Source organism: Falco peregrinus, chromosome 3 (genome assembly GCF_023634155.1).
Source record: "Falco peregrinus isolate bFalPer1 chromosome 3, bFalPer1.pri, whole genome shotgun sequence".
Lineage (NCBI taxonomy): Eukaryota > Metazoa > Chordata > Aves > Falconiformes > Falconidae > Falco > Falco peregrinus.
Window position 1 is genome coordinate 109,374,845 of NC_073723.1, and position 70,549 is coordinate 109,445,393.

A 70,549-nucleotide genomic window follows, 5' to 3' on the forward strand; every position below is an offset into this window, starting at 1 on the left:
CTGTGCTCTCACGGACCCTAGTCCCTGCCCAACCTCTGCTACCATCTTCAGGTTGTGATTGTTACCCGATGCAGCTACATCAAAATGCTGTTTGCCCAAGGTCATCTCACTAGTTTGTTCTAGATCTGCCCAGAAAAAAAAGGGGAAGAAAGAATTCCTCTGACCTGGCCACCCTATGCCATTTGCAAATAAGGGCACGGTCCCCCAAACGCTGAGGATGGACATGCTGCCAGTGAGATGCAGGACTGACTCCTGCCAGACTGACTCCCACTTTTACGCAGCAATTGCTAAATGATCATTTTATCCGGATTCCTATCTGTAATTTTTTTTGTTGTTTGTTTTCTCCACCTTCAGTTTCTTGCTCTGTAAAGCCAGAGAGGGAAACAGCTGCAGAAAGATGCTGGATTTCAAGAGTTAAAAAATGACAGTAACAAAAAAAAAAAAAAAACAACCAAAACCCAAACCATCATAACTACCCTTTAAATAAACATCAGTGTTACTGATCCAGTTGTTTATGACTCTCTGTTCCAGCCCATTTCACTGACAAAAGCCAAGTGAAATTAGTGTTTGATGCCTGAAAAGAAATGGAAAGCCGTAAGCCTCACATGAAAGGGGAAGCAGTGAAATAAACAAACTCTGATTACACGGGAGAGGTTGCGTGTTTGCTTAGAAAGAAATCAGTGAATCACAGGTTGTTTTCAGGCAGGAGAAGAAAGAACATACTTTGAATAATTCCAGGAATGGGGACACTGAGGCACTTGAAGACCCCAGTGCTGCCTGCAGCTTACGGAGAGGTGTCAGCAGCCGGCGGGGTGGGCAGGACCACAAAGACACGGCTCAAGTCTTTGATTTTGCTCCTGACGGGCAATGTCGGCAAGCTCCTTGTGGTCTGTTCACTTTTGGGAGTCTGAGCTGATTAGCTCAAGTTCAGCATCATGCTGATACGGTTGTAACATCTTCCTGAGCTGCCTTGTGTCAAGCCTGTGGAGCAGGAGACCGAGCTTGGATCGGGGGGATGATGTATAGTTGTCATCTTGGTCTCCCTGTGCTTCAGCTCCCCTCTGAAATTACTTGGTAGTACCAACCTCTTTAGTAGAGATACTGTGAGGATAGGTCAAGCCTGAGAGGTTCTCTGCTAACGGGAGCCCCATTGAGTAACTGAGCTAAATGGAAGTAGCTCCCTCCAGCTCCTAGTGTTCATAGAACTGACCTAGCACTTCTAATTCTGCCTGCAAGGACAGAACCTTCCAGCTAGCTCCGTACCTGTTTAGCATCATCTCTGAACCTGTCTTTTTTTCCTTGACGCTAACAAACCTACTCCCCGCTGCTGCTAACTCAGCCTCTTACAATTCCCCAAGCAAGGAATCTGCAGCTGCTTCCAACCTGCTCCTGGCTTGTGCCGGTTCTTGTGCTAGGGGTTCTTCAAAACGGCGCTTCCCGTGCCATGAAGCAATCCCTGGTCAATGTGAACCCCAGCCTGAACATGGAAGGGGAATGCAGTGGGAGGAAAGGAAATTAGGGCCTTTGATCTCTGATTTCATCTGGAAGGCATTGAGAGCCAAATGCTTTTGAATAAACAAGCTGTCAGAGGTAGGGAGTGAACAGATCCACATGGATTGGGTGGGGTGCTCTCTGCACGAGCCGGCGTGGAACTGATGTAAGGCAAGTGATGGGATGTTTCCCAAGCGTTCCCTTGGCCAGTGAGGTAATCTCTCATTTGTCATGTGCCCTGGCTAAGGCTGATCTCTACACATGCCAAGGATGAGTGGAGGCAGACTTGCTGTCAATTCGAGGATAATTAACATTGAAAGAGACCTCTGGAGGTCTCTGGTCCAACCTACTGCTCAAAGTGGGGTCAGCTTTGGGGTTACTCAGGGCTTTATCCAGTTGGGTTTTGAAAGCCTCCATAGTTGGAGACTGCACAACCTCTCTGGGCAAGCTGTTCCGATAACTGACTGCACGACAAAAAAAAAAATAGTCTTTTAATCCAGGTTGAACCTCTCTTATTTCAACGTGCCCATCATCTCTTGTCCTCCTGCCATACACCACCGTGAAGAGCCGGGTTCTGTCTTCTTGCTTACTTTTCACAGGTATTGTAAGCTTGCTAGTAGCCCCCCCTGCAACTCTTCTTTCCCAGGCTAAACAAGCCCAGCTCCCCAGGCCCTTGACCATATCACTTCTCAGGAGCTTGTGGGTGGAAAAAGGCAGCTGAAGACACCCCCCACTTCCTCGGTGGTGCAGGGAGTGTGCTCGGGGGTCCTCAGACAAGGATTTACAGGCCTATGGGTGTGTTAAGGCAATGATAAATGTGATCAACACACCAAACAAGAAGTAGAGGAAGGAGATCTCAAACCAGGGCACCCATCCGTGTGACCCACAGGTGGCTGGGTGCTGTGTAGCACCCAGGAATTGCCCAGCTCATAACAGAAAGTGGGCTTCTGGGATCACGTTGCCTTCCTTCTTATTTCCAGGGTAAGTACCTCCCCACAGCCAAAGCAACCAAATTCTCCCCCACTCCCCAGCCCACCATCTCTCCGCTACGATCATGCAATCTTTTCCCCTACTAGGCTCAAAAGTCTTCACTGGGGTGACCTTTGAAGTTACTGGTATAACTCATTTGGAAGCACTGCCTGGTGGCCAGGTCCCCAGCTGGGAGACACCGACTGCACCCAGGCATTGCCCCCTTCTACAGGCTCCTACCTACCCCCCAGAGCAGCACCCTGGGCTGAACAAGGCTCTGGGTCTTTTGCAGCTCTGCCCTGCGCTTTTCCAGAAGCAACTGGAGCAGAGATCTGATGCTGGTGCACTGTAATGAGAATAAAGTTCCTCTTATCACAGCTGGAATTACAATCAAGGTCATTTTCCCCCTTCAAGTTCCTTCTTTTCATCGCAGTCCTTCCCCAAACAGGCATCTGTTTCTTCTGTAGTGACCCCAGCATGCACACAACTGGGACGGACATCCCTGCCTAGTGGCTGTTTCCACCCAGTTGCAATATTTATGTATTTCTTGCTGTCTCCCGCTCTTTGGGACCCTGCAGCTTCCTGATCACTGCATTTCATTTGTCTCAGGTTTTAGAATTTATTTCAGTGACTCCAGCCCTGATGTCTGAGACTGGCTGAAAATAGTAACTCAGTCTGATCTTATCTGCAGCTATTAGAGACTTCAATTATATCCTCCCGGGACTATCTGCTACTCCTAAGAAATTAGATCTTGGTTATTGTTTTCTTACCCCTCTCCCTGTCCTCATAAACCTTCCAGCTATGGGTTTTGCTTTGATGAAGCTTTTCAGGAGCCAGATCAGACTTTTATAAAGTGTAAGGTAATCGGGCACTTCCCTAAATCCAGCCATGCCTGGATCCCAAAGGCCTTTGATAGCTTTGCCATCAAAGAGGTAATGTTGCTGTCAATTTATGGAGGGAGAAACTGAGGGCACGGAGTAGTTATCAGTTTCATTATAAGAACTATTTCCACTGGATTCTGTTGGAATGATGGGTACGGAGCCCAGTAAGAATCAGGGCATCGCAGACCATGGGTTGGCAGGCTGGCCCACGGCTATGGGCTAATGGGGTGGTGGGCTCCAGGAGTCCTGATTGCAATTAACTGCTCGGTTCTTCCTTTTGATAACAAAAAGCAACCAGCCTTGCAGGTGGCTTTAAGCAATGTTCAGCACCAATACCTTCCTGCTCCAGCACTCAAAAGCCGATGTTACTTCGCACTTGCAGGAGAGAGAGGGTTCCGGGAGTAACCACATCCTCAGCACCTGGTTAAGGAGCTGCTACCCTGACTCTGTAAAGCTGAAGGTGTGGAGGGAAGGCTGTCCTCTCCGGTGCATCGGTAGGAGCTCTTCTCCCTTCTTCAGCACCCGTGCCTCTTGCTAGGGCACCCTTCTGCCGTTCAGTCACATCTCTCCTCTCTGTGCCCCCCCAGGTGCTGCCAAGGTGTGCCACCCATTGCTGTCTGCCGGAGCGCAAGAGGCAGCAGCGGAGTGACCCACCACCCTGCAACACTTTGCGGAACAGTTTGCTAGAAGGCAAGTCAGAGAAGGATAAAACCCCACCAGACATCCTACTAGCCAGGGGTCCCCATGAAGGCAGCAATCAGGATTACCATTCATCATAAAGAAAGCCAGAATACCTACAACTTTTCTAATTTCTTACGCATAGCACCTCATGCTTGGGAAAATCCCTGTACAGCTGAAGATTCCCCTAACGTTCTTCGCAGCCAAACTCGGCAAGATTTGTTTTCAGAAGGGACAGAGTGTAGCACTCATGGAGAAGCCACTTGCTAGGGACTAGCCTAGCAAACTAGGGCAGAGACAGCTGAGCAAATGGTACAGGCAAGCGTGCAGTGTGTAAACATCTAGGGAACTACAAAAGACACTGAAATTAATCTAAGTCTGGGTTAGCTCCTGGCCCCCTTGATCTTAGCAGAGCCATAGATTCAAGCGTGGAGCTCAGCACAGCACATTTATAGGGGTGGTTTTCCAGCATGTGAAGCACTGCTTAATTGAGGTCAAGGCATGGAAAGAAAGACAAATATATTAGACAAGATAAGATCAGAAAGATTAGACCCAAAACTCCAGTTCTTAGCACCTCAATTGCTGGTATGTTTGCAATCAAGATCTACTATCTCTGGCTTGAGTCGTTCCCTAAAGTAAATATATAAAGTAAATATTTGTAACTCTTGTGGCTAGGATCTGTTCTGGATAAATGTTTTTGTAGTGTCCTGCGCTATGATGCTTCAAAGCCAACTGGAGCCATCTGGCATTATCCCAAATAAATTGATCACTGGCAACAACAACAACCTTTTCCTTTATTTAAAAAAGGCAGTATTATTAATTTTCCAGTCCCTTCTGTTGCTTATGTGTGGCGCGCTTTGCACTACAGGCTCTTCGTGTGGAACTTCTCCACTTGTCCAACACTTCAGATTTCAATACGGCACATCAGCCTGCTGCCTGGAAAATAAACAGATGCTGTAACCAGACTCGCATTCCCTGGATCTTGGCTGTCAGGCAAAGCAGGGAATGAGATGGACCACACCACAAGGTGGGTCTTGTGGCCTTGGATGGTTAGATGTCCTTTAGCTTCCCTGCCAACTTGCTAAAGCACGCTGCTGTGCCGGGCAGAGGTGATTGCCTTGGCATCTCCAGAAATCGGGGCCATCAAATACCGGGCAGCAGGGGGTGGGGGTGTGGGCTTGTGGCTTTTTTGAGTTTTCATCAAAGCATGAATCAGTGTCTAGATTTTTCCACATTTTTTCCCATGTATTCATTGAAACCGATAATAAAAAAAAATGTCAGAGGGGAGGATGTGACCAGTATGGCTGAAGCTGGGATTTTAGGCAATGTTTGTGACCTGGCTATGAAAGCATAAGGCTGTGACAGCTTAACAACAGGGATGCAACGAGGCCAGAGCTGTACCACTCCATACCCACTGAGGATAAATAAATATTCCTGCATTACAGCCTGCATGGACAGAAGCCCCGGCTGATCCGAGCGGGACACTAGGCAGAGCTAGATCCACCTTGGGACACCAGTGTGGAACCCATAGAGTTCACAGATCTACACCAGAAGTGCAGGGATGCTCCAAGCTGCTCCGTATCTCCCTGGAAGCGCTGTTGCACTCACCAGGGAATTGGTTTACTGAGTGGGTGCTGTTCAGAATCAATAAAGTCTTCGGAATCTGGCTCAGAGCAAATATTTCTCTCCCCTGCAACAGCACGTATCGATAACTCCTTCCTTAAAAAACCCTGCTTTTACAAATGTCTTTAAACACTCCCTAAATTTCAGCGTCAAATGCCAGGTGAATGTTTTCACTAAAGATAATTAAAATTAATTAGCTCTCTAGCCCAGCAAAGGCTGGCTGGAGAAGCTCCTTTTTGATCAGCGTGTTGATAATTTTTAATAGGTTTCCTTTCTACATATTCTGTAATCAACCCAGAAGTTCAAGAAGGAGTCACACACAGACATTTTTTGGAACTGAATTCTTCTTCAAATATTTTGGGGGAGGGCTTTCCTTAAGAAGGCTAAATTTAACAACTCAAATCAATCGTATTTTCAGCTGACGAAACCACGGAAAAACTTGATTGAAGTGGGGAGTGGGGGGCACAGGGACTGGGGGTTTCGGTTGTTTTGGCTTGTTCTATAAAATCCTGCCACTTCATTGAAAAGATATTTCTCTTCCACCTGCCAACCCGCCCCCCCCCCCCCCCCCCCCCCCCCCCCCCAAGTTCTTTGATGTAAAATTTTTGGCCAGTTTAACCACAAACATACATAGACAAGAAAAAGTCATCCGAAGATTTTGGCAAATCACAGCTGCATTTTTTTTCCATAACAGGCACAGTTCGTTATTTTTCCATAATCCCAAGTTATTGTAGCTCCCAAATGGTGTCTAAACTTCACTCTCATACTGACCAAAACGCAGCTCATCATTTTTTGTTAATTTGCTTTCTCTGTTTTGGGGGGCTTTGTGGGCTTCTGCAAAAGTTGTCTTTAAAATTGGGTATCTAAAGCCAATAAAACTGGGTGCATTATCAATCATTAATTACATGGAACAACATATTGGCTCCATCCTCAGTAATTCCTTCAGAATTCCATTTCTGAATTGGAAAACTTTTTTTCCTTTTTTTTTCCCCTGATCATCCATTTGAGACTGTGTTAAACAGCAGACACTTATTAGAGAACACAGCTAGATTTTAGTTATAAACAACTGCTTAGGTTCCTGCTCTGACTTTATTTTATTTTATTTTTACCCAGGAACTCAGCCCCTTACGAGCTCTGAAGGGCACATAGTGACATCTAGTGACTACGTGGTATAGGGCAAGCAAACAGGAAAACGAGAATTCCAAATATATTACCTTGTCCCCATAACAAATTTGAAAGTTGTTTTGAATTATTTATGAAAAAAAAAAAGAAAAAAGAAGAAAATTCTTTTTTATATCTCTGTAGCAAGGATGCAAAAAGAAGTGAGTTCATTATATGTACGCGAAATATTTTAATTTGGAGGAAAATGTTTTTTTAAAAAAATTGGAATACACCTTGTAATTGTATCAGGGAAAACAGATGGATGATACCCGTGTGGGGATGCCCCTTCAAAACAGTTGGGCTGAACCCTCACCTGCAGCCGATCTGTTGTTTCCCAGCTGATTCCCTGGGATCATTCATAAGGTGAGGACTAACTGGTCCTTAGAAAAGCAGCAGGAAAAGGTCTGTGGGGTTGGGGTTTTTTTTGGTGTGGAGTGTTTAGGCTGTGAGAATAGACATCATCTTGACATCATCTTGTGGAAGTCACATCGGGTCAGTTGCTTTTATTTGCAGTCTTCCCGGAATAAAAAGATACGGTAGGTGAACTAAAAGGCTTCCTTTTGGCTCTTGGGCAGATGGTCCTTGGGCTGTGCTCCTCTAGCAACAGCTGCCTGTTGCAAATGGTTTGGGTTTAGAGGAGAGGTAATGTTTTGCTTGTCTATTCTGGAGTTATTAGGGAAAGATTTTTTTTTTTTTAAAAAAAAAAAAAGGTTTTGCATTTCTCTGAAAGCTTGTATTGAATATCTGGTGTTGTGTATTAACTGAAACCTTCAGCTGATGTGACCAATTTAACTTGATCTTGTTGGCTAATGTGAGAACTTGCTTTGGGGTCAGTAAATGAAAAGCTGTCTGAAAGGCTGATCTCTTCGGGCTGAAAAACTGAGAACTACCACCACACCTCGCTGCCCATCTGCTAAGGGTGCCTACGGACCCCTGACCTGGGGACATTACCGATGGAAACAAACCCAACTATTAAAAACCGGCGCCAGTTTGATGACTTAGTTCTGTTGTGGCAAACAGGATGAAAAACTGTTGGATTTTCAGGGTTCGGGCACGTATCTTTCAGCAGGAAGAACTTGGGATCAGCTGATGTGTAAGATCAGGAATGCTATCGTGAACTTCCCGGCACTAGCCACACAGCACCGATGACCAGTTTGTAGCTTTTGATCTGTTGCCAGCTCCTTACATGATCTCGGACAAGTTTCTTCACCTCTGAGCTGACTTGTTTTCATTGTAAAACTGAAACACTGCGTGCCCTTCGACACTGATTGTCTCTGTATTTTTATGTAATAATCCATGAAGTCTATTTTTAGGCAACTTTCTTGGTTAGTAATATATATATATATCTTCTCTGGTTGATGAGCTGGGCAGCCTCTTTTGAATTAGCTCCCTTGACTTATTTGTCAGTCTTCTCCTTACGTTCACTTCCACAGGAGTTTGATCATTTGTGTTGGAAGCAAAACATCTAACATCTCGTAGCAAAATAATTATTCTGAAGATTCAAGGTTTTATACTGGCGCCTTTATTTACCTTAAATTGCTTAGCCTTGGAATAATTTCAGAGCTAGCTTTCTTTGGAATCGGATGGCTGAGTTTGAAGCAAGCTTTGAGCAATGAAAACTTGCTGTGTCCCTGAGACGACAGTTTAAAGACATAGGGTGGTGAGGTCCGAGGTGGAGCAATAATGCATAATTCATAGTGCCCACCAGCAGACTTGGAGGCAGGGGGGAGGAACAAAACCAACAAATCTGGTCCCATCCACTTGCCCCTGGTTTCCTCAGACCCTTGTAGGAATTGATCAAGACTGATAATCAAAGATCATTCTTTTTTTATGACTCTAGGCACCAAGCAGGTTGAATAAATACCTCAGAATAGAGAATAAGCATGTTTATCCTGACCTTGAGATGGGGTCAAAAGCTCATTTCCCCGTGCAAGAGCACTGCTGTGGCCATCTGCTTGCTACTTCACCAGTGGCAGAAGGAATACTGGTGTATTTGAAGCCCAGGTTCTGTTTCTGAGGTACACCACCCCTGCCCCTCAGCGCAGCGGCAGAGCAAGGGCGAAGGGTGCTGTGCTGCCCTCTTTCCCTGGGGCTGGCTGAAACCACGCTTTTACTCCCACTAGGAACCTCTTCCTCAGTACTGTGCTCTAATCTCCATCTTTTATTGAGAAACTGCTGCGGTAGAGGAAGAACAAGAGTTTCCCATTGAATATTTTAATTTTACCTAAGAGTATGCCTGGGTATTCCATGGTCATAGTGCTCAGCTGAGTGCAGTGGTTGCAAAGACTCCGAATAGCATGCAGTACTGCTGAAGTCAAATTTCCTTATCCCCTCTTGCTGATAGAGGAATTAATTGCTTTTGGTCCAAACGCAGATAAAAGCTGAGTTTGTGTTGTGACCTAGACATTCAAACCCATGCACAGATTAAAAGTGGACGGAGAACCCAGCATCACTTCTGCAGCTCTGGTTTTGTCCTACCTTAGATCCTGCTGGGGAGCAGAAGCACTACTGCTGACAGAGCCTTTAAAATGATTCTGCATCTGGTTAGATACATCTGGTGGGATGATTTTACTATGCTAACCCAGGGAAAAAAAGGGAAAACCCTGAGGTAAATGATGAGCCAGATTGAAACAGCTCTTGTTGACTTGTTTAAAACAGATTCTTCTCTTCTCTGTACTCGGATAATCAGCAGAGCAATATCCCTGCCATAGCTAGAGCAGAACCAACGCGCTTAAATTGCTTCTCTGGCTGCACATGGAAGTATTAATGACATTAAATCCTTTGGTGTTTTCAGTATCTTGCATAGAACAAGAAAATAACTCTTCTTGCTAGTGTAACAGGCTACATGGTATGATCTCTTACAAGCCATTAGTGACGTCTTGGTTTTCAAATACTCTAAGGAATTGCAAAAAATAGTTGAAACAAATTCAGTATAAAGTTCCTATGTGAGTAGAAGTAATAAGGGATCTGCTGATTGATATCTGTGTGCCCCAAAGTCTACTTGTAGTAACCCCAAGGTTACTAATGAGGACTAGTAGATTTGACTCATCAGGTTAGAACTCTGTTCAAGTGTGTTTTTAACTACAGCATTACTTACTGACAATTCTTTAACTTGATTGACCATTGGACTTACTAGCTCAGTAAAAGAGGAAATTGCATGTATTTGGCAATTGTAGTGTTTTATGAATTTAATTAAAGCTCAATACCACTGCTGCTGGAATGAGGTGAGGATGAAATTTTGAATTTAATTACGACCTATGGGCCAGGATGCAAGAACAGATTCCCAGCCCCCTGCTCTGTATGGTCACTTGGCTTGTATTCCAGAGCATTGAATCCTTCCTTGTTCCAGCCCTTGTAGGTGAGGAATTTCAGATTTGCACTTCTCTTAAAATGAATTTTACTTAGCAACATATCTATAAATATCTTGCAAGACACAAATCTTACTATTAGGCTTTCTACCGTTCTGTATTATACTACATACATCAACCTCATACCTGTTGCTCTGAGAATGCCCTTACTGCCTGCAACTGCAACACGCTATTTCAGGGGAACAGTGCTCCGGGCGCTTCCTTGCCTCACTTAAATGACTTCGATACAGTTTTCCAGGTATGCCATCTCCTCTTCCACAGACAGAACATCAGGTATGACAGCTGGACACAAAAAAGGCTTCTGTTCCTCATAGGCTTCTGCATAGTGGCAAAATACAAATCATAAGCTGCTGAAGATGTGCTAATTTTAGAAGTTAGATACTTAGAAATTCACAGGAAGGATGCATGTAGGACCTGAGATGGTTTTGGTTGCAATGCAACAGCAGCAAAAATGTTGTGTTGCAGTCCTAATTCCACTTTAAATCAATCTTCTTCAGACCTCAGTGTTTCTAAGTTACTAATGCACTGGAGAAGTGTTTTTGTTATTACTTCTCTATGCCTCTACCTCAGCAAATAAGGCAATATAAACACCTAACGTCCCTGAGCAGAGGAGTTAAATGTCACTGTGGGCTCGGTGAGAAGCGGACCTTTTGCTCTCCACTTAGGACCTAATTGATACGGCTAGCAACGTATAAAACTTGCCAAAGATTTCCACGTGTCAGAGGTGACTGTGACACTTTGAGATCACAGTATTAAAAGGGAAAATTACTCTTCGTTTCCTGGTCAGATTGTACTTTGTTACAAACACCTCCAATGACAGTCTTAGTAAGTAATTCAAGAGCTGCTAGTGAGAACCAGAACACTTCTGACCAAAAGCAACAACTCGGTCCTACTCAGTCATCTTGTGCTTCTGGGTTTGGTTTATTTACTGGAGGTGTTTCTCTGGGCTACAGCCCAGAATGTGCTTCCCAGGTTCTGGCAGCAGCAAGAACATGCTCGTTTTAAAGAGAATGGACGACCCATTTAATCAACAGAAAGCTAGTGCTATTTAAACTGCTTGAAGCATTGAAACGATTTGAACAGATTATTCTGGAAGTATTTTCAGTTCTTCTTCAGAATATCACTGGTATTTTGTTGTTTGTTCTTTTTTTTTAACATAAAACAGGCCTGTAGCCAATGGTATTTATGGATGCCTAACTGCTTAAAATACTACTTGGCTAAACCCAGAATCAATAGACTTTTTAGTCCAAGAAGCCCTTTTTCTGACTGCATTGTGGTTTAAGTCCTGCCCCTATACTGCTACAAGCATCAAATTAGGATGAACAGGTACATGTATTTACGTATACACGTGTGACCCAGTGCCATTCCTCCTAGGCTGCTGATCAGTCGTTATTACTGACATTAACTGAAGCATTTTTGTGCCATTGCTCAAGACTGAGCCAATCCTCTCTGCCCCTCAGTGGCATAATACAATGAAAATAACCATGCTTGCAGCTTTTCTTACGTAGAACAAGCCACCACCTATACAGCAAAAGTCTTTTATTAAAAATCACAGCACACAGATGCTTTGGCCAATAAAGGCATACATGAAAGGACATAAATACATATACAATACGCTTAAGCAATTGCCAAGAGTTTTGATCATCACAGATAGCTTCAGATTTCTAGCAGTTTATTCCGTATATAAATGCTGAGCAAATAAACCGTGTGCCACACCCCACCCCCAACGGTACAGTTATGTGGCTGCAAACAATGTGCAATTTCATTCAATTGTTGAAAACGTACTCAGCACAGCACCCCACGCTAATTCTGTTTCATAAAGGCACACATGTAGTATCCTTCAGCTTCAGATAAGCTACAAGTAACAGACTGATCTGCTTCCAAGCTGTATTAGACGTTACTTCAATAGTCTGTACTAGGAAGTGGTAACTGGCATCATATGTTGCTATAAAGTTCCAGTTCCAAGGTAAAAGCATATCTTACACAGGTACGTGTAGCAACAGATTTGAGTCTTGCAGGCAGCGTGTTCTAAATAAAATATACAGTAGTGTAGGTGTTGACAGTTTGTCAGGCATACAACAATACCAAAAACGTATTTCAAGTCTGATGCTGGAGCTGAGCTGAACAGAAATTAACAGAAATGCAGTTCTCAATCCCCTTCCCATGCTGCTGGGCTTTTAATCAAATCTGCAAAGCTAACACCTTGGCCCCCAAAATATCAGCATTAACAGGTAAGAAATACAAATTTAAACACTCAAAAATGAGGCATTTCAACTACAGAAAACCTGACATTTGTCAAAAAGATGACACGTAGAAGCTTTATTTGAGCAAACTTCACACGAATAAGGTTAGACATTCAGAAAAGAAAGTATTCAGCTACAGGAATACTAACTTCTATGCTGGGTTTCTTTTTTTAAAATCTTGAACTGACTATGGGAATTCTTGGAACCTTGAGGGTTTTTAAAGTGGAACTGTTAGTTTTAGTATGGCAGTTAATGTTTTAGCTGCTTAGTTTTACACGCTAAAGTAATTAAGTCATGTTGCACGTTAAAAAAATCACTGGGAAATAAAATCAGCTTTCTAGCTGAGTTTATGCCATTGTCAGCATTAAGTATTTCAGTATCAAGTCTTAGATATGATCACGGAGAGAGGACGTCATGATCAATTAACTTCTCTATCTATTAGCTCTGGTAGAATGCTAAATGCCTGATTTAAAAAATAATTAAATAATGTGTAAATAATAAAAAAAAAGCTCAACAGTGTTACAGATCAACTTGGTACTGGGCAGTCCTGAATGGATGCCAACATAAGCTTAAAGACTTGACACAGCTGCCTAACTTATACTGCACATCACACTGGTATCTAGAAAAGCTAAGGCGATTATTTTCCTCCATACTAACAATAGCATTAAAAATGTATTTATGAAGAGAAAACTTGGAAACCAGCAGAAATGCTAGTCAAAAAAATAAAAAGCCCAACACATCACTAACCTATTGCCACCAAGAACAGTTACAAAAAAAGAAGATAAATCTGTTCCTGGTTAATTTTGTTTTCACTAAGGCCCACAACAAAACTTTCCACTCTAATGTAGCTGCTCTAAAGACCAAAACCTGCTTATTTCTCAGCAGCCCTTAAACATCCTCCCAAATGCTGGACCCACTGAAGTCAAGACTCCTCCCTCTGACTTTCAAGTGAGACAAAGATTACATCATAGTTTTTTTAAGTATAAAAACATCATATACTAGACGTCTGAGATGATGTCGGGAAATATGGAACCTAATCCTGAGAAGGTATGAAAGACAGTCTTTAATTAGCACTTTTAAAATATGCAATTCATATGTTCAAAATGTGCTTCACATTTTGCTTTAGAAAAAATGGACTAAAACTGAATTTTGGACTGAAATTCAAGTTTTAAAACTTTGAGTGACTGACTCATCCAATACACAGATGTTTCTGATTACTCAAAATGACATTAATAGGTCTTTCACATGCAAATTCTTTCTAGTAAAATATATATAAAAAAATAACCCAGTACTAGTTAAATGTTTTTCTGGGTTTTTCCACACAGCATGTGGGATGCCTGCTCTCTCCCAAGTGATTCAATTTGCTTTTAAAAATGCCAAAAACCCTCTAAAAAACTCCATCTTTTACTTTTGGGGAATTTCCCAGTTAACTGGGATTGAAATGTGTATTTGCAGCAAGGGGCTGTCTACTCAGAAAACTAAAACCACTTACCAAAGGACAGGAATCTGTCAAGCCTTCCACATTAATTTGTTTTGCACCTAGAGCAAAACAGGAGTAAATTTAAACAGAAAAGGGTATAACGAAGCTGTGTCAAACCAAAATCCAGACATCAAGTACGCAAGAGTGGTCACCATCATTTCTGAGCTTCATCCTGTAGATGTGCAGGCAGAGTGCACTGAGGCAGGCAACGGGCTGTGCTGCTGCCAGACCTGCTGGGCTAAGTGCTGCAGGGCGCACACTATTCCCGACACTCGCGTACAAAACTCTTCAAGAGAATTTCTCAGCTATTAAGTACTTGTATGCATCATGTTTTCCACGGGGTCAACTATCAGATGGAGATCCAGCATTTCTTCGTCATTCTTTTTGCTAGCAATGAAAAAAAACTTCTTTTTTTTTTGCGGGGGTGAAGATGGGAGTTTTGGGTAGGGAGAGTCAAAGTCAACAATGTAAACAACTTCCATGAACACAATTATTGATAGAAATGGATAAACAGTACATTCTTACTAGCTTGAGAGACATGCAGCAGACTTTTTTGATCTGCGGTTCAGATCCCAGTACTTTAAATAATGGCTTCTACGCCAATAAATTCAAGCGCTGCTTGATATGTAATTCTCATGGACGTTACAGTACCTCCTTAAACGAATTTAAAATGACATTTAACTATCTTATTTTTCCTACACATAATACATTTTCAATAATTATAAATAAATACTCACATTACAAGCATTTAATCACATATATATACACACAACACTAGTGAACCCCAAATGGCAAATAGGTATTTTTTAAAAGGCTAAAACCAATTTAAGTTTCCTGTAATCTTGTTAAAATTCTTGTTTTGGAATAGTATACCTTGCTGAAAAGCACATCTGCCTATCTGTCAATACATAAGCATGCATTAGAATGGACACATGCTAAAAGAACTTATTTTTTTCAGTACCTTAATTTAACTTTGTTTCAGAAAGAAGTCAAAGATTTGTTCAAATTTTCAAAATAATTACCATCCTCTGCAGAAGACTTTCCTTAATCCTCAACAATTTAATCAAAACAAGATAACAAAAAAACCCATCCTTGAGTCTTTTGATACAAATTTCTAATTTGCTAATTTAAGATGCAAAAATGCAGATATATTGGCATCTTTCCTTTTTTTTTTTTTTTTTTCCCCTCTCCTTTGGAATCTGTCTCTTCCTACAGGTGGGAACAGACACTGACCTAGGGAGATGAGGAAGTGAAATTGTATGAAAGTGCAGCGTGCAACAAACAGTAAAACTGATAATTAAGAATGCCCTTCAGGCATAAAAGGAAAAACTCTGCTTATACTGAAAGATCTGGGGCTGTCAAAGACTACCAATAGTCAGTAGCTCTGTTCTAGTACTGGGAAAAAAGTATTTCTGTATATTAGAGCACCTGCCATTCATAAATGTTTGAATTACAGACGTACTTAAAGGTTTGAACATAAAGAACATGAAGAAATTGTCTAAGTGATCTGTTCTACAGTCAAGAATGTCCTGTCTGCATTTACTGTTCAATACTGCACATGATGCTGACAAGCTTTGTCAGTACTAGAATTATTTTCAGTGTAGACAGGACTAAGGGACATAATCCCATTTACTGACATATTACTTGAGCAATTAATTTAAACCTCCTGTAAAATTATTTTTAGTTGCACTAAAAGGTGCTATTGGAGAGAAGGAGGGAATTCACATAGTCTAGCTTTAGGCATATAAATGTGACTGTTGGGGAACTAGTCTCCTTAGATTGCAATGTATCTCCTGAAAAGAGACACGGTTCTCCTCAAACAGGAATTTGGGGGCTGGGGGAACCTATTTCTCTTGACTGCATACAGAGTTTACTTTCTTAGCTGAGGTACCCACATTAGTACAATCTCATTTGACCTCTGAATAGCTTCCACTGACCTAATCCTGCTAATTTACATTTTACAGAAGTAGTCCTGAACAATATAAATCTGAAACCCACAACATCTGAGTAGTAGTCAGCGAGATTACTTACTGTTGGGGGGGGGGGGGGCGGGGATAATGTTTCTTCATGCACAGTGTGTTTGGAGGATAAGCCAAGAACAACACCTACGCCTAACAACTGAAGGTTAGCTTTGTAGCATAACTACTTGCCCCCCAAATAAGATAATGTATTCCGCATCTGCAAAATACCATAACTAACCCATCTTTCTAAATATATACTTACTCTGTAGCTGCCAGATAATTTATGTACATGATGTCTTTAAAACAACAAAAAGCTTAAGAGACAAGTTACACAGAAGGTCTAATAATTCCATTCTTGTAAATCGAAGCACTTGCCAAAGACCAGACCTCTCCCTCCCCTAATGCAAATATCCTAGGTAAAATTGTTCCCTTTACTTGACTGCTTGTGTCAATACCCAGCCACCTGTTCCCACTGGCAACAGCAGCTGATTTGCGGCCCTATTAGAATCTTCAAATCTTGCCAAACTGACACATCTTCCTTGCCAAGAAATAAACAGCAGATGCTAGTTTCACAATCTTATAGATAGCATAAAGGCCTGTCATGATCTGTAGCAAATAATTCTTAGAATCTGTTAAAAATCTTCCAGCAACATTTCGTTCAAGTTACCTTCCCCAATTTTTTATACTATCCATATTTTGCAACCCATTATTTGCCTTCAATCCTGTCATATGAGCCTTTCCATGCTTTTTGTCATCTATTTTTTTTTTTAACATCTTTACATCATGCCACATCAGTAGCTCTTAGGAGTTTCAGGATTTCACTAATCGTGACATAATGAATCGTGCAACATCTTTTTGAGTACTTTTTAAGCCCTAGTTACCAGGATTCTCCCCAAGTAACAGTAACCAAGCTCAGAGAGTCTGTCAACATTCAGCCTTTTCCTTCCTCAGACTTTCACGGGATGCCATCCTTCCTTTGGCAACACTGTGAAGGAGGCACTCCCCAGTCATACATGTAGGAAAGCCTGAGCTTAACCTCCTCCTTACAGAGCTTTCCTTCCTTAGCCAGGGTCTGGTGCTTTTCCAGCATGTCCTCGATGCTTTGCTTATGAGTTACTATGTACTTATTGTTGCAACCTCGTGACTTATACTCAGTGTCAAAACGAGGGTCGTGCACTCTCTTCACATCAATGGGAGCCAGCCATACCCCCAGGGAGACGTCTTCACTCTGCCACATGTTCAGGTAGTCTCTGCTAAGACGCAAATAGTGCACCAGATCTGCTGAAATCACATAACCACCGCCCAGAGCATACGGTAGGTAGTAGTCACAGAGCACCCAGGCGCTCTCTTTCCATTTGCCACCAGATTTCACTCGACCACGGCCAGAAAAGAAGCCCCAGTAGAGGCGACGTGGCTCCTTGGCTCTCAGCTCTTCCACAAGCACATCCAAGCGTACAAAGGTGTCATCGTCAGCCTTCAGGGCAAACTGGAAGTCCAGGTGTTGATCCAGCCAGACGTAGGTGGCCAGGACTTTAGCAGTCAAGTTCTCATAGGAATCCCGCAGCTCTGGCAGGAGGAGAAGGTCTCTGTGCCGGCTCTGCTCCAGCTCCAGGCTACGCAGCTCCTCAGCCCCCAGCCCACCCGTGCCTATGACAAAGCGGCTCCAGATGTCATCGTGAGGGGGGCGGCCGGCAGCTGAGAGCCACGTGCTGCGGATAATGCTGCGCCGCTCGCTGTACTTGGGGCCGCTCGTGATGAGCACGGCCACGAAGGCGGTCTCCTCAGGGGAGGGCGGCGGGGCCGGTGGTGGCTGTGGCCCCCTGGCACCCCGCGGCGGCAGGACCGCAGGCTGGTTGTGCGGGAGCCCACGGGGGGCTGGCAGAGGCCGGAGGCCCTCGGAGGTGCACTTGGCGAGGTAAAGCAGGACCACGGCAAAGAGCGAGAGGCCACCCAGGCCCAGGGCCGTCTTGTGGCGGCACAGCAGGCGCAACAGCTTCATGGCCGCCAGGCCTCGACAGGGCGAACAGGCCGAAGTTCCCCCCCCCCCGCCAGGCCCCGCCAGGCCCCGCCCCCCCGAGATTTAGGCGGGAACGGCAGGAACCCCGCCCCGAAGGGGGGGGAGGGGCTGGAGCGGCTTACGGCCGCCGAGAGGGGACAAGCTTCTTGCAGGAACCCTCACCGTGCTTCGCCGTCCCTCAGAGGCGGTTTCATGTCTTCTCCCCGCTTCTCCTCAGGGAAGCACCAGCTCAGGCCGGGAGGAGGAGCGGCTCCTGCCCACCCGCCGGGCCTCCAGCGCGGACCCGGTGCGCGTAGCGGCCGCCGCTTCGCTCGCCGCCTGCCTTGTGGGGAAGGGGCAGGAGGAGTGGCCGCGCCCCGCACCACCTGACCGCGCACGGCGGCGGCGGGCGGCAGCCATCTTGCAACAGGGCAGCGAGGCCGAGGCGGTGCCATTTTGGATCCGGGCGCGCCCTGCCGGCAGCTGTTTTGGGTCACGGCAAGGCGAGGCGAGGGCGAGGGCTCAGGGGAGGTTTGCGCCTCGTCTGGCTGTGCTGCCAGCCCTGATGGCAGCTTTGGTGCGTGGCGGTGCTGCTGCGTTGTGGCCCAGCGGAGCACGTAGTCTTGTGAAAGTAGTGGTGTTAGCTAGCCAGTTTAAGGATTGCTAGCGGTGTGTTACGTACAAAAGGCTGTATTTTAAGGGCTCCTAAGAAAAATAGGTAAGCGATAAGCACAAAACTGGAGATGTACCTACAAGCAGGTTTCCTGACAGTTCCGTCACGCTCGGAGGAGGTCTGCTTTATTACTAACTGAGGTAAGAATGAGCACGTGAGCGACCCCATTCAAATTTTTAGCACCGGGGAGTTCCGCCTTCCGTTTTCAGGCCGTGGCAGCTCGCCCGGACCGGGGGGGGTCCCGCTGTGAGGGGAAAATGGCCGCTGCCCTACTCCAAGATGGCCGCTGCCCGCCCCTCACGCACGTTGACGACGCTTGTACGTAGCGCGCGCGCGCTCCGCTGCCTCCGCCCCAGCGTCGGGCCCGGGAACGGGCGGCGGGGCCGGGCGCCGGCTGACGTCCTTCCGTGAGGTGCCGCCGCCGCCCGCCCAGGCAGCGGGGCGAGGGGGAGAGCGGCCTCCCCGCGGGCTGCCTCCGTGCTCGGAGGCTGCGCCTTCCGCTCCTACCGGGCAGCGTCCCGGAGCTCTCGGTGAGTGCGTGTGGCTCCTCCGGCAGCGGGGTGGGCACCGGCGCCGCCCTTGGAGGCGGGCAGGGCAGCCCGGGCCGCGCTGCCGCCCTCCGGCGGAGGGTTCGCCGCTCGGTGCGTGCCCGCTGGGCTCCGTCTGTGGGGCTGGGCTCCTTTGCCCTGGCCCCTGCGGCCTGCCGGCTCCTGTGTGGCACCGTTTTCCAGGCACCAGCGGGCAGGTCCTGAGGGTCCACCCGGGGGCTGCTTTTCCCGCCGGCTGCTCCCTGTGTGCTCGCAGCTCCGCTCTCTGGGGTGGCCTTTGTAACCGTATTTTCCCTCCGTCACCTCTTTCCAGAAGGACCTTCACGTCTTTCAGCCTTCCTAAAGAGGTGGCGCGTTGAGATCTCAGGTAAACTCTTGTGCTGTGGCGGTTGTTCCTGCAGATTGGGAAGCGCAGGGATGCTGCACCTGGGCTGCACCAGCAGCCAGCAGGTGCTTTGTGTGCTGCCTTGACTTCTCAGTAAATGGTTGGGTTCCACTTGTCAGGTCTGCTCATGCCATAACGCCTGAGGACAGTTTTCTGAGCAGAACTAGGCCATTTCAAGGCTGTTACCTTCCACAGTCAGAGGAGGTTACAGTTGTGCAGAGCGAAAACAAATTGGAGATTATTTCCTGTCATATATTTACCATTTAATAGGCCTTTTTATTCTTTCACAGCAAATGCATGTGCGTAGCTTCTTCTAAGTTTCAGGTGGCTATGTTCTAGAGTTTAATTTGCATGTGTTTTTTCCTTTTTAGATCACTTAATCCATTCCCTGTAATTAGCCAATATTTTGAACAAAAAGGAAAAGATGATGTCAAGACAGGCCTTTCTCTGCAGTTTGGGATCTCTGTATTTGTCCCTTCTGTTTGTATTTCTTCTAATGGATGTTTATGCAAGGCCTGCAAATAATTCAGCCCTCAAAGAAAAGCCAGCTGACAGCAAAGATGAGAATGAGATCTTGCCCCCTGATCACTTGAATGGGGTCAAAATGGAGATGGATGGACATCTTAACAAAGAATTTCATCAAGAAGTTTTTCTAGGAAAAGAGATGGAGGAGTTTGAGGAAGATTCAGAACCCAGAAAAAATAGGAAGAAGCTCATGGTCATCTTTTCAAAGTAAGTTGCATACATTGCCAAGAACACTGCAGCCTCCTTCTCTGATCATCAGAGTGAATTTTGCAAATTTTTCTGTAATACTTAAAAATTGCAGGGATGAGGGGGAAAGCATCGTACTCTTAAGTGCTGTGTTTGTGTTAATGAGGTATGAACATACTTGTGTAAACCATTCTCAGGAGTGAGAAGGTAGTCATGATCAGTATACAGGATTGATGCTGTGGTCTGGTAACATTTCTGACAAAATATACTGTTTCTATGTAAAAAACCCTATGTAACCTCCTCAAATAAGGAAATAATACTTTTTCCTGGTTTCCTGGCTCAATGAATAATCAATTACACTTGCATTTTAGATCAAGGAATTAGTCCTTGGTTGTAGGATGCCCATGCAATCAATGAATTGGGAGGGTGGGAGTTTGTTGCAGTTTTGTTCAAGCAGTAATATGCTCTATGGCTTTACTGTAAGTTTGGTTTCAATTTGCAATGTAAGCATCTTATTTATTGCTTGGTCTCATATTCCTATGGATCTTGGTTTTGTTTCTGTTGCGACTTCTGCAAATAACTGCAGAGGAAAACCACTGAAAAGACAGTAGTAAAAGTAGAAAGGAAGAAAAGGGACAGACAAACAACGGGATGAGATTGTGGTAAACAAACTAACAGTTGTTTTCTGTTCATAAAACTTGCTAGTAGATGTGAGGTGTCTAAAATATGTTTTGCATGAAATGCGTCAAGCTTAAAAATAGCTATGCCTCACTATGCATACCAAGAATTCAGAACTTGTCAGCTTTCTTCATTGTTAGCTGTGCCATTAACAAAGCATTTAGTTCCTCAGAATTTAGAAAAAGAAAAGAGGGAGAATGAAACACGAGAACAGAAACATTAAATTTTTCTTTTGTAGCCTTTTTGAAAATTTCATCTAGCTTGGTATAAAAATTCTAACTTTACTTATAGACATTAAAGCATTTTTCCTTTTATGAAGCACTTGTGCTAGATATGTTTTATGTCAGCTAACAAACTGTCAGATGTTTGGAAATCAGTGAACGTAATGGAAATGGAACTCAATATCAGTGCCAACTTTTAGAAGCTAGGTGGTAGAATTTGCTTTATTTGCATTTTTGCAATAGAGGATTAATTTTATTAGAACAGAAACTTAAATTACATTGGTGCTTTTAATGCTGATGATAGTGTGGGGATGCTCATATACCTGAGATAAAGTGAGAATGCTTAACAGAGCTGCTTTTTTTTTTTTCTGCAAACTTCATTAACAGGGAAGGAATACCAATAATAATATTGGCTTTTATTATTTTTTTTTCTGGTGTTCTCTTGAGTAAAGGTAGCTAAAGCAAATAGGCAAGTGTGCCTTTTTCATTTAGAGTAGAATCCTTTATTACTGTCTGCTGGTCAGACCACTTGCGTCATTGGTAGGATGTATACAAGTATTAAGATGGTGCTTAGAAGGTTTCATCTTCATTGCTATGTACGTATTGGAAACATTTGACTGTTGGTTAGTGAATTGTCATTCGCAAGCTGCAGGCTCTGTTCATTTCTGCCTATTTGTTATGAAAGTGGTTCTCTCGGGAAACTTAAAGCAATTGGATTCAAGATCAGCTTCACTCAGATACTTAAAATTACATTTCATCAGATGATCAGATTAGAAATGTAGGACAGCATTCGGAGGGCTTTGCTTTCTAGATGTACTCGTACAGGCCGAGTGAAAAGAGAATTACTGTGAACTTCTGTGAAAACCTAGTAAGTCGCAGGCTTCCAGATGTTTTGGAAATATTTTCTTTGAAGACATAAAGAAAACACATGTTTTTTAGCTTATGAAAGCTGAGATTCTACAGCATGCTAGTGTGATATAGTCAATTCAAAGCATATATTATTGGCTAAGAGAATTATTAAAAATAAAGTTGAACCACAGAAGCAAAGCTTCCCAAACTGTGGTTTTCTAGGCAGGCAAGCTATATGTGTCTGAAAGAACATTTCATAATTCTATGTTTTAGTTTTCAAAGTCATTCTTCATGGGGAGGATATGCCTTACTTGTCTACAGAAGTGTTTTTTTACAAGTTAACCAATACTTCTACTTTGCCCTGTAAAACTGGGGCATGGTGCAGAAAATCCTGTTTATCTTTCCAGCCTTCATTCCCTGCCAAGGGTAAGTGTTCCAGGTACCTTCAGGTCAAGAAAGTCTGTGAGAGGGGCTTACTTGACATCCGTTCTTCTCATAATTGTCAAAAGCTTATATTTGCTGTAGTCTCCATTTAAATAGTTTAAATTAGCCTGGAATTATAGATTTTCTGTTATTTTTCTATGTGGTGTAGTTCAGCTTGTGTAGGTGGGTGTTCATAGGAGGGAAGGAGAAGGGGTATTGAAAGCAATCAAGTGTGTTTGCGGTGACGCTGATTTCACTAATCAGTAGCATTGGGTACTAGAATTCAGTTTGGTGAGCTTTGCTTCTAAGGGTCAGTTGTCTTCTAAAATTACATGTACTGAACAAAACTGATAAATTCAAGCACGAAAGAATGTAATATGTGTGGCTTTCTGTCAGAGTGCTTTTATGGTGGACTTAACCTCTGTGAGTTTGAAATTCTTCTAGCATTTGCATTTTGCTGATGTTTTCAGCTACTTAGCCACAGCCCTAGTTGTGATTTAAAAATTAAAATCTTTGTGTTAGCCGAGTGCCTTACCTTGATGGTTGTTCGTCAGGTTACAGGTTTAAATACACCTTATGTTAAATACTACCACATGCCGAGCTTTTTGGTTTCCTCTTTTCCCATTGTTTAAAAGTCATGAACTTGCCCTTTCCCGAAGCAGAACTTGTTCTGAATCCCACAGTGCTTGCAAGGGTAGTGCTCTCAGACTTTGCAGCTGTGACTGTGTTCTGTGTTCAGACTGCGCAGAGGGAGCGGTTTTGGCAGGATCCGTGCAGCCTTTCTTAATTTGAGGTTTGTCTCGTAGCCTAAAACAGTATTAATTTCTACTGGTATGCGTTGTATCTATAGTGGGAAGGTGCCAGCAACAACAGCCAATGTTGGACAATAGCAGGTAGAATAAAGAATGAGGAGAGGGGACATTTTAAGCTTTCCCATTTTTATATCTTTGGTTTAGAGTACAGATCTCTGTTATTCAGTGAAAAAAGTATTTATGCTGTATGCTACTGGAAGGTTTTTAGTAGTGTGTGCACCTTGATTTGTGTTTTTTCCAAACCGGTACATTTAAATATATGTTGATAAATTTTGCATATCCTCTACCATGTAAAGTAGAGCTTTGCTTTGGTTTCTGTTATTAAAAATCATTTTCTGGATCTGCTTTTCATTATTTGGATGAAACAGAAACCAACTTTAAAGTGGTATGCATTAGGTGCTCAAGGAAATTATTATCTTTAGACCTTTAGGTAAGAACACTGCCTTCCTGCTCCCCCCCCAGTCCCTCAGGCAGAATTTTGGTGTTGGCATTTAGGAACCGGAAAACCTGAATGGCCAATATTAATTGATAATGCTTTCATATGTGGACCTTTTGAGAGCTGGCCACAAAAAACTGATTTTTAATGGCTTGTGGTTCAGAAACTGGGCTGAAGTATTTAAAACCTGTTCTTACAGGCTTGACTTCGATATTCAATGCAGCCCTTACTATAGGGTTTTGTTAAGGACAGGTTTAGAATTATCCTACGGAGTAGCATACTTGCTTTTTTCTTACTCAAAGTTAGTATTAACATTCTGGCTGTGAATAAATAATGAAATATAGTTTGACTAGTCAGTGAAGTGTTAACCCTGTACTTAGGCATTATAAGGAGCTGTTACGTCTGATGCTGCCCATTACTGAAATGTATTAATACTAATGGTATTTATCGTGTTGCATCAGCCACTGTCTGGGCTGTGGTTTATCTATAATTGTCTTTGGAATGAGACAAGTAATGAGATAAATTGCTCTCTGTAGTCTGTTTTTTAATTCAAGTTTATGGTAACAGTAGTCCCTGCTTTTACAAAAACTTTCTTTGCTGTCAATTCGGGAAGTAGTACATCATATACCTATGTTTTTACAAATTTGAGATAGCGCTCTCTTGTAGGAAAAGAGCAATCAAGTTCTTTTGCTTTTCATTCGGGTTTTTATTTGGAGCTGAAGACATGAAGTTTGAGAAATTGTCATGAGATTTCTGTACAGATTGCCAAGGAAGGTTTGAGCAAAGTTGTAATCTGGGATGATGTTCTTCCTTGGATTCGTCTTGTTTTCTTGAATTTAAATTCTTCCTTGGCAGTACTTGTTCTTCAGTATTTTTTTTAAAGGGTTCATTAGAATGTACTGCTCTTCCCTAATATCTTTTGAGTGTTCTGACCTGTCTGCCTCAGAAAACTGGTTGCCCATCACCATGTTATAGAATCAGTTATCCCTGACTTACCAGTATTAAGTTGTTCAGCAATGGAGGTAATGATCTAATCTTGTCAGTATTAGCAGGAATGTTTTCAAGCAGTCCATTCTGAGTGAGGTAGTTACCGAAGGAAGCATGGATAGTCTCTTGTTTTTATTGCCTTAGATGGTAGCCTCACAGCAGGATCGTATCTGATACTTCATGCAGTTGTAAATACTCCTCAAAAGCAGAAGTGCTGTTTATGGACCCTGAAAGGATTTCGGCTCACCTTGTACAGTCAGTGTCTGCTAGTTCATGAAAATCTGAGTCGTTGGAGGCTTCTTGTGCACTATGGTAATAGAACAAAGGGCTACTCCTGAGAAGAACACCAGTAAATGGGATTTGTTACCTTTCTCCCTGGCTACAGTGTGATTTAAATGGCAAGTACAGCTTGGAAGAAGTAAGTTATATTATAGCTTTGATGTGAGGAAACTAGCATGTTAAATGTTGAGGGGAAGATGCTTTGGTTTCCTGTCTCACTTCTGGTAGTACCTATTCCGGATCAAAACCCACATTTGTTCACCTAGTAAGTGCAAAGTGGCGTGAGCAGAATGCAACCATTTTACTGGTCTCTTCATTGCTACTGAAAAGTCGCTAATACTGAGCCTGTGCATATAGATGTGGAGAGACGTGATACAATTTTTAAAATTACTAATAGTACATTTATTAATAGAGCTAAGTGTTGCAGAAGATAGGTGCTAGGGTTGCTATTTGGCTTAAGCTTTTAATATTTAGTTGACATTTAAAGGCAAATCACGTATCTAATAACTTGAGTTTCAATGATGACACTTCAGTACTGTTAAGATGGTGATAACAAACTGATAAAAAAGCCAGAGTTTAGCTGTTGGGGTTTTGTTGTTGTTGTTGTTGTTGTGTTGGGTTTTTTTGTTTGTTTTTTGTTGGGGTTTTTTTAACTGAACAAGAGTGGTTTTGGTATGCTTTAAATAACATCTTGCCTCCTGAATGTTAGTTAAGTCTTTTCAGTTTTAAATAGTTACATCTTTTTTGAAGAAATACTTAATGATATGCTCAAAAAAGCCTTAAAGTGGCATGTTACTGTTTTTGTATTTGTTCTTCAACTGTAACTTTTACATTAACTTCTTCTTAATGAAATAGGCGGTATGGCAGTGTATCTTAACATGATAAAGCAGTATTGGTAATACATTAAGGAGAATTGTGGATTGTCAGATTGGATGTTTACTGATAAATTTAGGTAGAAAAAAGTTTAGTTCTGTAGCTCAATAGCACTGAGCACAAGCGTATCCTTTGACAAAGCAAAGTGAGCCTGATAACTCAGAAACCTAATGGTGAACAAATGTATGGGCAGAAATTTCAAATGTGTTAAGAATTAAAAACTATCAGCTGTGATGTGTTACTGGAGATCTAGGTACAATAAAGGAAACTTGGTTTGTTTGGGGTTTTTTCCCACTTACAAGTACTATAGTCAGAGTATCAAGTAGTTTGACAGTCCTTGCACCAAGGTTATTCACGTTATATTTTCATTGTTTTTAATGGTCACGACAGTTGTGATGTGATCTAAGCAGACACAGGGAGGCAGCTCATCAGTAAACTTTTAGAGATCTTGGAAGATAAAGGTAAAAAACTTGAGAAGATACATTGAGAGGGAGTTAGTGGCTTGAGAGAATGTGAGAGAAGAAATTTTTTAAAGCAGTGACAGTCTGCAGCAGCTGGCAGTTGACAACTCTGAACCAATAGGGAATGAGCTAATATGCCATGAGTGATCTGTTTGTGGTTTCCTCTACTTCAAAATTTTACTCAAAAGCATAATACTGAAATGGGTTAACTTACAGCAAAATGAAGTATGGCTGGATTTTCACCTAGATGTTTTAGTTAAATTAAATTATGAAATAAGTGGCTAAATTCCTACTTGTTTACTCTTGTAATTGAAAGAATGTACAACTTCTGAGAAGGGGTTATAAATACACTCTTTTCTGTAGCAGTCTGTTTGTTATTGTTGATTAAAGTAATTAGAATAAAATATATACCACCTCCCCCTAATCTCCAAATCTAAATCTTGTTTGCTATTCATCCATAGAGTGGATATAAATAACGATAAAAAGATAGGTGCGAAAGAGATGCAACGCTGGATCATGGAAAAGACAGATGAACATTTCCAGGAAGCTGTGGAAGAGAATAAAATGCACTTCCGAGCTGTGGACCCTGATGGTGATGGTAAGATGAATGATTCTTTCATCTCCTGGTGATGTCATGTGTCAGTTGCTAGTAGCCAGACCTGCTGACTGCTCTTCAGATGTGCTGTGACAGAAATCTAACTTCCTTTGGACTGCGTGTAATCACAACTGTTTTGATCTGTACAGAAGACAATAGAGCAAGGAAATAAGGTGCTCCAGTCAGCGTTGTAGTCCCGTGCTGACCGCTGTGTTATTTCACTTGCGGTCATAGGAAATGATAAGAAGTTAAGTGGCTGAGCCAGGGATGGGGTGAGGATGGTGACATAAACAGGTTATTTTCACAGGGCCTGTCTGGTCTAAAGAAACATAAAAGTGAATCAGGTGATAGCTTTCATGTTGCGATTCATAAAGCTTAGTGTGATGGCTATGCTGGTGAACCAAAAGGTTTTACCACAGATTGTTTTAAGTAATGAAACCAAAATTTGTCATTTAAGCATACTATGTGGTGTCTGAGATATGGTTCTTTCTTACAGGCCATGTGTCCTGGGATGAATATAGAATTAAATTTTTGGCAAGTAAGGGATTTAATGAAAAAGAGATTGCAGAGAAGATAAAAAACAACGAAGAGTTGAAAATAGATGAAGAAAGTAAGTGCGGCCCATTGATGTGTGTCAGCTTTTCTTTTACTTTCTTAAAACCAGAGTACCAAAACTGTACTTAATGAAACATGAATGTTTTAGATGTTGTTCTGCTTCTACACAAATGTAGAATGTAAGTCATAAAACAAATACTAGATTTCTTTCCAACTCAAATCTGCCTTCCCAACACTCCTGATGTAAATATTTAACACTGAAAAAACTTGGTTGTTTGTTACTATTTGAGTAGTTTTCAGTTATTTATGTTTAACAGTCTGCTAAAATTTGTCAGACCTGTGTTGTGCTGTGGACCGTTGCATTGTTAATAGGGGTCCCCTAATAACCAGGTCCCTGGTGCTCCATGTGAAAGGGAGCTGCTACGTACAGTTCCTGTTACTAAAATTGTGGAGGAGTGTATGCGCTACTGAGCAGCGCTGTGTTTATAGGTAGGTACGTGCTTAGGCACTGCAGAGCAGTTGATAGCAGAAGGTTGCCTAAGAATCGTTTCATGTTTCATCTGAGTTCTCTAGAAAGAGATTGATCGTTTCTTCCTTATTACTTTTGAAACTTCCATTTGAATCTGGCTTGGTATAAACATGGGAGCTCTTCTCAAAGGTAATCTCCCCACTCCCCCCATCTAGAAGTGTTAAAATTTACTGTTAAGTAAAACAAGAAGCCTTAGCCTTTCCTTGCAGGAATTAGTAATTTAAAAGTGAGTTATGTTATATTCTCCGTTTATCAAAAAGCATCTAAAATGCAAATGACCTTTTGAATTTTATGGCAGGGAAAACACCTGTGTTGCATGTTCTATGGCAGTGTGGTCAACTACGGTTTACAGGAATGCTCATCAGATAAAAGATTTGCTGAATAAGGGAAGTGTGTACATAGTCATTTTTCTACCTAGGTAACAAGCCTTGTTTGGGAAAATCAGATTAGTTATCTACAGCTTCCTGAGGACGATAAGCAAAACTTATTTTCATTCTGTAGTGCAGTGTAAAAATACTCTCTTTCAGTCCATATAATAATAATGGAATGTTTGGATCTTAAGGCATGTTCTGAGTTTTGTGCAGCACACTACGGTTTGGCCAAAACTAGAGACATGACTTAATTTATGCAGATAAGTTTCATACTGATTGCTGACAGCTGAGTTTCATTTAAGACTAATAATAGTAGGCAAAGGGAGATAGACTTGTGACTTCTAACATTTGGGGTTGGCTACACTGGAAGACTAAGCAAGTGATTTGGTTATTCTGTGTTAATACTTGTGTCCTTGATATGAGTAAAACTTGCTATTTACAAACTGCCCTAAGATTCATATTAAAACTCTGAAGAATTTCTTTACCCTTCATAAAAAAAAAACATTCACCGAAGACTTAAATCTTAACTGCTAGCTGCAGTTAAAAAATGTAGATGTGACTGAGGTTTTTTTCTGCCCCCACCCCCCCTTGTAACTCGGCAACCAAAGCATGCAGGAGCTGTTTAAGACAGTTTATTAAATTTAAATTTTAAAAAAAGTTTATCTAAAGACTTTATAGACTTTCAGAATGTTTTTAAAACTTGTGAAAAGCCAATGCTTCAGATATGTGTGTGTTAGTGTGTTTTGCAGATAGCAGGGTGTGCTACAGACAGTAGTTTTTCCAGTGTGTCATGTAGAAAACACCCACACCAGAAAAAGAATACTGTGTATTTTTCCTTCTTGGTTATGTTCAGGACCATTAAGTATGCAGTATTCACGTTGTGTGTTGCAGGATAGTTTTTTCTTCAAATCAGATGCATGGTTTTAGTGGAAACTCATGCACAAATTATGATTCTCCATTAAATTTAGGAAAAATTCAGCACTTCAGAAGTGTTTGTCTACATGGTATAAGATGAAGTGAAAGAAGTGGAAATGTAAAGTGACTTTGGAGCTGATGTATTTGTTAGTACACATGTACTTCAACTTGTGTTTTCTCCTTGCAGTAAAAATATTTCCCTTTATTGAATTATAATGATAACTAAAACGTAATTCAGGGCTTAGGTCTGAAGTTGGAATGCTTTCTCATTTAGAATAGACAAAGTAGCTAAAAAGAGTACGAAGTACTTGTATCCTTAAGTAACTGAAAACTAAATATGTTTCTTGGTGCTTAGCTTAGCATCTGTTCTGGATGTTTCCAAACTTTCTTTTGTGGAGTTATAGTCTTAAATCTCTCGTAGTTTCAATAAATCACATTTTTAGGCTGAAATACCAGGTGATGTATCTGAGTCTAAGGGTATAAGTTCTCTCTGGGTAGGTGATTCTTTTGAATTCTGAGCCTTTGATAGGGTGATGGAAGAAGGGAAGAGCAGAGGCAGGGCACAAGACTCTTCATAGCTTAGTCCTCTACTTTATGACTTCGCTTATACTGTTTTTTCAGTTAGATACTTTGAAATGTTTTATTGACTGCTGTAAAAAGTAGGCTTTGATTTTTCTTTTTTATAATCTTGTTTTAATACAGTTCTTAAGCTTAATTCATATGTAGTTTTCTGAAGGGTGAGGGTGCTATCTGGAATTGTGGTGTGGCTGGAGAAAAAAACCTACATTTGAAATTGTGTGGTATACATAACTCAAAATTGTGGTAGATCCTTGTATCATTTTGCTAATTTAAAACCTGTGAGCTTGAAGTACCTAAAAAGATTTCCAAACGATAGTACAGCTGGCTTTGGTTTAGATAATGTTGTGTTAAGAAATGCCAAGTTGAAATAAGAAAAGCTGAATATTGTAACAATGGGGTAGTAAAATGTGCCCCTTTTGATCCATGCTTGGAACCACTGTATCGGCAAAGTGGGCTTTACAGGTCCTGTGGAGTAGAGTAAACCTCTGTGGTGCTGTTAGCCAAAGCACTGGTGCAGCGGTGCTTCACAGATGAAAAGCATCTTTCTAGATTTAATGGTAGTCATGTTATCTGGTCTTAGAAGAAAACATGCTAAATGTTAAGGGGTTTGTTCTATGGTTATTATTTGGGTAGGAAAAGAATTGGTTGACCTCTTCCATTCTTGTAGATGTTAATTAGGTGTGTGGTGTCACAACTGCAATACACAGAGATAGTGAATCTGAAGAATATTTTGAAGTTGAAGAGTGTTTTGGTTCTTTCAATGCACAGGGCTGGCAAAGTAGAAAACAAAGAATATTTTTTTTTCAGAAGGTACTGCTGGTATTCAGGCAGGTGAAAGAGCTGTTGGTAGTGGGCTTCAAAATATGAAAATAAGAAAGGTGAACTAGCACTGAACAAAGCTGGATTATTCATACCACCTACCAGAACCAGCTAACAATACTGGTAGGACAATAGTTTTCACTTGAGATGTTGAAGTTTCAATGCAGGTGTAGCAAAGTCTTTATTTTCATCTCCTAATTTCAGTTTCCGTTGTTTGTTTAAAGGATCTTTCCTAGTGTTTCAGCATAGACTAGACAAAACTAATTGCACTTTGTTTTCCCTCAGCACTCACTTTCCCCAAGAGTTGAACTGTAAAATTAATTGTTCCATAGGTCATCCTTGTTTAAACAGTTGAGTAACAGGGGAAGGTACATATTTTTTAAGAACTTTAAATAGTTTGAACATGATAGCTTACATCTTTTTCTTAAATTTCTAGCACAGGAAGTTTTAGATAACCTGAAGGATCGGTGGTACCAAGCTGACAACCCACCTCCTGATCTGTTGTTGAATGAAGAAGAATTCTTGTCTTTTCTTCATCCAGAGCATAGTAGAGGAATGCTGAAGTTCATGGTGAAAGAAATCATCCGAGATTTGGGTATGCAATTGTAAAACACATTTCTTGGGAGTTGTTTGCTTGTCCCATTTTATTGGGTAAACATGCTTACCCATTTTATTGGGTAAACTTACGTTGTTGCCCTGTCACGGGTCAATACAGAATTTTGGCACATCTTATTTGCTCTGTTCTACACATATTCTAATGTGATGAGCAGGAAAAAGAAATTTAGCACAAATGCTGGCGTCTCTGTGGAGTTGTCTGTGTGTCTCAAAACTATATTTAGTCTCTGGCTGTTAAAGAACAGCATGACATTATGTTAGAAGGATATTCTCAGTACTTCATATGAAGAAGATCAGCTGACAGTGAAGTAGCTCACTGAAGTGCTACTGCATTGTAGGGTTACTGTAGCAAAAGTAGGAAAGGTTTGATGAATATTCAAATACTATAAAATATATTGATGTGAATGTTCCATGAGGAGGACATTAATTGCTTTGTACTTCCCCAGTACAGCAACCATGTGAGAGTCATGACGTACAGTCATGAAAGTGGAAGTAAATGGTTGAGGTTTCTAAATAATTATTTTTTAAAAAAAATTTCATATGTATTGGCACACATGTTTTTTCTTCTGTGAGTCAATAATGATGCATATTGAAAACTGCTAGAACACCTGGTTTAAAAAAAAACAAACAAAACAAACTGTGACTTGCTGGTTGTTAGCTTAATAAATATGAAGAGTTTCCAGTGATACTTGAGTACATGATGCATGCAGACAACTCCAGCATGCAGTCTTTTATGAGAGATAATTTACCTCATCGCTAATACAAGCGGAGACTGGATACAGATGTAGGAAAATGGCTGTTGCAGTAGATTGAAAAAAGAAACAATCAGGGAAAAAAAAGGCCCAGCTTGCCATCTGGTCTGTCCTTCAGGTCCAGAAAAACTTTTTTTTTAGCATATTGATAAGTGATGTTTTTTAGCCTTCTAAAACATTGTGTGTATACCTGAATACAGAGTTTTTGGCTAACGAAAGATATAAACAGTAACAATTATTTTCTGCTGGAGTCATGTAGACTGCTGAAACCAGGCAGACTGTACCAGTGACATCTCTGACTTGAAGGAATTTCTCATTTTTAATGGGCATTAAGCAGATAATCTTCAGGTACTGTGTGCTTCTGTTGTAGATCAAGACGGAGATAAGAAACTTACCCTTTCAGAGTTCATTTCATTACCTGTTGGTACTGTAGAGAACCAGCAAGCTCAAGATATTGATGACGACTGGGTAAAAGACAGAAGGAAGGAATTTGAGGAGGTCATTGATGCTAACCATGATGGTATTGTCACAATGGAAGAGCTGGAGGTAAGTCTTCAGATAGTTCTAGTGATTTTAAAACTGGTAGTTGACTTTTAAACACAGGATTGAAATTGCTTTAGGCACAATGAAGTCCAAAAATATTTGAATTAACAGTATGGTGTGTGGGTCTACTTTACAAAACTGTGGGTTATAGTATTGCTCAATAGTGTTTACAGATAGTGTTGTTAGGTGTTTTGTTAAAGAGGAGGAGGCGTATTCACAGGTGTTCTTTTAGGGTTTTGTCACATAAATGTATGGATATGGAGTGCTTGAAAGCGTGTCACAGACTTCATTAGGTGCACAGATTATTGGGAGAATGAGTCATACTTACTTGCAAATGGAGTAACTGGCAACCTATATTCATTAAAAAAAAAAAAACCACCACAACAAAACAAAATAACAAAACCACCCCAAAATGAACCAAAACCCACGAGAACCCACAAACCCTGGGGCCCCAGTAGCCTAGAAAATAGCAGAGATCTCTTGTCTTTCGGTGTGTTTCTCTTTTTTTTTTTTTTTTCTTTTTTTTTTTCTTTTTTTTTTTTTTCCAAAACCCAATTATTTTTTTCAAGTGTGGATTCTAGTTTGTGGCCTTTTTAGAATTTGGTTAGCAGAAGTAAACTTTCTAGTTCACTTCTTTCTAGTAAACTAGAAGAAGTTGCTTTCTTTCAGTAATTCTGTCTGCAGAATAGTCTACCAAACAATACGAAGTACTTTTACCCTATAGTTGTGGCAGTTTTGCAGCCAGCGGAGGAGGCTCATGGCTCACTTTGAGCTTTGGTTTTTTCCTTTCTGGATGCAAGAATATACTTTTGACTAACAGAATTCAAACTGCAGCATAGGCAGTGTGAAAGGGGAACTTATAAAACGTTGGCCTTTTCCCTGACATAGGGGGAATGTTGAATTTCCCAACTTCAATATGCAAATACGTGGGTACGAACGATAGCGGTAGTATGGATAAACAATTGTACTGTTACATAGATAACGTTAATAGCCTTTTTACTGAGATGAAAGCTAGAAAAGCTTGAAAGCTTTTAATCTGTGTCAGGTTAGGTAAAAGAGCAAAATGCTTCATTTCTGAGACTTCTGACCTCTGTAATGTCTGCTTGGTGGTTTAAAATGGAACAAGAAAGTTCTGAATTGAACATGTTCTAAAAGGTTATCTCCAGAAACCAGAAAATTCAGGTCATATAGATCGATAGTGGCCCACTTTTGAATTGATACATCTTCACAAGATTTGATAGTGAGTTTAGTTTTCAACCAAAATGTCAAAAAATATTTTTATTGTAGACACTGGCATACATACGCTGGGAAAATCTGGATTTCTGTTAGAACAGCCAGGGAAGCAGCGAATGGAAAAATAGTTAGGAGATAGATGTAAGCCTGTTAAAAAGATGGAAGAAGGTGTTAGCAGATGACTTATGTTCCTTCTGGGGTGGCTTATGTTGCTCTCATAATTGCTGATGCTTACATAGAGCTAAGGCTCATAATTCTGATGTGTGGAAATGTGTGCTTAGTGATTGAAAATAATTTTCTTACTCTTTTTAGGAATATATGGATCCTATGAATGAATACAATGCCCTAAATGAAGCAAAGCAAATGATAGCAGTAGCAGATGAAAATCAAAACCATCACTTAGAGCTGGAGGAGATCCTGAAATATAGTGAATACTTCACGGGCAGCAAGCTTATGGACTACGCACGTAATGTCCATGAGGAGTTCTGATCCTGCTCGCTTTTCCAGAGCTCTGAAGCACTTTCTTGCTTTCAAAAAAAAAAAAAACCAGCCACAAAGCAAAAGAAAACCCCAATCCCCAAACAGACAGAAAGTTATTTTGCTGCTATCTGTGTTACATGCCTACAGTGTGTTGTCCTAGACTTAAAAAAACCTTCCGTCCATACACAGGATCTACAGCTCTGTTGCCTTCGGTATGAGGGGAAAAAGGCTCGTAAAGTAACGAGGCAGATACTGGACTACATCAGTTCGCCCTGGTTTGTACGGTTAATCCAGCTGAAGATTCAGTTGCTTTTGGTAATCATATTTGGTGGAGGCTTCTTAAATACTTAACTCTTCTCTTTGCCCTCATAGCTGCTGATCCATGGAAATCACAAACGACACTGAAAGATGTTGGCTTTTGTAAAGGGGATTGTCGTTCAGATACGTGTGTTCTGACCTCATGAGAATATCCGTACGTAGACAGATTGGCTAATCTTCTAGTATTTTTCTCAGTGCATCTCAACCTACTTATGTATTGTTGAGAATTTAACCTGAGTTCTCCCTTCATCTTTAGGAGCTGTGGTAACAACCTAAAACTTCTGCATCTACTTTAAAAAGAAAAAGGGTTATAGTGTGACAGGGGTTTTGTTTGCAGCTGCACTGGGAGCATGAGAGACTGGAGATTGCTTAGGTCTTAAAAGAATCAAATTTCCTCCTAAAATGAAACAATGGGGAAGGTTTCTTTGTGGACTCAAAGATGCTGGACAGAGCAATAGGATTCACCTAGGTATATGATTACTACTTAACAAAAATTCATTGTTAAAACTAGTATAATTACTTGCCTCTGCAAGTCGATGATGCTGGCAAACACATGAATGATGAAGCGGGGGGAAATATACAGGCTTTGCTTTCAAACTGCTTTTGCCAGAGCGATGTACAGTCAACACTTGGGAAGCCTTATGATCAGTTTGCTTTTGGGTAATCTTTGAAAGCATCTTGCAACACAAGGGTCATATCCACTACAGTCTAAAATAGAAAATTTATTTTTACTCTGCTTCCATCTTTACTGTAAAAACCCCTCTTTCTGAACAGTTGCTTGAAAATCCAAGTGAGATGTTATATTTGATTAAATTTATTCTCTTAATATAATGTAAATATAAGTATTGCTGTCTTGTTTCTGTTTCAGTATTCCCCTCCCTCCCCCCCCCTTTTTTTTTTCTTGTAAAATGCCTTGTATCAAGAGTCTTTTTATATACATACCCTTTTTCATTAAATATTTTTCTCCATGCTTTGGAAATGTTGCTGGTTTTAGGTTTGTCAGTGAGTGCTTTTCAGAGGGGAGACAAACTAAAATGCAATTTTGAAAGGACTCGGAGAGGGATAAATTCAGTTGATAAAAATGCAATTTTGAAAGGACTCGGAGAGGGATAAATTCAGTTAATAATCTTGTGTTTAAATGAGCTTAGAATGTCTGCCACATTAGTCAGCCCCTGTACAAACACCCCAAGACGGCAGGCTAGTGAAATTTTAATATGGCTAGAATCTGGAGATGTTCAAAACAAAATCCTGTCTCTAAAAATAGGGTGCTTAGCAGAAGTCATAGGTGGTTGGTTTAGATTGATTGACAAAAGGTCTAGGTTTTGCTGTGCTGCTGTTCTCACTGAGGCTTCATAAATATATAATGTCCTGCACTTAACTAACACAAAATTGTGTGTAAACAGTTTGGTTGTTCGCAGGCTAGTTAAGACAAAGGTTTTAGCATTATTAGTTCATAGTTGTATAAATGTCCTGACTGCACGTTTGTATTATACTCTAGTTGTTTGCGCAATCCAATTATTAAGATACAACTTGAGCAGACAAGTCAGCCAGGCAGCCGCCGCGGCAGAGCTCGGGCTACCAGCCCTGTGAGCCGAGGGACCAGCTCTGATGGAGGCGGGTGGCCTGCTCCGGCGGGGAAGGTGCCAGGTAGGAGTGACGCTGCCGGCCCGTGGGTGCCTGGGCTACCGGCTCTGTGAGCCGAGGGAATGGCCCCGCTCGCCGTTCTGCTGTCGGGCCGGTGGGCTGAGGAGCTTGCGGCCGAGCGCCTCCGGCAGAGCTGAGAGCGTGCCGGGGCGCTTCGCCCGGCCCTCGGAGCAGGTAGCCAAGTGCTCGGTGCTTCCTTCTCTCCCTCCCGTACCGCCAGCGGCTCGGCTGCCCTCCGCCGGGGCTGGCCCCTGGGTGCCTCGCAGCCGGTGTGACATGGGCTCCACACGTACCCTCGCTGTGCCCTGCGGGGCCGGACCACGCTGTGGGCTACCGGTTGCCCACGAGGGCGGCCCCTTCCTCGCTCAGAGGGGCAGGCTGCCCTGCTGCATCCCCTCCCTCAGGCCTGGCCGCAGCCGCCCCTGCCCACAGGCCGGGGAGGGAGCCCAGCGCCCCCCCGGGGCTCCGGAGGCACTTTTGGGGCCCGGCTGCCGCCCGCTCGGCAGGGCCGGGAGGTGCGGGGGGCTCCTGGGGGTGCGCCCCGCTTCCCTCGGGCGGGCACGCCGGGCTGCAGCGCCGCGCTCCGGCCGCCAGGGGGCAGCGGCGAGCGGGCGCAGGGCGGAGCGGCGCGGCCTGCAGGACTGCCGGCCCATAGCGGCTTCCGGCGGGGGGGGGGGGGCCGCGCTCGGGGCCGTGGGGAGCGGCGGGGCCGCCCCGCTGCGCCGGGAGGTGCCGGCGGGCGCAGGACTCTGCGTCCTCCGCGCTTCGGGCGGGCGCCTGCGGTACCGGCCGCCGCCGCCTGTGGTACCGTTCGCTGCGTTGGTGGCTGCCGGCGGTGCGGCTGCTGTCGATACTCGGAACAAACACGTTTAGATCCAAAATCTAATAAACTTGTAATAATGTTTACTAGATTATAAATATATTGATAAGGAATCACGGCAGCCCAGAGCGACAGAAGGCGATGGCGAGGCCTGTGAGGAGTGCTCAGGGTGCCAGACTGACCTGACACTCGAGTAACCCCACTGGGTGTGCTGTGAAAGAGGGGGGAAGAAACCAGCTGCCGGGATTTATTTATTTTATTTATTAAAAAAAAGGAGAAATGAAGAAAACCAGGCTGGCTGAGGACCTGCGCTGTCTCCCTTTTTTCCTCCTTTGTAAAACCAAACTGGTGACTGCCCGTGCACCATCGGAGGCCTTGCCTTGCTGGTGGGGGTCAGTGCGCTGCCTTAGCGTGCCTCCCCCCTCGGGAGAGGTGTAGCCTTGGGGGCTGCTCTGGCCTCCTCTTCCCATCTCTCCAATGTGCAATATCTTATGAAAGGGCAACTTGGCCTCCCTGGGAGGGAGATGCCACTGCTTTTTGTCACAGCCTCAGCTCAGCTCCCACCAGGGCTGCCAGGACCAAGGGCAACTGGTTTTAGGTCTTTCCTAAGGGCCTTCTCACCACCCTGAGATGGGCTGGGGACGTGGAGATGGGCTGGGCTGTGGCTGTGCAGGGGCCTTTCCACCACCCTGAGATGGGCTGGAGATGGAGAGATGGGCTCGATGTGGAGGCAGGCTGTAATCTTAGCAATAGATTGGAATCCAGTAAGAACTAGAGCCTTTGTCGGCATAAAATATTGCTGAGACTGGAGAAAGTTGCTTAGTGGCTGACTGTTGCCGCCCTCTGTTCTGCTGGTATCAGGAAGATTGTTCGGCATGATGTCTGTTGTTACTCCAAAGCCACAACATGCCAGAAATCATTTACAAATTAAAGGACCTGAGCCTGATGGACAGAACTGAGCTGAGTAAGGCATGTTGATGCTTGTCTGTCTGTGTGACTTTGCCGTGTTTCTGGATAAGACTGAAAGTCACAGAGAAATAGTTTTGATACATGGCAGCCTTTATCCTGTGGCTTTTAATGTGTGCGTTGTAACTAGGTGCTGCAAAAAGCAGGAGCAAAATGACATTTTGTAGCTGGTTATATACAGGTGCAGCCTGTGTTTATCTGCCCTCATCTGCTGATTCCTTCTTAGTACCTGAAATCCCCAGAAGAGGGAACTGACTGGCCAGCGGTCAGTGCAAGAGATCAATTCTTTTCTGTCTCCTTCCAAATCTTTCTTTCTCACAGCTCTGCAGCAACTGGCCAGAAACCTGCTTTCATACCCCATATGGAGACCAGGTTTCAGATGTTGTCTTAGATCAGTTTCTCCCCTCTGTTTGTTGTAGGGTCGAATGTTTTGCCTGCCTGTGTCATGGCCAGTTTCTTAAAGCAGGAGAGACATACATCCCCCAGGATCTCTGTGGGTGTGACCGCCCTACTCTGCTAACCAGTAGATAACTGAGAGGCCGCTGAGGGTTTATTATGTGTCAATAAAGAGTTTAGATTAATGGATTACCAAGCAAATGCTATGTGAAGTCTTTATAAAGCTCCAGCTTTGCATTGGGAGCATAGAACTCTGCTGGGCAGCCTGAGTGCTAAGAAGAAGAAAGTCTGAGAGACCAGAGACAGACAAAGACCCAAACTAGAGAAACTAAAATAACTCAGCTTAGGAAAGGCTGTACCTTGCAGCCACTATGAAAGGCTTTCTTTGCTTTACAGTTCTTGCAGTCCTTTTACTGGTACATGGCTCCCAGGCAGTCTACGTTCAGGTGAGTTTTCTGCTTTTTAATTTATTGGAATTACAAGTTCGATAAAATACTGATACCTGAAGTGTTGTGGCTGCAACAGGAATCTTGAACTAAACTAACAGACCTGAACTTTTGCTTTGCTCTGGCTTGATAACCAACTTCATCTCCCTATGGTTCAGTTTTCTTTCTGTAAAATGCTTCAGGTATTGCTAATGTGCTGCTGCAGTTTAATTAACTTCACCACCCCAATCACTGCTCTGAAATCCCTTGCTGACTGAGGCATTGTGTTTCCAGGGTTTTCTCTTGCACATAACCCCATGCGCTGTGAAGCTGCAAGAACTGAGGACACCTCTAACTTCATAGAATGATGTAAACCAGGTGTGACGAAAGAGAAATTGTCTCGCCTGCTTCTAGGTAGAAAGTTCTTTATGAAAATGATCTCCAAGGTTGTTTGATGGAGCCCACACACATATCACATTAAAAAAAAAAAAAAAAGCTAAAGAAATGCTTAGCTGGATCCACTGAAATACTAATAGGCAAACAAGCTATTAGAGGAGGCTGTATCAAATTTTCTAAAACAGCACCTATTTTTTAGGTATTACATGCAACATGGAAGCAGTTAAGAAGGTACTTCAGTGCCTCTGTACTTGGAAGTGTGTTGGATCTGGCTGCAGTCATCCTTAGAAACAGTTTGGGAGATTTCAGTTTGGTTGCAATGCAAAAAAAAACTTCCTCAGAGTACCAAGAGAACGAATATTTTTTAAACAATTATTGACTCTCTTTATATATGTGCAGTAGGTTTCCAGGGATAAGGTATTATCTTTGTGCTTTGAAATATACTTTTTCTCCTGTAGATGTCAGAGATATCCAGAGATAGCAGGTTTAAGCTGTGCCTTTCTTCCAAACAATTTTTTAATGCTTAGAGACTCCAGGGGAACAGATAGATAGCTTCCTACTTAATGGAAAAAGTCACAGTTTTCCACTTGGAAGCATAAAAAAATAACGATATGAGAATAGCTGTTTCTAGGTCGGGTGTAGAAAATACAGCTCTGGGGTTTTAGCTCCTCTTTATAGTTTGAATGTTATTAAATTAATCATTACATCTGTATTCCCCCACCCCCCCAATATATGTGCAATGTACTCTGCCTGTGTGTTGCACTCTTTTCACTTGGACTACTTGAGAACCCTAAGGTCTGACTCTGTGCACACAACTGGGTTATAAAATCACAGAACCATTCAGGTTGGAAAAGACCTTTAAGCTCACCAAGTCCACCTGTTACCCCAGCACTGCCAAGCCCACCTCCAAACCATGTCCCTGAGCGCCGCATCCATGTGGTTTTTAGACACCTCCAGGGATGGTGACTCCACCACCCACCTCCCTGGGCAGCCTGTGCCAGGGCTTCACCACCCGTTTGGTGAAGACGTTTTCCCTAACATAAAATCTAAACCCCGCTCGGTGCAACTTGAGGCTGAGCTGGCTGTTCAGTGAGCCAGCGGTGTGGCCAAGGAGGCCAGCAGCACCCTGGCTTGTACCTGAAGCAGTGTGGCCAGCAGGACCAGGGCAGTGACCGTCTCCCTGTACTGGGCAGTGGTGAGGCTGCACCTCAGACCCTGGGTTCAGTTTGTTACGTTCTTGTTTTCTGAAATTCTTCCCAAGATATCCCTTCCCTCTCCCATAATATTTCAGAAGTCTTTCATTTAACAAAACGTTTTGCGAAGCAGAAGTGAAATTCATGTGAACTTCATATTGTGTTTTTGAAGACTGAGTACTGCTGTCTTGAACTTGCCATCGCAGATCTTGAATGAATATGATGGAAATTGGAGGAAGGTGGTTTATTAGGTGTGGAGTAAAACCAGAAAAACTATGGAGATGGATTGTTCTGGCCTGCACTATTTCCGTGATAAAAATCTCTTAGTTTAGTAACACAGCCTGCACTTTCACCTCGAGGGAAGATGCTGCTCAGATTGAGCTCTCTGTGATACATCTTATCTGAGGTGGTGGTGGGGGTGTTTAATTTTTTTGCTGTTCCTTTGTTGCTTTTTGTCACCAAGACATATGCATTTCGGGGTTTGTTCCTACTTTCTGATTTCTCTGAAACTGTACCTGTGGAAATCCATCCTTTTTTAGTTGTCTGTTTTATGCTTTTGAGATCTGTGACTGACAGCTGCATTTATACAGGAAAAGTTCCTTTGTCATAGACAATCATAACTGATAAATTACCCTGACTAAAATCATATACTGATTGCACATAGAAAAGATTTTGACTTTAAGTAAATGTGTGTCCAGAGTTTATCTGGTTGGGGTCTTTTTAATTCTTTAGCACCAAAATTCTGTGATTCTGTAAAAAACAAAAACAAAAACCAAAAAAACCCCACAGAAAACAAACAACAACAACAAAAAAAAACAACAAACCACCCAACGAACCAAAGCAAACTGCCCTCCCTTGCCACCTCACGCTATTTAACACTGGGATCATGAGACTGTGAAACAAGTGGCAATATTTGGTCTCATGCTGTATCAGTCACTTTATTTCTTTGAAGGAGTGGGTGTTCTCAGCACCTGTTGGTCGTTAAACCAGGTTAAATCACATGCTAAAGATGCTGGTCATTAAACCAGGTTAAAACACGTGCTAAAGATCAATTTGAAAATGTTTATTTCTCTTCTGGGCCAAACTCTGATTATCAGCAGACGTTCACAGGCTTTCTGTGCCTAGCTTAGCAGTTGCAACACCTGCAATTTAAGTTTACAACCTCCACAGTGACTCACTTGAAGCTGAGGGAATGACCATGAACTGATGCGCAGGGTCTAGCAATCGGAAAACGTGGAGTAATACTTCCCAGGATACTATCGCAGCCTCCTGAAGCTTTTGGTATCGGCTTTGAGTCAGAAGTGTCATGTTTATGCTGCTAATAACCTGTGTTCCACTGATTGTGTGGACGAGTTTTAATGTAACGGAAATTAATCCCAGTGCCTTGGGGTGAGGGATTTCAGCTCTCGGCACCGTGCGGGGTGAGGGAAGAGCCCCTTTGGCGTGGTTAGAGCTGCCAACGCTTGAAGTTCTCCACTGCTGTGTTAGAAGAAAGGGTGAACAAAATAAATTCCCATTTACCCCGTTCAACTCGTTATTTTGTAAGTCTCTGCTACCTATTACCCACCCAGTCATCTCTTTTCTAGGCTGAAGATTCCCAGCCTGTATCTTTTGACTCTGGATTTTATGGTGCTGTGTCACGGGAGCGAGAAATGCACTAATCCTGCCTCTGCCCCTTGGGACACAGTGAAGCCCTGATGGGCCAGCTGGGTCTCACAGCTGCTCTGGAAGGTCTTTGCCTGGAAGAGCTGCTCCTTTTGCCTTCAGCCAGCACCGATTTTTATCTAGGCTTTGTTTCAAAAACTGTCTTTTCCATATAGTATAGTTTTTAGGAGAGCTTATGGTTGGAATGGCTTTGCCTAAGGACTGGCTTCCTGACACATTTTTTTTTTTTTTCTGGTTTTTCCTACATAGGATGGAGACTTGAAATTCTCCCTTGAGTCTGTGAAGAAGCTAAAGGAGCTGATGGATGAGACCAGACGCGCCAATCCTCGCATGGCGGTTTCAAAGACTAGCTATTCTCCATGTGATGAAAAAGATCTCCCTGAGGAGTTCCAACCTGTGTGCAAAAGAGAAGATGCATCCATGGTTTTTGAGAGGCTGAGTATGTAGCTCCTGTTGCATAGTTGCCATTTTTATTGCACTTTTCAACCTTAAACATCCCAATAGCAGCAGGCAAAGAAATGTAATTACTGTTCTGTGGCTTCTAAAGCAGCTGAGAGAGTCCATGCTGCCTTTCTACTAGCCCTCCTACAAGGGCTGGAGTACACCAGCTGTGAGCACCCTGCAGGAGCATCCCTGCTGTGCCCAGCTTAGTTGTAGCCTGTACAGACCAGGCTGTTGTAGCCGTGAAAACGCTTCCTCCTAGTGGTTGCACGCTAGCTTACGTGACTTCAAGTGAGAAACCCCGTGATCTTCGGCTTACAGAAAAAGCAGGGTTGTATCGCTCGGTTCTAGCTAATTGCAAGTTGTGAGCAGGTCTAATTGCTTCCTCTAATCGGTGTAGAAAAAAGGGGGTTTTCCAGGTAGCCTAGAAGAGGTGTGTGAGATGTAAATGAGGTGAGTCAGCCTTCGGTGTGGTCTGTCTTCAACGTACACATACTGATTCTTGAACTGGCTGCTAGTGTCTCCTTTTTTATTTTAATATGTCGCATTTATCTACTGTCCAACACAGTGGATACTTTAGGAAGAAATACTACCAGTATAATGAATGTTGTGGTCCTCCTACAAGCCACATTCCCCCCACCCCCCTTCCCACAAGATGTCCTGTTCTCTTACCTCCCCGGTTCCCATTGCTTCCCCAATGAATTCAGGTTTGATTTCATTCATTAAGCCCATTGTTTTCAAGGACTGTTTTACTTCTACCAGTAATAACTTCAAGGAACATTAAAGCTCATAAAGCAGTAATGGAAAGGGGTCTCCAGATCCCTTCATGTGTGGCCTTGCTCTCCAAGAAATTCTCTTGCCATCTCATTGAAACCCTCTTTTTTTTTTTTTTTTTTTTTTTTCTCTCTAACAGACCTGGCTGTCCGAGATGCTGATTTGTGTGAAATCTGCGCCAATGCTGCCTGTGCAGGTTGCTTTTGAATAAAGTTTAAACAATCCAAAGAAGAAAGCATTGAGCTAGGAAGTCTGTGCATTCATATTGCAAAAATCACATACTTTCCCAAATAGATATTTGGACTCCATCTCCACTGCAGTCAGCCCGGAGCTGCTAGCTCAGGGAGAGATCCCGGGGTAGCCCTGAAGTAGCCACCTCAGGTGCCACCAGCAGTGCAGTTCTGGCAATCAGGAGCCTCTAAAAGCTCATCTGCCAGGTTTCAGTTCTGCCCGAGTTGTGTCACACGGGAACGAAAATATCCTGGGCACAATTTAATTTTCCACAATCACATCTAGATTGGAACGTGATGGGTGAAACTGAGCAGCCTCCTGCAGCCTTTATAATATTAAATCTGCCTGTAATTTGGCCTCCCCGACATAAACCGCCCAGCAGCACTGGGTTATCGGCTTTTTCAGCCCATGCTCTCCAGCGTGTTGGATAACTTACCTCTCTACCTGCAGGTCTGCACGTGAGATGCGTGTGTTTGTAACAGGACTGGAGCGAGTAACTTAGGGCAAGTTATTGGTGTTTAGCAACACTTTCATAGCCAGAAAATTCTTATTCTGTTACTTGTACTGATTGTTGCCAATTTAGGGAATGGACACAGAGGAGCACAGGAATGCTTACTACGTAGTTGTATGGAAGCTCCTTTGTGTTGGCAGATATTAATGTTCATTAAGCTTTGTTTAGGAGAAAGGGAAGTCCAAACCACAATGCTGGAATCACTTTGAAATTAAAACATTACTTTATGTATTTATTTATTGGTGTCAAGATTGTGAAGAAAGGATCTGCCCATGTTTATATGCTATATATGAAATAAAAGCTAGTAATGATTTGGGGGTTATTGGTTTATGTTTTTGCTGGGGTTTGGGGCGGGCATTCTTTTGCGATAGCCTGCTTGCCTACTTGGTTTTCTCCTGTATAAGGTCTTTCACGTCTGGGTCTTCACTGGAATAAAAGGTATCTTGTTAATATTGTCCTGAACTTAAAACCATTTGTGGTCCTTATATGGATCATAGTAGTATAAGACTACATCATAGCTTTTAAATTATTTCCTTTTACTTTTAACTGTTGAATTATTATCTCCATTTTGTATATATGGGGCCCTCAACTCAGCAACTGAGTTCTCAAAAGACCATCAATGCTATAAAGTTCAGCACTTATCCCAGGATCTAGGTGCCTAAATCCAGAACTGATGTTAAAAACCAAAAACAACAACAACAAAATTAGGTGTATAAATTCCTGTTTCATTTGACAGAAAAGTTATATGGGTGTAGAATAGAATTCCTCACATCCAGTGTGTTGACTGCTCCAGGACAAAAAGCATCCAGCAGCAAATGCCAAAGAGAGCCGCACACTAAGGCTCTTCCTGCTGCCTTGAAATCGGCACCTCTGGGAAATGGGATTTCCTCACTCAAAACACCACCTGGGCTTATTTTAACCCTAAAGTTCTTTTTCTGCATACAGAAATGCGGCTTATTATTTTCTCTTAAAGCTAACTTGAGACATTATCAAGCCTTAGCACAAGCAGCTTGGAGGGGCTCACACGGAGAGGACAGGTTATGCATTTTGCAAAGAAAACTCGGTGGCAACGTGACAAGAGCCAAAGTCTCCCTGCTGATACACTGCCAGCGTTCATGTGCGATGAGGGGGCTGGCCTGGAGCCCCCCGTGTGTGTTCTTCTGCAAATCCCCTGCCCTTTGGTCTGCAGAGCCCTGCTGTCGGCAGGAGTGCCGCAGACCAATGTGGGTAGAGCATCATCCTGATGCACAGAAAAACAGGGTTCAAAGAGGGTATCAGACCTCTGGTTTGCACTTGCTGGATGAGGTTTCTAGTAATTGGGGATTTTACAGCGGGAGGGTTGTGGCCCTGGGTAGAAAAGCAGCAAACCGAGCAAGCCAAGAGCCCGCAGGCGGGAGCAGCGTTCCAGTCCGTAGCAGGCTGCGGAAAACCCATGAGAGAAACCGCATTTTGAGGACGGTGTTTCCCCACGGGTGGGAACTGGAACGGTGGGCATGGCGTGCTCAGAGCAGAACTGGGCTTCCTTGGGCTGGGCCACCACCAGCTGGGCCACCAGCCATTTGGCAGTGGCACCACAGTCTGTGGGGAGCATCCTGCAGGCTCCGTGGGTGCGCAGCGACCCCGAGCTGACCTGCTGCGGCTCTGCTAAGAGACCTACTAGCCACCGGGGGGGTCTGTGTATTAACCAGTGGGGGGGTGTTGCTTTAATGGAGGAGATTTTTTTGTTTTAAGAAGTAACCCCCATGGCAAATGTTAAAAGTGCTTCTCCGCGCAGGAAAGCTGCGATCTATTCCTCTGGACTCATCAGCATCACCTCCAAGGCTGGCATACTAAATGAGAGGGAGAAGGAAAAACAGATTTCAAAGAAATATCCTCTAGTTTTCATTGCCTTTATTGACAGAGATAAGACAAATTCTTCAGCTAATCACAGCCTTTTCCTCAGCAGCGGTGAACTGCTGGCTCAGCTCGGTTATCTCACCTAATTGCACCTTTCAAGGGGAGAGGGGAGCGCCATCCTAAATTGTAACCTTCAGGCGAATGTCAGGTACCCTGAGACAAACAACCTATTTTCAGTCTGTTTTTCCTCCCACAGCCTCGCCTCAAGGTGTGTTCAAGGGCAAGCAGACGGGGGCTGTTGGCTGACGCGTGTGTGCGCAGCCCTGCCGATGCCCAGCCCGCGGGTGTCTGCAAACACTCCGCTTCCCCTGGCAGCTCCACCGCTCATCCCGAGCCCGACGGACCCTCGGGAACATCCTCAGCAGCAGGAGGGGCCGGCCAGGAGCGCGACCTTGCACCCGTGCCTGGGTGAAAGCACAGAGGCAGCCCAGGGACCAGGCTGGCAGCTCTGTCCATGGGCTTTGAACGTGATTGCTTGGGCTGAAGCCTGGGAAAATAACAAGCGTTAAGCAAACGTTTTATTTAAGTTTATTCTAATTTTAAATTTATTCTCATTTTTAAGTTTATTCTCATTTAAGTTTAGTCTAATTTTGTTGGTCCACATAAATGCTAAACAAATGATTAATTCTGCTTTGGAAAACCATGTTTCGAGGTAAGGGTGTAACGCAACTGCAGCATAAACACACTGACGCCACTTGGGAAAGGTCAGGCAATTACACACTAATTGTCTTTGTTCTTCTCCATTTTCATTTACAATTATCAAGGGACAGAAATGTAAATTTTAGAGCATGAGTGTCTGAGGAGCTTTGTGATCCAGGACCCTGACACTGCAAGGGATTTAAAAAAAACCACCCCCACCCCCCTTGTGTTCTATTTATATGAGAAGTAGAACCACATGTTGTAGAGACTGATGCTGTGAACTGGTTCCGTTATCCTCACCCATACTAAAGAAATAAATAGACTTGTAACAGCAACAGCCACAACAAAGCCCTACACGCTCTTTCAAGGATCGTTGCCATAACCTCATACCAATGTGAAATGTGAGACCTACAACAGAACGAACACAGAAGAATTAAAAATACTCAGTAAGTATTATTAAAAAATACTCAGGTAATGAGTAAGGGAAGCTGTCCCTGGTTAAGGAGTGTCAGATGAATTCAAGACCAGAGTCGGGACTGTTTTCAAATGCTGTCCAGCTTTTTTCCTTCCATAACTGAGTTGAGCGGATCCCCTTCAAAGCAAGTTTATTACACAAATTCAGCCTTGAGTTTTAGTACTTTCTCCCCCCCTAATTTAATAGCTCTTGACTTTCAGAAAATATTGTAGTGGGCACTTCCATGCAAGTGTCCCACAAAGATAGAGAGTCACGAGGCAGGGCTGAGGTCAGCCTGGAAGGTCAATGTGCAGGTCAGGTTCAGGTCCAACGATGGTCACCAGGAGCTGCTCCATGACTGCCAGGCAGGTCCCTAATGAAAAGACAGGTCCAAAGTCAGCCTTGGAAATCAGATCGTGGGCTGAGGTCCCTTGGAATGGGTTTTGTGGCCACAGGTGTGGCTGTGCTGGAAACAAAGATCAGGCAGGGAGCCATGGACATGGATGGAGACCCCATGAAACTGGTCAGCACCGTTAAAGCCTGCAGGTGCCCTCAGGGCCCTGCTACTGTCTTGATCTAAAAGGCTCTTCAACCTTTTCACAGATTCCGGAGGCTGAGCGCTCTCCCACTCGCAGGGGAGAAACAGCTCTTCAACTTCTTCTCACCCTTCCATAGTTCAAGCATACCTGATTTTTTCGTACAAAAAAGGTCAGCATTGCAAAAAAAATGATTCGAAAGCCCGTTCCTCACCAAGGGCATCATGCAGCCATTTCTCATACAAATGGCATCATGCAGCTGCTTCTCGTCACATTAAGAAATACTTTAATGCACAAATTACACTTTTTATTCTAATAACAGCACCTGGAGAATGTGACGCCTCAGAGCCACAGTGGAGGGACAGGCTTGGATTACAAGAAATCTCAAGAAAATTCACTCAGCCTTTTGCTTTTGCTCCTCAAATGACTGGAACCTCTTCATAGTCAAGGGCACGCAATGCTACGTTGTGAGCTGGAGAGCTTGTTAATCACCAGTTCTAACATCTCAGATAGCTTGAGGAGGTTCATAACAGTCTTCACCTGCTTGACCAGCTCCTGTATCGAGCATCCATTATGCCACGTGCCTTCCGACCGTTTCCTTCTCAGAAGGTACCTTGTGCTCATCCTCCAGTTATTTATTTGTTGAAGAGCTCGCAAGGGAGATCTGGGACCTGAAGCCAGCCCTGCCTGCTACGGGGAGTCAGAAGCATCTCTACGTTGTCCGTTTTTTCTCATAAAGTCCCATGTTTTCCTAAGAAACAAGTTAGATGGAGCTTTATAACACATCATTCTCCGGGAGAAGTCGAGAATTCCGCTTGCTATCATTTACTGCCTGCGTGTTTCCTTCCTTTCCTGCCTCCTATTTACAATGTCATAAAAGCTACTGAGTTATGATACCAAAAAATTGTCTTGTCTCATTCATTGAGTTTTCTTCTGCATGAATGATAGACTAATGTTCTTCTGAAGATAAAAATAATGATTTACCTTGTCATGACACACGGTATCTTTTCTTTCCAATTGCTTCTGCCTTTCATTCAACTGAGAGAAGTTTCTGGAGTGTTTCTGGCTCCAGTTAGCACTTCTGACACTGAGCCTCACAGGTGAAGCTGAGGTTCACCATATCCTTTCCACGGCATCGTAAATGCTTCACATCATTTTGGGTAGTCATCCAGGATTGGAGTTATGGAACTATGTTCAGTGCTGAAAGGACCCGCCGTCCAAATACATCTAGGAGCTAAAAATGGGGAACCAGTGAATTGGGAAGAGGACTTTTATGTGGATCATCTTCTGAGCTGCCTGCCTTCACTGAGCAGCCTCTGAAGGCGGCGAGGGGGGCTAGAAAAGGAGCATAGGGATATCAGACAGACCTACCCTTCTCCCAAAACCAGATGTTACATTCCAGCATGTGACAGACTGAAGCTGGAAGCTGAGCAGCCATACCGCAGCTTCATGAACTTAACCAGATGTTACTGGTCCTTACCCAAACCACCCTGGATCTGTTTTCATTGACAAGGAGCAATTTTGGGTGGTTTCTTTTTTTTCCCCCGATTCATCAGTTCCATGCGATTTCCTATACAGGATCAGCAGCAACATCTGTAGTTAAGATTGCATTCATGTTCTCATTACAATAATAATTTTCCAGTGGCTTCTAATCTTATGTAACTTTTACTTTTTCTTTTAAATGCATGCGCTAGGTCTAGGAGAGGGACCAGGTCTACTCGTGCTGTGGTGAGGGATGCGTGGGGACGAGCATGTTGCCCGGAGGATGTGCGCTGCTGGCGCTGGCGAGGGGGCACGCTGCTTTTACAGTGTCCCAAACTGTATCTGCTTTGGGAAGAGCCCAGGGTGCTGGATGCGAGCAAGCCCAACAGTCACCAACGTGAAGTAGAAATTAATACTGAAATGGTCCAGTACAATTTTCTCCTGGGAAGGTTCTCGAGGGACTGTTTGACTACAGAGATTCAGCTGGTGGCTCCCCTGACCACACATTGCCTAAGAAAACCAGCCACTTCTTCTGCATCCAAAAAATGGTGAACCTGGTATTTTAACCTTTGGAAATTTGGACTGCAGGCTGTGCTTTGAGCTAAACATCCTTCTAAACGGTGCGTTGTCAGATATGGACTCTTATATCGGTTTGAGGCGCTTTCTGACCTTTGAAAGCCTCTCCTTGCCTGGGGAACAGAAACTCCCTTTGCTGTGTAAAACATCTTGAGTGCCTCATATCGCTGAGGTACACAGTGATGTGGTCCCAACAGAAAGAGTTCAGAGGCATCCAGGAAAAACAGGGCAACTCAATGCCGTGTTCCCAATGGGCAGCATATTAAACAAGAAAATGTTAATTACTTTTCACAAGGTCCCTTCTCAAAACATTCAGCGTGTTTTGTATCCAGACTATTTCCTTTGTCTGTATTAGTATTTTTCCAGGAAGATGCAAGCAAGGTCATGAAGTTGTTGCTAGGTAAACATATAAATTCCTATAACGAGCAAACAGCAATAAAGCAACAATGAAAAGACTTCCTCTTGTGTGGATTCAGAAGAGAGTAAAGCAATAAATCAATGTGAAAAATACTTCTAAATCAGTGTGAAAAATACTTCTAACTGTCCATGCTTGTGTTTCGTGTTCTGCTCATTTCACATGCAAGGCCACAATACAGGAGTTTTGCACCATGGACAGCATGGGCTGCATACGGCAATAAACCTGCAATAAAGTGCCAAAGGGGTGGCAGAAGAGTAGAATATAATATTACCCCTTGCTGCTGTCCTGGGAAACATGGAAACTTACTCCAAAGAGCTTCCCTAGTTAGTCCTCACACTATGTTCCTCCTGGTCATCCCTGAGCCCATGGGCAGAGGATGGATGTGATCTTGGGAGGCTGTGGTCTGAAGTTAATGATCGTAATTGTGATTAAGTTCATGATTTTTCTCCTACCTAGCCTTGAGGAATAGGTGACCTGAGGGGATAAACATATAGAAACTACCAGAATGTAAAACCTTTTCCCATGGGAGCTGGGAACCCTGTGCCATTCCTTTTCTCTCACTGAACCAGTGGCTTCTTGTAGAGGAATGAAGGCAGTGGGTTGATGTAGAGGAATGGAGGCGGTGGGTTGATGGGCATTGATAACATGTAGCTGTGGCCATGCCTTGGAGGCAGTGGGTTGATTGACATGGATGGTGTGCAGCTGTAGCTTGTTCCCACTAAGGAGTTAAATAGCCCTGAGGATTGTGGGAGAGGGGGGTTGGGTGGAGGAGGAGTGGTGTGGTCTCACTTTGGGAGGAAGGAGATACAGTATGGACAGTAGAATCGGACTGATGTGCTGCAGCAAGGGGTGCCTGGTGTGAGGCTGCCTGAGTTGGGCTCTGACCACAACTGGTGCCCAATGCAGCTGAGACAAGTGGGAGAACCTGTGCCCCGTAACAGACATGGTGAGAGGTGAGCCCTTGCAACTAATTGGTATGGGTGTATTGCAATATTTGTTGTCCATCTTAACTCAAACTGCAACTTTTGGTACCCAGAGTAGATGGGGACTAATTGATAGGGGTGCAGAAGAAGAAAATTCTATGTTAACAATGCTTATAGATACATTTGAAAAAAGTGGCATAAAGTATGATGAGGTGGCAATAAGAACTCTGCTAGGGTGGCGTAAAAGGAATAATGTGCCCATCATGGTAAAAAATGTCTCCAACATTCAGATATGGCAAAGTGCTGGATTGTTACTTTTAGGGGCTGCCATGAGAGGGGACAAAATTGCTATGTCTTTGACAACATGGAGATTGGTCTTAGATTTACTAGAACAATCAGAAGCGGACAAGGAGACAAAGGCTGCAGTTGAAATAGCCACATCCCCAGTTGCAGAGATGATGCCCAATAAGGTACCTTTGATGCCATCAGATTCTCTGCCACCGCCTGATTCACACAGTTGGGGCTGGCAGGAGGAGCAGAGCCGGTCCCCTTTGGGGTGGCAGGGAGATCTGCTCATTGTCCTGTTGCCTGACTGTGATCCTGAGCCACCTGCGATAAGTTTATCGGAGGAGCCCTCGGGTCATGTTCAACAACCAGTCCAAATTACAGCATCAGGACCAGATCCTGCCAAATTCTGGAAAAAGATGCGGGAGCAAGCACTCACGGAAGGGGATATCAATGCCCATCAGCCCACTGCTTCCATTCCTCTACATCAACCATCTTCTCACACTGTTGCCGAGTAAAATACTGAAACTGCAGAAACAAATGGCAGCTCCTCAATGAAGGAATTATGAGAGATGTGAAGGAATCTAGTAAAGCCAGCAGCAACAGAGGCATTTTGAAAGCTAACAGGCAATGACACCTTTCTAGGTGATGCAATAGGGGTGTCCTGTCACACTTTTGCACGAGCTTTGGCTTCAAGGCCAAGAAGTCATACAGGAAGATTAAAAACGTGTTTCAAAGTCTGCAGCTGATAAATGCAATTTGGAATTGTCCCCATCTCTTTCTTTACAGCATCACATGTGTACAGGAATGTGCTCCCATCTCCATTTTCCCTTCTTGTGGTTCAGTAATAGGGATTTTGGATAAATCTTGGAACCCAGCATATTCCTTACAGGACCATTTAATGACCCCAGGCAGCTGAGGGAGCAAATTCTCAGGATACCTCTCCCCTTTGCACTGCAGCATGGCTATCCCTGCTGTTCCCAGGCTCTTCTGGATGAAAGAATGGAATTAAACATTTCCTATTAATGTTTAATCACTAATGACAGTACAGACGTCAGCCTGTTGCTGATATCTTTCTCTCCTCCTCATATGAGTTTTACAGACAATCAACTCTTGGCTCAGGGCTCCTGTTAGACAAAAACCTGTTTGATATGATATTTCTCTAATTGCTGTACGTAGTAAGTACGCACAACATCTACCAAGGGGGCAAAGGGCAGAATAAGGCAAGAAATCGTGTAGGAGCACTGTGAACGGACCCTGCAAAGAATCTATCCAGTATTTCCAGGCTGTTTCACACTGCCTGCCTCTCACCCCAGTACAGGCTGGGTCACTGGGGTCTTCCCCACAGTGCTAAACTCTTCTAAAGCCCAGAATGTTTCCCTGTTTACCAGCACTGCTTGGGAAAAGTTGGCGGAGTTTAATCAGTATTATGATGAAAGGCAGTGAATCAGAAGGACCCATGGTTTAGCTATAAATCACACTTTATTGCCCATGTCACTAAATCAATAGCCGTTACATCAGAACAGTAAGCTCAAAGAACATCGCGGAGGAGAGAAATAGAATTCAAAGGTAAATATATTCACCAGCAGAAATGCCTAGTCATCTGCAGACCAGAGTTCTTTAGAAGAGTAACATAACATGAATATCGGTGCAATCACATTTTAATTATTCTAGCTGATCGCAGATACGCTTTGTCCTTTTTCCCCTGTTATACAATTAGCTTTCTCTAATACACGTTCTTGTGTCTCATTGATGACAAATGAATGTCGGTCAGATGAAATACACCTCCAGCAGGGATTCTGGAGAGTACAAGATAGCAGCTCTGTGTGTGCGTGTGTTTCCCTGGTCACCTCCATCAGATTTATGTGGAACCCTCATTCAAGTGAATAATGAGCAGTTTTTTCTGCATCGGCTGTTTCCCACGTCTCACCAAGGAGATATTACCTGGGGGCACTTGCATCTCCAAGTTCACTTTCAAACGAAGACATGAGAGTAGACACCAGCACACCTGTGGTTGTGAAGTCTATCGCTTATGGTGGTGTAAGAAAAGGTGCCAGTAGAACAAACTTTGTGTACACTCGATCTTTGGGGATTGCCCCAATACAGCAGGATCCCATCCCATCCCACCTGTGGAACTCTGCAGGGGACTGGATATGCTGGGAAGTTGACCCAGTGACAAATTATTAGTTGCTTTCTGTGGAATTAGTTTGCAAGTGCAGCTCACTGAGTAGCTAAAGCACTGAAGAGCAGTAGAAGCAAGAGGGTATACGTGAGGACAGAGTAGCTGCGTGGAGAAAACCCTCTCGGCAACTGCACAGAGTTCTGCCAGACTGCAGCATTCCCGTAACTGCTGCATCCATACTGTCTCTCTTGGACCATTTATCCACGTCAGGTACCTTTTTAACTTGGGATCCCTCACAGAGAAATATTGGACTAGACAGAGATCCCGAGGGATCAAACTTTTGCCTATTTGTGCAGACAAGGAACCGCGCAGGGGCCGTGATGCCCTGTGCGGTGAGCAGAGGCAGCTCTTCAGTTCCATGGGCCACCAAGGTGAGCTGGCGGTGACTGTGCCTGGGAGGGAGGGTGAAGGATGAGGGATGCAGGAAGGAGCGAGAGTCAAGAGTCAAACAGAAGCCATAAAGACACACGTCCACTGTAAAGAGTAAAATGGGTGCAATAAGTGTTGCTTGTTTCCTCTGTGCCCCGTTCTGACACTTCAGATCCCGGCCACTGTCCTCAGCGCCTGGCTCTCACCACCGCAGCCGTCGTGTTTTGCACCTGGATGAAAGCAGTTGTGCAAATCTGAATGTGCCCCATAAATTATAATCCCCAGCAGAATGACATGGCTGAGATCTTCCATGTTTCCTAAGGTAGCTGCATACCCAGTTTCCCTTAATTTTCATTTAGCCTTCCATGCCTTTTTTCTTTTTTTTCCCTTTTTTAGTCATGATGGAGCCACTTTTGCTCAAGAAACATTTTATACATTGCTTTGTCTTGTTGAGGATTCAGCTTTGAATTTTATCCTTTATGGGGCTTGTCTGGGAATCTGCTTGTAATTGCAAGAGCTGCGTGAGAATAGACTGAGACTTTCTGTTTAAAACTTTTAAATTATGATCTTGCCTTTCAGATAATATTTTTTTAAACTCCCAGCATCTGCCACACCCTCTGGGCTCCATTCCTTGCCTCTTGCAGGGGCCACGCATGTGACCTGATAGTGGTTTGACTTTGCTCGCCAGAAGTGCTTGTTTGGAAAACTGCAAACATGCCTCTGAGTCACAGTCGAGGTAAAACAATTGTCAGGCAAGGCCAGGCCCTGCAGCAAGGCAAGCATTTATTTTTTTTTATATGTTCAGCTCAATGTTGTAGTGTTTTACACTAAATATAGTAAAAGTGGAAGGCTGGCCGTAACAGTGAGAGAAGGTTGGTTTATGGTGTGCTTGCCCTCCTCCCGATCAGCACGCTCTGTCCTGTCTTCTCATTAAACTCCATTTCTAACTCTTTTTCCTGGTACCTTTTCCAGGTATTGTTTATTCTGTCTGGAAGAAGGTCTGTGTTCCAGCGGCCAAAGTGGCCCTGTGGCTGGGGGAGCTGGTGTGGCAGCAGCCGGAGCCGTGTGGCTATGTGAGCGTGCGACCAGGGGGCAAGCAGCTAGAGAGGTTTGCAAGCCAGGAGTCCCTGAGGGTGAAACACCTGGAGGATTTGGCTGCCAGAGGCACTGGGGGGGTCCAGGCCAACTACTGGAGTGACCATGAGGTCTGGGGGGTTCAACGTGCCCACGCATGGGAGACAAAGATGCGGGAGCAGCTATGGAATGTGATGTGCAGCTGCTGCAAATACGTCCTTGATCTTGCTGCTGGCTGGACCTGGGGCAGCTTTGCCTCTTGGGGTACCAGGTTCTGCAGCTCCCCACGAGCCCAAACATAAGGAAAGAGCCGCAGCTGTTAAATCAGTGAGGGACCAGAGCGTCTGCGAGGAGGCACCCAGCATGGGTTTGTGAGTGCAGGGTGTCAGGAGGTAGCTGGGTTTGAAAAGAGACTGGATAAATTAATGCTTAAACACAGTTGTGACAGTGTTTGTTTATTAAGCATCAACATGCTTAGGATTAAATAAAATCCAGAAGATAGGTAGGAATTTATGGCAGGAATAATGTTTGCTTGGTATAAATTAGAGGCAATTGCAGATCCTGTTTCCTGAGCCGGGCTGCTGACTCTGAAGGTCAAAACTGGCAAATGACCAGGTACAGCTGGGTACCAAAACACTCTCCTTTGCGGTGACGATTTATGGGAGGATGTGGGCGAAGGCTGCTGCATGCAGCCAGCTGGTATCCAAGTCATCGGGGCCTTTGTAAAGCTATTTGCTTTCTCTCCCACCAGCCTTTCATCTTCTTAATAAAAACAACAAACCTGTTGCAGTAACACTCTGGCACTCGGGGCTGAGCAATATTAACATTTATTGCCTGATAAAGCTCTGCACGTAACTGACCTCACCTTCCAAACACACACCAGCCCTGTGGCCTGGGTGTACCAGAAGATGCATCCAGAAATGCCTGTGGCAGGTCCCCGTGGTCGGCAGCCCACGGAGATCACCCCTCCTCAGGAAGGGGCTGTTCCCCTGCCCGGGTCACACCTCCTCAGGGTCTCTCCAGGACACCAGCCAGGGGCTGGTCAGTAAAACCCAGCAAGCCCCCAGCTAGCACGGTACCACACATGAGCCTGGAGAAAGTAAGACAGGTAAGAAAGTCCGTGGGCTGTGCAACAGTATCGCCTGAGGTAAAAGATAACCGAAGGAGAGGACTTATACAGCGAGGTTAAAGATCAGCGTGTGGAACCAGATAGATGGGTCTGGCTCTGGAAGGGTGCAGCTGTATGGCTGTGGTTTAATTAATTGTTTAGGGCATTAGGAATTAAAGGGGAGGAACGGAGAGATGCAAGTACCATCGGGCTGCCCCCCTGGAGCTGACGAGGTTGAGCCCATGTGAGAGCAGAATAGTTCCCACGACTACCGACCCACCCGGATTTATAGCGAGCTACAGATCTATTGATGCACCCAGTTTATAGTGAGCTGTGGATTTACATTTTCTTCCTAGAGCAGAAGTGATGCTTTCTGTCATCCCTGGGAGATGCACGTCCAACTAACTTTTAAGGACCAACAAGAAAAGGAAGCGCCACAGCTTCCCCAGTAAAACCCAAAGCTTCACTATACCTGTTATTTAAATATTTTGGTTTTGAATTAACCCTCTGCTGCAGTTTAAATCCACTGTTCCCAGTTCTGTTCATGGAAATGATCAGACCAACCTTGGTCTTTTTTACCAACCGCCTACAAATGCAATTTTCATCCTCACCCCCCTCTTATCTATTTTCTGCTGATTTTTTCTGTCCTCCTCAGTGGTCTGTCCCCCCAGGGATGCTTGCGGTCCCCTCTGGAGGCATATTGGCTGTCCCGCATCTTCTCTGAAGTGCCTGTGAGGATGTCCTGCCTAAGGGAATGGAAAAGGTTAAGGCCCTGGTTCTTCGCATCCCTGGTTTTCCCTATGCAGTGACCTGGCTGATGCCTCCTGCTCCTGCCCTGCTCCACGCCTGCTGGTCCTGGTGGCCACGTGCTGTGGACAGGAGCCATCGAGGAGGAGCTGGTGACTCTCCACGTGTTTGGGTGGCGATACAGCATGCCGCAGTGAGGCAGGTGGACGTACCCTTGAGAACCTGCTTGCTTTGCACCTTTGGAGAAGGGCTGGAGAGCTGAAGGAAGGAGCGATGGCTCTGGGGAGGCCAGCAGGAACCTTCCTTTGCCAATCTATTTCAGCTCCCCACCCCCACCACGCCCCGCCTTTATCTCTTTCCGTATCCACACGAGGGCACCCTTATCCCATCCTTTGTGGGAAAGGGGCTCAAATCCTCTGCCAAAGGTTCCAGAACCTCCCAGCAGCTATGTCCTAGCAGAGAGAGCAGAGGGAAACATTCCCCTTCGATTAGAAATGTATTCAAAGACAGAACTTAACTCAAAGTTGGAAAGAAAATATGAACAAAAGCTGTTTATTATACTTTTCCTTGCATCAGAAATACACTGACAGCACGCGGGCTTGCCCCGTCATTAGCAGCAAGCAACCAGGAGCTGCAGTCGGTGCCCACGACCAAGGCGAGCCAGGGTCATCTAATAAACCTAACAGGAAAAAAGTCTTGAGGGCTGATAACAGCACGAGGGCTGACAATCACAGGCCTAAAAGTTGGTTTAACTTTTTTCCTTCTGTGCCTCAGATGTTGATATTTCAGCATGGAGCCCCCAGACTGGGTCTCTTTGGTGTAACCGATGCTTCCAAGATATTTTACTTAATGTGTCATACACTGTATGCCAACAGGCTTCCATTTCCCCCTTTTTTATTTGATTTGTATTTGATTTATTTTTATTTGACTGTCCTCTCTCACGCACATTTCAGCCCCAACGGATGAAGTGCAGTACCAGTATACTTGTTTCTGCTGGTGTTATCGTGATGATCAATTCCCATTGGTAATGGAGTTTCTTGCCTTTTAAATTTATTTCTCCATTCCTCCTCTCATCATGGTTAGCGCTTGCTGGTGCTCCACCCTTGCAGTAGTTCTCTGGATACTGCTGTGTGAACCACAAAATCACGTAGGGAAGATGACAGAAGGTCCCTGTGTGCTCCAGTCTCCCAATCCCAGCAAACCCAGCTAAAGCAGGGTGCCTAGACAGGCACTGATTATCCGCAAGGGCACAAATCCTGCCGCCTCTCCCGCCACCTCTCTGCATCCCTCTTCCAGTAACTGACCATGCTCACTGCACACACACAAAAAATATTCCTGAAGTAGAGTTGGAATTTTCATCTCCTGGATTGTGCCCGTTGCCCCGGAGCCCAAGCTCCTTTTCTGCGGAGCTTCCCCCCTCGCCAGCCAGCCGCTCAGTATCACGCCGTGCCATCAGACGCAGCGCTTTGCTTTTGCCTTTGCTGAACGGCATGAGGTTCCTGCCAGCCCCTTTTCCCAGTCTGTTCCCATCCCTCCAAACTCTTAACTCTAGCCTATTGAATCCCTGACAGCTTTGGAATAATCTGCAAATTTACTGCAAGTGCGTTCTATCCCATCACCCAGATTATTGTAACAGGCGTTGGATGGTGTTGGCCTCGATAGTTCCCCTAAGGGACACCCTGGGGACTGGCTGTCAGCTGGATTTTGGACCACTCATCAACACATGGAGAGTCCCATGGGCCAGAATTTTCTGCCTCCCTTAGTCTTTCCATGCAGTTCAGATACCATTAATGTAGCTCTATTATGTATACTTTATATATATATATATTTAATGGGACACCATGTCAAAGACTTTGCTAAATTTAAGGTATGCGATGCCCACTGCTCTATTATGTATACTTTATACATACATATATATATATAATGGCATACCATGTCAAAGACTTTGCTAAATTTAAGGTATGCGATGCCCACTGCTCTATTATGTATATGTTTTATATATATATATATAATTAATGGAACACCATGTCAAAGACTTTGCTAAATTTGAGGTATACGATGCCCACTGCTCTATTATGTATATTTTATATATATATATAAATAATGGGACACGATGTCAAAGACTTTGCTAAATGTAAGGTATATGATGCCCACTGCTCGATTATGTATACTTTATATATATATCTATACACATATATAATGGGACACCATGTCAAAGACTTTGCAAAATTTAAGGTATACAATGCCCACTGCTCTATTATGTCTAATTTTTATATATATATAAATAATGGGACACGATGTCAAAGACTTTGCTAAATGTAAGGTATACGATGCCCACCACTCCCCCCCAGTCCACAGAACCAGCCACCTCACCACAGGAGGCAACTGGGTGACCCAGGCACGATGTGCCTTCAATAAATCCCTGCTGCCTGTGCCCAGTCACCTTCTTTTCCTTCACGTGGCTGGAAATAGCTTCTATGGGGATTTTTTCCCATGACCTTCCCAGGGAACGAGGTGAAGCTGGCTGGTGTGTAGTTCCCCACATGCTCCTTCTTTTTCTTCTGGAAGATGGGTGAGATGTCTGGTTGTGGGTTTGTTTTTTTTTTCCCCAGGAATCAGGAGCCTCCTTCTTCACCATGACCTTTCAGGGATGATAGAAACCAGTCCTGCAATAATGTCAGGCAGCTTGCTGTGCACCTTTGGGCACATCCCTTCCCATCCCGTGGACCTGTGTGTGTCCAACAGGCAGAAGAGATCCCTGACAGCATCTCCCACTGCTGTGGGAAATGCTGTGCTCCCACAGGCTCTGCCGGGAGCGTTTCAGGGCGGACTTCAGCAGGGAAAACTGAGGGAGGCATGAAAACACTGAGTATCTCCACCTTTTCCATGTCCTTGACACTATGAAATCAATAGAAGAAATCATACACAGGCTCATTTTCTTTTCAGAAGCCAACGAATGATGAAGCACAATGATTTCTGACCTAGAGGAAAGTGTCAGGTTTGTTCAGATCGTCCAAGACCTGAGTACAAAGCATCCCAACTTCAGAGCTGGTTACGTATCCAGAAATTTTACCGTTCTGCTTGCCTGATTCCTCAGCAAGTCCTTCACAGGGATCAAACCTCTTCGCAAGAGAAGGCAGAGTATAAGGGGTAAGCAAACCTGCTGTGCCACAGAGATTTAACACATGATAACTCCCAGCCCCCGTGACAGCAAGTGCACCCCGTAACATCCCATCGCCAGCAAGCAAATGCACTTTTTTATAATAAACCTCACAAAGGTCCAACTGAACAAATCTTTTCAGGTGTAAGCACCGAGCTGAGCAATATATGCTTCTCACCGTGAGCAGCGAATGCAGAGAACTAGCAGAACTCACCTCCTGGGAAAGGATTTCTTCAGCTTCAGTCAAAAGTAAACAGTGTGATGTCTACCTGTGTGAACAAAGTAAGGTCTGGGGGCACGGGGGGTTGATGATTTCCCAGCTGGGGAAGCAGCTCGGGCAGGCAGACCACTGGTTTTAAAGCAGGTGACCTGAACGCTGTTCACAGGGGATCTAGAGCAGCCCTGGAGCATCTGGTTTGATACCCTGACATCCTTAACTGTTCTAATGATTTTTATTACAAAGACTAACGTTGCCGCACTCCATCACTAGAGCAGCAGGGAGGCTCAGCTCCTCCGTGAGGGAGCGGCAGGCTCAGGGTGCTTTCTGCAGGACACGATTTGTGTGAGAGAGCCTGCAGAGAGAAGGATCTATGCTGTTGGAGACAGTCTCAAAGCTGTTAAAGAAATGTTCTGTCAGGTCTCTGGTCCCAGGGAGAGGTTCAGTTCAGTGAGGAACCACCCATCCTGCCTCTGATCCAGAGTCACTTCAAAAGGGTGGAAAACATGCTGAACCCTAGTTTGGGTAGGATAAGAAAGAGAAACACCTCTAGAGGAGGAAGAAAACTTCAGTTGGGCAGTGGTTAGAGTTGAATTTTGCCTCTACTCCCTGGGCTCCTGAGCACGAGGTAGCCATGCCCACCGCAGGACCTGGTTTTCTTTATCCTTCCCTTAGTTGCTCTCCTCTGCATTGCAGTGATGCTCTGGCTGCCATCAGATGATCCAGGGGACTTGCTTCCCAAGTATCCTTCATGTCTTCAGGAGTGGCAGATACGAATAAAAATTTGCATTTAGAGATTAAATCTTGAGCTGCGTGGCTATTAATGCATTTTAAATAATGGTTCAGGAAGAACAAAGAGGAAGAAGCAATCACAAAACAGGCAGGAGATGCAAACGTTGATACCAGTGAAGTCCCCGGTGCTGAGATCACATTTTTGTGTGGTACTTTGGGCAGACACAAACTCACTCTGCCACAAACAGCTGGAAACCATGAGTAGAGAATATCGAACTAATCTATTCTGCCTCCCAGAAAAGTGAATTAGCTCAGGCTCTGTGTCTTGCTCAGCATGTTAATGAGATTTTTAATCTGCTTTGTGCACGGGCACAGCGAGCTCCCATCTGTTGTAGAGGCAGGCACAGCAAGTGGGCATCTGAGGGCAAACTGGCATGTAGAGATACCAGGAGGAAGAAGCAACTGCCATTTTTGTACCATAGGGATGTCCGGAGGAGGAAGACTTCATGCTCTCATTGTAGGTTTTTGCTTTTCACTGCCTTCTTACTTCCTTCTATATGAATTAAAAATACAGATTTCATCCAACATCCTTTGGGAAAGGTCAGGTTTACAGCATCAGCTTCTCTGAGAGTAGCAGACTTGCAGCTACCCAGGCCTGGAACATGTAGTTCTGTTGATGTAAAATTCAAAGAACTTGCAAACTCCCCAGTGCCTCAAAGAATGAAGGTGGCAGCTGCTTGGGGGGTGCTGGGGAGCTGGTGAACTGGGCATCTCGGGCACATCTTGTAACATAAACAGGCTGAGAAGAAACTAAACAGCCCATCACCTGTTGATTCACCCAATAACCATTCCACTAGATGCTGATGGTTGCAATAATGCAATACAGAAAACGGACTGGGAATTATAGAAATACCTCTGCTAATAAGCTAGGGTCTTCTCTGTGGGGGAGGAGATTGCCCACTAAAAGTTGCTAAGTTGAAATAGATATATATGACATTTTTGCATGCAGTTATTTGGAACCTGCTGGACCCCTGTGTTTTTCTTTTGTCCTTCAGGTTGCATAGAAATAAAAGTGGGAACAGGAGATGTTGCCTGTGGATACATCTCCAAACACAAACAGAAAACACAATCTTGGGTCTAAAAGCCAGAATATGAGGCGTGCTACACCGTGAAAGTAGGGCTCTGGCTGATGCTTCCCCTGGAGCTTCTTATGCAGGGCTTTCCCACGCCCAGTCTGCCCAGTGCCTAGGACGGCGTGGGCTCTACATAAGGCTTGTCTTAGACAAAGATAAAGAAGGAGCATTTCTCAGGCAGTGCCCTCCCCAGTAAAAACATCTGCCTGAATTGAGGTGCTGCTTAAAAACAGATGCTTCACTCTGACTTAAGCCAGCAGCATTCCCTGATCCGTGATCAGTGGTTCCAATACGAAATATTGTAAGAATGCAAAAGTGTCTCTCGGTGTCCTAAGTGCAGTGAGTTGCCTGCCTCTGTTCCTATTGGTTATAGAATAAATGAACTTAGATTCATTTTTGGCCGTTCACCCAATGTTTACCTTTTTTTTCCTGCTGCTCTGAAGAAATCCCACCTATCAGAAGCACATCCCCATAAAAACTCTTGACACCATAATATTCTCCCGAGTAAATGAAAGACAGATTCTTCAGGTAAGGTGTTCAGACTTCAAGTTCTTAGAACACTTTCCCCATAATCCACCTTTCTTTTTGTTTTGCTAGGTGAACACGATCAATATACCTAATAAATGGGATAAAACAGCTGGAGAGCTATATAGAGAGGAACCCCTGCATGCTCTAGAGATATGACAGCTGATACAGGGGTGACTGGTGAAGAAATTGATGATGCAAGGAGATATTTCTAGCATTGCCTTCAGAATTAATCAGAATTAATCAAAATTAATCTTTGCAAGAGATGACACTGTGGTCTAGATAGAAGATAAGCTTTAGAGCAAGCAATAAGTCTTAGGGAGCATCCACGCTTGCTGACTTTTTAAATGAAAAATAACAACACAAGTGTGTCAGCAAGGTGATGCAGCCCTGGGATACATTAACGGGGTGGTGGTGAATCGGGGGACTTCAGATTTGTCCCTGATGGACCCAGGCAAAGCTGTGACTTCCCTGATCTCCTGCCAGCGATTGTCCTGCCCCAAGCCTGAGGCTGGACCAGGGGCTCTAGAAGTCCCTTCATCCTAGCTTCAATTAGGAAAGGAGCCAGAACAAAAAAATAACAATGAATTCTCCAGGATTACAAAGGGAAACCGAGTGGAAGATTAATGTGTAAAGGCACGAGTAACAAAATATCTGCTTATCCCCAAAGACACAGGAGGAATCTACATTTCTCAGGTTCTGCCTAACAGGCTTTTGTTTATGAAATACAGAATTACATTAAATCCTAAATGTGACTAACATTCTTAAGTGAATTAGGGAGCAAGGTGGCGTTAATTGTGAGAAGAAAAGCTCTTTTCCTCCAGGCTAGGTTGTCAGGTCTATTGGTACAAGACCACAGTTCACCAGCTGAACAAAATGTTGTGCCTGGGAGAGGTTTCTGTGAGACAAGGTGGCCCAAGGCGTTAGAGTACCTTGTTTCTTCTTACTCCTTTGCTAACAAAGATAGATGGCACTAAAACCAGTTTGAATCAGGCCAACGACTCTTGTTAGCCTGAACAAGGTGGTGAAGAAGTCTCAGAAGCGACGGTATGTGGTGGGCATGGGGCCTCCAGGGCTCTGTCCGTGTTAGAGATTGCTTGGTGTCCCAGAAATACCTCTAGAGGCCTTGCCTAAATATCTTAGGAAGAGCTTCTGGTTCAATTCAAGAGGTGGTTGGGGGAGTACCAGCCCAAGGATGTCACATAAAGCTGGGGGAATGGGAACAGAAGCTGGCACAGGTGCTGGGGAGCACGAGTCATCTTCTGCTGTGAGGCTGTTGCAGCACCACCATGATTTTCCCTTGTGGGAGCAGGGGTTGTGGTAAGAAACATGCTTTAAATTGGACCATCCCGGCAGGTATTTGTTGAACACGTCGTCTTTGTCTCGTTTGTTTTGGAAGAAAGCTGTAAGGCTATCAAAGGGTCCTCTGGGGTGCTTAGCTGTATACCAAAGCTCGCGATAGTTCACAGCCGATCTGGCTGACATCGCTGGTGTGTCAGGCTGCCTTTTCTGTACACAGGTGACATGTTCTAGCAGGAACTGTATGCCAGCTGTATGTCAGGGGCCATATGGACCGCAGCAGCTTTACTGGGATTCACTTATTTTCTAGCTGAGCAAGAATTGCTAACTTCTAACCTAAAAGAGCTGGCTGAGATCTTTCAGCTTGTGAGTTTTTTTCCTGAGCTTGCCGGAGGGACAGAGCACGGGTAGCAAAGTTGGGGTCTAACCATGGTACCACGGTCTCTTCCCCATCATACACAAACGCGCTGCTTGTCACTCTGCGGTCATATGGGTCCTGTAGGAGCTGCCAACGTGGAGCTGCTCCGCACAGCTGCATGAGGCAGGGTAAACTGCACCTTCTGTTCTTCAGGGAACTTCTTTTCCTGAAGTCCGATGTGGATCCTGCTGGAAAGAAGGTCCTGTGCATGTGCCGGCTGGTATTGCGCAGTGCGGGCTCACCTGGTGCTCCTGCTGACCCCTCTAGCTCCTGGTTGCTGATGTGTTTTGCTACATCAAGGCTGCGCATGGCACAAAGGTGTATCCACGGTCCTCAAACACACTTTCCTAACTCCTTCAAAAAAAAAAAAAAATCATCTGGCTTTTGTCCAAAGTTGTGACCTATTGCCCTACTCAAAAGTGGCTAATTGCCCAAGACTAATTCGCTTTAAGAAAAGGAGCCCTGAATAAGAAGACCTGAAGAACTTCTCTCTCATTAAACCATACAATTTTAACAGGAGGTCGTCACACATGACACGAGAAAAGATGATTCAGTGTCATGTGCAGGTGCCATGGCCAGGTATGCGCGGTTCCCAGATGGCTCCAGGTGCTGAACCACGTCTCATTCTGCAGGAAAGACAGAGCATCCCGGGCAGTCCTTGAGACACTGGTGAGAGAGAATCCCTTCTGTGGCCCCTGGAGTAATCAGTGTAATCACAAACACTGGGCTGGGATACAAAGATGTGGCACCTTGGCAGCATCAGTGCTCCTGGCAGCCGTGCTGGACCCATCCTGGACTCCAGAAGCCTTTCTGGGGCTCACAGGGGTGCTGGCCTTGCTAGGAGATGCTTTACTGCCCACGAATCCATTCACTAAGTGGCTTTCCACACATCAGGTATTTTGTCATACAAAGGAAAGACGGAAAAAGATGGGAAGATCTATTTAGACATTTTAACGACTTCTTCCCACGTCTAATGGGAAGGTGGTTAAATGTTGAATTCCATAACTCTTTAAAAAACTTTTGACAAGTACTGCCTGGGGTGGTTGTGAGTAGCCTTATTAACTGTGAAACTCTCCAGTCCCCGCTTGAAAGTTCTGAATTTACCAGGGTTGTAAAATCTGAGGGCAATGAACTCCAGCTGGTAACCTGCAGCTGACTGAAACCACCTCAGTGTAACCTTACTCAGTGGCTAGTAACATTTATAGCTGGGTGATGCAAGCCATGTGCGCCCAGATCACAGTAACTCCAGACTGATAGGCAAGTCCAGATGGACAGTGTATCAACTAAAATTAATAAAGCAAATACAATTTACAACTGTTAAAAATTAACAGCGATGACCTGTGCTTGGGATGGCCCCTGCGTTTGGTCGTCTGCCTGTGTCCCTGCTATCTCAGGAATATTTACACCTCTGTTTGCTTATGAGACTGTCTAAAGTTTGTGGACTGGGTGGGATGGAGTTTTCCTTCATGGTAACCCCTGAACTCACAAACTCACAACCTGGGATATCTCTGGTCATAGGTCTTCAGCTTAAACAAATTCAGCTTCTGTCAGCCTTTCTGTTTTCCATGCACAGTCAGCCTTGTATGCACTTCACAAACACAGAAGCACGTATCCCAAAAAATCTGTGTGTTTCCCAGGGTGCCAGTACCACCCTGCCATGGTCACCAAATTTTTACCCGATGATCTGTAGATAGAATTAGGATCTGTCTCTCCTGCACTGGATCAGGAAGCTTTTTTGCACCTTTCCTTGCCCAAAGCAGAGGGTGGGAAGGGAGGCATCTGTATTGAACATCCCCACACACACAAGAAAGTCTTTTTGGGTACCACAGAGCTAATGCAAGTTCAGGAAAAGAGGTGTAAATTCATGATCTTTTGCATGTGTGCTTTGCACACTGATGACTTGGCCAGAAAGGCAGAGGCAAGAAAAGACTTCAGGAGAGGGTCCCACACAGGGGCAGGAAAGAGGGAAGGGGGCTACCTTTATAGCAGGTTCTGAGCTGGACAGAGATTTAATATATTTACTTATGAATGTTCTATTTTGTAACTGGTGTAATAGAAAAAAATTTTGAAGGTTCTCCAAACCTTACCCTTTGTTCCCAGATAGGCTAAGGCTGAGGTGTATGAGAAATATTTGTGTTTTCCTACCGTTGCAAAGACATGGGGGGGTACATCAGGAGTTACATCACAAGTGTCAGAGTCCATCTCAGCCACAAATCTATCAAAGTGCTTGCCAGTATTGCTAGAGCAAGAACTAGAGGGACTGTCTAGGAACAAGCCCACTTAGGGTGTTTTTAATAGCTTTCAAACCTTACTTCTGCATTAGAACAGGTTAGGGGGATGCCCGGCTGAGAACTAAGAGGCAAGAACCCGAATAACTAGCAAAATTGCAGTCCAGATTGATTGAAACGGTTTGGAAGAAATTCACTCACTTTCTTCAAAGTATCCTTGTAGTCACTGTGTACAGCATGCTGCCACCGCAGGGTTGGAGTTAAAGAGGAAAATACACCGCTTTCAATATTTCCACCATATTTTAGGTACTTGCCTTGTTGAATGGGTGCCTCGTTTGGACCAGGCTTCCCGCATAGATGAGTTTTACTTGTGGTTGAAGAGTCTTTCTACAACCGTAGCTTAACCATTAATAGCCTATTTTTCTGAGACCAAGAAGTACAAATAAATTTTTTAAGCATCAGAGCCCCTTTGAATAAAGACTGAGGAGCACTTTGCCTGTTTTTTTGTTTGCTTTGTTTTAAGAGAAGGGCAGAAATGAACATGGAAATTCCCTTCTGTAACTGTGGGTTTGCTAATACCTCTTGTAAAAATCCATCCAGAGGGTGTTTGCACCTCTCACCCGGGAGATGGCAGAAGAATCCTGATGATGGGAATAGCCATCCTAAACCATCATTTTGCGGGGTGACTGCTGCCTAAGCAGTGGGAAAAATCAGGGAGCTGTCGAGGGACGACACAAACGATCAAAAGCTTACAGATTACAAGCAAGGCTTTTCGTGCTCTCTCTAAATTTATGTCCTCATGCTATATATATGGTGACGTTTTATGGCCTGATTTCATGTCACACATCCCTGTCCTGGTTTTGGCTGGGATAGGATTCATTCTCTTCCTAGGAGCTGGTACAGTGCTGTGGTTTGGGTTTAGTATGAGAATAACGCTGATAACACACTGATGTTTTAGTTGTAGCTGAATAGTTCTTACCCTAAATCAAGGACTTTTCAGTTTCTTTTCTGCCAGTGAGCAGGGGCACAAGAATCCAGGAGGACGCAGAGCCAGGACAGCTGACCTGAACTAGCCAAAGGGATATTCCATACCATACACCAGCATGCCCAGTAAATAAACTGGGGGGGAGTCAGCTGGGAGGCACCGATCGCTGCTGGGGGACTGTCTGGGCATCGGTCAGTGGGTGGTGAGCAACTGTATTGTGCATCACTTGTTTTTCTTGGGGTTTATTCCTCTCTCTCTTTTTGTTATCTCCCTTCTCATTACTATTATTATTATTAGTATTATATTTTACTTTATTTCAATTATTGAACTTTTCTTATGGGTTTTACCTTTTCCCAGTTCTCCTCTCCATCCCTCTGGGAGGCAGAGGGGGTGACGATGAAGCAGCTGTGTGGTACAAAGTTGCAGGCTGGGGTCAAACCACAACAGTCCCTCCAGCTAAGGCAAAGTGAAAAGTCAGTTCCAACGCTTTAGCTGGGAGCCAATGAGGTTGTAAAGGGCTGGCAGGGAGATCCTGGGTCAGCAGTGATGGGGTGACAGTGCCAGGTTTTAGGTTAGACCTCAGTCTGCAGGGCTGAATTCCTCAAAAGGAGGTCACCAGAATCACATTTTGCAAATCTGGGGGTGGGAAGGGGAAGAAAGTGGGACTGAGGGAGCCCCGGTGCTGCACAGCTCAGCCCGAGCTCCTGCCCCTAATGGCACGTGAAGTGGGCCAGCGTACATCAGGCACAGGGCTTCCAGGCAGCAGCACCAGCACCAAGAGTGTGGGGCTGGCTGAGAGCAAGTCAGAGCGGCTCCAGGTCAGGACTGCCACCCACGAACATGTGATGAACATGTGATGAACATGCCACCCACGATGTGATGCTGAAGTATTTTGCAGGCATCGGGCTGCCTGGTCAACCCCCAAGCAACAGTGGCAGTGCAGCGTGTCAGATGCACCCAGCCCATGGAGGTGCAAGGGGAACAGCCGTGACAGAGCCAACAAGCCAAAGGGTGTGTTTAGATGGCCAACACAAAGGGCATGGACCTCACCCGAGGGGTTTTCTAGCTGGAGGGCTTTTCTGCTGCACAAGTGTCCTGGTTCAATCCCCTCTCCATCCCAGCTGGATGTCCCACCTCCTGGTAACGTGCCCTCATCAGCAGGTTATAGGCTGGTTTCCAGTGAGATGCTCTTGATCTACCAGACCGAACAGTTTCTCTTTAGTTCCATGAATATTTAACTGCTTCATAGGAAGCTGGATATCTTTACCAGGCAGGAGAGGAAAGCCTTATTGGAAGATATCTTAGATCTACTGTTCAAGGTTTTTCACACAGGGGAGCAAAGAACGATTCTGAACTGCTTAATTGTATTCTGCTCTTAGCTATCAATCAGCTTTTGAAATCTATAGTTTCAAAAAGACGCTAAGACTGATTTTACAGATCTTACAGATCTACCCCATAAAAATAAGGAAATTAAATACTAACGGCATGTTTTAGGCAAGCGCAGAGTTCATAAGGCAGCAATTGCCTTAATTCTGCCACCTAATGATAGCAAGGATGAGTAAACCCAACCTTCTGTATGTTTTCAAAACCACTTTATCTGAAACTATAAAATCTGCAGCCATAGCAGTAGTTGTGCTGTGGTTTCTTTGTACAAAAGAGTTAAAGTTTAACTAGGTTACTTAGTCATGCTGTATTTTTTTAAGGTGTTATTTTTGTTTTCTCTGTAAGGTCTTTGCATTTGCTGCTGTGCACCTCACTCAGCTTGTAGAAGAAATCTGATTAATTCAAGAGTTTTCCAGAACATCAGAGGCAAAAGGCACATACTGAATAATACAAAAATCTTCTTTCTTTTCTTGCAAGGTATATAAATAGCTGCTCTTTCTTTTTAACAAAGACCTTCAACCTCATTTTCCATAGAGAAGTATGGCACTATTGCAAGTGAAGATCATGTATGAAGAAATGTCACTTACTGGATCAAGAATCTAAACTGTTTAACTGTTTCCAAGATTACCATTGAAACGGAATTAATACTTAAAACCAACATTAATCTGTCTATGACCCTGAAATGCTGTAGTGAAGGATTTTTGTTGTTACACATTAGCTCTGTCCAGGAATTTCTTAAAGCATTTAGGAATTCGACATTACTTGCATCTGAGGGTGAATGGGCTGTGAAGTTACCTCCACAAACCTTCTTGCACAATATAAACAATGCCTTTTCCCCCCCTCCCTTAACAAATTATGCATTTGCTTTTCAGTAGACCTGTGCCAAAAGCATTTTGTCACCTGCTGGAAGTGAAACACACGAACACAAACCCTTTTGCAGTTAGTGGTCACTTCTCATCAAGGAAATGGATGTAAAGAAAACATTTCAAAGCGTGTCCTGCAAAAGCAATGAAATAATGACCCACCAAACTCAAACGGCTTTTAAGTCTTCCCCTGATCTAGCTAATGGAATGTACTCTTTCCATGCATCCCACTCATCTTCTTCATTAGCCATGTGCTATCAATGAAGACCTTGCGCTCCACATGCCCAACCTCAGTGTGCAGCACGCAGGCTCTCCGGTGCAAAGCTGCCAGATCTCATCTGCTGATGCCCCCCTGCCCACCTCACAGCACCAACATCCACCTGAGCCCCGGCCAGCCGTGTGCGGAGCAGGACACCAAGCAGGGAAGATGCTGGGACTCCACACCGCTGCCAAGCAGGGAGTGCTGACCAGAGACCCTGGCTACAGAGCCGGGGCTTTTCCTACAGCCCAGAGCTGCAGCAGGAGATCCCCCTTCCAGCAGCAGCAGATCCCCCTTTGGGAATTTTTGTACCAGCAAGCCATACCAAAGCTGATCACCGGCCCAGCCTGTGGCATAGACCAGATCCACTTGGCTTCTGCTGGTGGTGGTAGGTGGGGAGGCGAGAAATTCAGGGTCAGGCACTGTCCTCCGGTTCCTCACATTTTTCTAAAGGTATAATAAATGTATAAATAAGTAAAATAATAAAGGTATAAATAGGGTACTGGATTCAACTGGCTAATCACCTTCCAAAAGACAGAATTCACCCCACATGTGAACAGCCGCAGATCACTTTACACGATGGGAGCAGCAAAAGAAGTAGGCAGAAAAGCAAACAGCACTGGCTGCCTCTTTGCACGGGTGGCATCTTCACTACCACAGTGGGCATGAGTCCTGGTTTCTACTTTTGTCTTTTCTTTCCCCCGT

The 70,549-nt window shown here is 44.1% G+C and overlaps 3 protein-coding genes and 1 long non-coding RNA gene across 7 annotated transcripts; 2 read left to right on the plus strand and 2 right to left on the minus strand.

Moving 5' to 3' along the window:
* Positions 1 to 11,695: 11,695 nt before the first annotated feature.
* On the minus strand, positions 11,696 to 18,283 carry B3GALT6 (beta-1,3-galactosyltransferase 6). Its single transcript, XM_055799139.1, has one exon. The coding sequence runs from the start codon at positions 17,852 to 17,854 to the stop codon at positions 16,811 to 16,813; it is 1,044 nt and encodes a 347-aa protein (XP_055655114.1). The 5' UTR covers positions 17,855 to 18,283; the 3' UTR covers positions 11,696 to 16,810.
* A 52-nt stretch (positions 18,284 to 18,335) lies between these two features.
* On the plus strand, positions 18,336 to 35,333 carry LOC101913551 (45 kDa calcium-binding protein). Of its 4 annotated transcripts, none has more exons than XM_013299640.3 (8): positions 18,336 to 18,664; positions 19,386 to 19,439; positions 19,829 to 20,189; positions 26,649 to 26,785; positions 27,279 to 27,392; positions 30,987 to 31,145; positions 32,288 to 32,463; positions 34,006 to 35,333. In XM_013299640.3, the coding sequence occupies exons 3-8, from the start codon at positions 19,882 to 19,884 to the stop codon at positions 34,180 to 34,182; spliced, it is 1,071 nt and encodes a 356-aa protein (XP_013155094.1). In that variant the 5' UTR covers positions 18,336 to 18,664; positions 19,386 to 19,439; positions 19,829 to 19,881; the 3' UTR covers positions 34,183 to 35,333. The 4 variants fall into 4 exon arrangements, with proteins under 4 accessions (XP_013155094.1, XP_005238028.1, XP_055655111.1 ...); XM_055799136.1 differs by lacking the exon at positions 18,336 to 18,664 and adding an exon at positions 18,856 to 19,054; XM_005237971.4 differs by lacking the exon at positions 19,386 to 19,439.
* On the minus strand, positions 29,825 to 30,979 carry LOC129784056 (uncharacterized). Its single transcript, XR_008746368.1, has 2 exons — positions 30,649 to 30,979; positions 29,825 to 30,614 (listed from the first exon to the last, which is right to left on the minus strand). It is a non-coding gene; the product is annotated as an uncharacterized LOC129784056 (long non-coding RNA).
* Positions 35,334 to 36,915: 1,582 nt separating the features above from the next.
* Positions 36,916 to 44,264, plus strand: GUCA2A (guanylate cyclase activator 2A). Its single transcript, XM_005237972.4, has 3 exons — positions 36,916 to 38,763; positions 42,246 to 42,435; positions 43,351 to 44,264. The coding sequence occupies exons 1-3, from the start codon at positions 38,689 to 38,691 to the stop codon at positions 43,416 to 43,418; spliced, it is 333 nt and encodes a 110-aa protein (XP_005238029.1). The 5' UTR covers positions 36,916 to 38,688; the 3' UTR covers positions 43,419 to 44,264.
* The last annotated feature ends 26,285 nt before the right edge of the window (positions 44,265 to 70,549 follow it).

Bases quoted from the DNA above. Each gene is read 5' to 3' on its own strand.
- B3GALT6 (XM_055799139.1), bottom strand. From the start codon at position 17,854: ATGAAGCTGTTGCGCCTGCTGTGCCGCCACAAGACGGCCCTGGGCCTG.
- GUCA2A (XM_005237972.4), top strand. From the start codon at position 38,689: ATGAAAGGCTTTCTTTGCTTTACAGTTCTTGCAGTCCTTTTACTGGTA. The intron at 38,764-42,245 runs GTGAGTTTTCTG...TTTCCTACATAG, and splicing joins CCCAGGCAGTCTACGTTCAG to GATGGAGACTTGAAATTCTC. The intron at 42,436-43,350 runs GTATGTAGCTCC...TCTCTCTAACAG, and splicing joins CATGGTTTTTGAGAGGCTGA to ACCTGGCTGTCCGAGATGCT.
- LOC101913551 (XM_013299640.3), top strand. From the start codon at position 19,882: ATGATGTCAAGACAGGCCTTTCTCTGCAGTTTGGGATCTCTGTATTTG. The intron at 31,146-32,287 runs GTATGCAATTGT...CTTCTGTTGTAG, and splicing joins AGAAATCATCCGAGATTTGG to ATCAAGACGGAGATAAGAAA. The intron at 32,464-34,005 runs GTAAGTCTTCAG...TACTCTTTTTAG, and splicing joins TCACAATGGAAGAGCTGGAG to GAATATATGGATCCTATGAA.